The sequence below is a fragment of the Hypanus sabinus genome, chromosome 8 (assembly GCF_030144855.1).
Source record: "Hypanus sabinus isolate sHypSab1 chromosome 8, sHypSab1.hap1, whole genome shotgun sequence".
In the NCBI taxonomy this organism is placed as follows: Eukaryota; Metazoa; Chordata; class Chondrichthyes; order Myliobatiformes; family Dasyatidae; genus Hypanus; species Hypanus sabinus.
In genome coordinates, this window is record NC_082713.1 from 70,068,596 (window position 1) to 70,140,684 (window position 72,089).

Below are 72,089 nucleotides of genomic sequence, written 5' to 3' on the forward strand. Positions count from 1 at the left end.
TTCCTTTGTTTTTGTGACATTGAGGGAGAAGTTGTTTTCTTGACACCACTGTGTCAGAGAGAACTCTTCTTCCCTGTAAGCTACCTCGATATTGTTTGAGATTAGGTTAATCAATGTAGTGTCATCAGCAAATTTAATTAGCAGATTGGAGCTGTGGGTGGTGATACAGTCATGGGCCTACAGGGAGTACAGGAGTGTACTTAATACATAGCTCTGAGGGACTCCTGAGCTGAGAATCAGAGGGGTGGAGGTGAGGGAGCCCACTCTTATCACCTGCCGGTGATCTGACAGGAAGTCCAGGATCCAGCTGCACGAGGCAGGACCAAGGCCGAGGTCTCTGAGCTTCTTGTCGAGCCTGGATGGAACTATGGTGTTGAATGCTGAACTGTAGCCCAAGAACAGCATTCTGACATAAGCATCCTTCTTCTCCAGATGTGTAAGGACAGTATGAGACCAGTGGCTATTGCATCATCTGTCGATTGATTGTGTTGGTAGGCGAATCCAGTGTGGGTGCCAGCATGCTGCAGATGTAGTCCTTGACCAGCCTCTCAAAGCATTTGCTTATTATTGAGGTGAGTGCGACAGGACGCCAGTCGTTCAGGCATGTTACCTTGGTCTTTTTTGGTACAGGGACAACGGTGGATAATTTGAAGCAGGAGGGCACTCTACACTGGGGGAGGGAGAGATTATAAATGTCAGTAAACACACCTGCCAGTCTCTGCCTATATTCAGGGAGTAGAAGTACAGCCAGACGATCAGACTTTCAGAAGAGAGGGTGTGGAATGGCACAGTAAACACCATTGATGTTGGTGTAACTGTGGTTCAGCGTGTTGTGTTCTTTGGAAATACAAGTGATTTGTTGATGGTAGTTATTTAGTGATTTTTTTTCAGGCTGACCTGGTTAAAATCACCCAGAATGATGGTGAAGGAGTGAGGGTGGGCTGCTTTGTGCATGTTGGCCAGTTTGGTCAGATCAGTTAGGTCCTGCTTGACATCAGCCTGAGGAAGAAAGGACACCGTTACCAAACTGATTGCTGAAATCTCCCTCAGCAGTTAAAGTGGCCAACACTTCATTGCGAGATATTCCAGGTCTGGTAAGCAGAATTGGAACAATAGTTTTACATTTCTGCACCAAGCAGAGTTGATCCTGAAGCTACCACTCCACCTCTGCTTTTGAGAGACTCGACAGTCCTATCTCGACAGTGTACAGTGAACACGTCAATCTAAACTGCTGCATCTGGTATGAAAGTAGTTAACCAGGATTCCGTGAAGCAGAGGATGCAACCGGTCTTAATGTCTCTCTGATATGGTGTCCTAGCTCAGGATAGACAAAGGACGCTCAGTAGATGTTGTTTAGTTGGATTTTCAGAGGGACTTTGACAATGTGCTGCACATGAGCCTGATGAATAAGAGAAGCGCCCATGACATTACAGAAAGTTTGGCCCACTGGAGAGAGGCAAGGAGTCAGAATAAAGATTGTCTATTCTAGTGCCACTGAATACTGGTGTTCCACAAGGGTCAGTATTCGGACTGCTTTTTTTCCCCATAGGCAAATAAGTGGCAATGTAATATAGTGTAGGGAAGTGTATGGTCATATACGTTAGTGGAAGGAATAAAGGTAAAGACTATTTTCTAAATGGGGAGAAAATTGTAAAATCAGAGGTGCAAAGGGACTTGAGAGTCCTTGTGCAGGATTCCCTAAAGCTTTCAGGTTGAGATAAGGAAGGTAAATGCAATGTTAGCATTTATTTTGAGAGGACTGGAATATAACATCAGGAATGTGATGCTGGGGCTTTATAAGGCACTGGTCCTACCACACTTGGAATAATGTGAACAGTTTGGACACCTCATAAAAACAAAAGGTGTGCAGGCATTAGAGAGGTTCCAGCGGTTGTTCATGAGAATTATTCTGGGAATAAAAGGGTTAACATATGACTCTGGGATTATACTCACTGGAGTTTAGAAAAATTGGGTGGAGGTGGGGTGGGCAGGTGTGTTCTTTAATACCTAGCAAATATTCAAAAGCCTTGATAGCGTAGACATGGAGAGAATGTTTTCCATAGTGGGAGAGTCTAGGACCAGAAGGCACAGCCTCAGAATAGAAAAAAAATCACCTATTTAGAACAGAGATGGGAGAAAAAAAAAATCCAAAGGGTGAATCAGTGGAATTCATTGCCATGGATATCTGTGGAGCCCTGGTCATTGAGTATTGTTAAAACAGAGGCTGATTGTTTCTTGGTTAGTCAGGACATCTTGTAAAGGGAAGAAGGCAAGAGAATGGGGTTGAGTGTCAGGTTGGGTCAGGTTATGGTAGGACTCAAGTGCAGACCAATAAATGCTCTTTTACCAGGATTTATTAGGGATCACAAGGGCAACAGTCTTTCAAAACGAAGGCACGAATCTGGAACAGCAGGCAGAAGTCTTACCCAGGAAAGGCAGTCCAGCAAGGGCAGATGATCCAGAACACACAGGCAACAATCAGGTTCCAAAACAGGCAAAATCCAGAAACACATAGTCCAGCAAAATCAGTTGGCAGAAGTCACAATGGCAGACTAGAACAACTGAGGTCAGAGCTGGGACAAACTGGCAGAGAATATCAGTCAAGGCAGGGTTTAAATGGACTGGGTAATGAGTGAAAACAGAAACAGGTGGGTGCTAGTGAGGAGATAAGTGGGTAATTGGTGAAAGTCCAATAAGGAAAGGGGCTGGGCCAAAACCCATATGGCCAGGTGAAAGAAAGCAGAAATTAAGGGCTGTCGTGGTCCAGAGCTATCAGCAGAGGCCCTTCGACCCAGTGTTCAGGCCGGATCCTTAACATTGAGGGATAACAAGTCAGCTATGATGGAATAGCAGAGAAGACAAGTGTCCTAATTCTTCTCTTATATCTTATGGCCTTATGGTCTTATGATATTGATAAATAACCGATTGTCAGAAATGGGGATATAGAAGTTTAGAAAGGCTAGGAAAGAGTTAGAGGTAGACGGTATGACGATGTGAAAATTCAAAACCAAATCGGTGACATTTCAGTTCAAAGCACATTAATGCAGCCATCTATGTTCTGTAAAAAGAGGTCAGAATCAGGATCTAGTAGAGCCTGAAGCTCAAGTTAATCCACTTTTCCCATTCCCAGGACCCAAATAAGTTCCCAGAATCGTGAGCCTCATTTTTAATAAGTAAGTCATACTAAAGTTGACAATATTGAAACTGAGGAAAAGGTCATCTGGAGAGGGAGCAGGGTCATGGCCGAGGACTGGTATTAATCTTCGTTTGAGGAAGAATCAGATACCCCTTAGGTCATCCTGATGAGAGGTGTACAGGAAAAGGAGATCAATGGAGAAGCAAAACTGTCAGTGGTGGGAATTTGGAAATGGATAGAGTAATGTGGAAGCTATCTTCGAGGAGAAGGACTTGACAAAGAGTGGATGAAGTGGAGGAAAGGTATTAAAAAATGGAAAAGGATCAGGAGGGAAAGAGAGAATCAAACAGGCAAAATAAGCCAAAACTGGATTGTCTAAGTCATTCCTGTTTATGGATTTTGGAATTGGAAGGTCTTGAGGTTGGAGGTCATGGAGAGAAGATCTCTAATGTGAGTGAAAACTGTGACAATTTTGAAGTCCTAGACTCATTCATCTTGAATAAAAGGCCCTTTGACCCCAGACTCATGGCCATGAGGTATCCAGTTAAACTAATGCCACCTTATTCTCTCCAAATTTCCATTAATTTGTTCTGGATTCTACTACAGAGTCCAATTAACCTAACAGTCAGTATGCTCTTGGGCTGTGGGAGGAAACCAGAGCAGTGAGGGAAAACCAGTGTCGCTAGGGCAATATGAAAACTCCACACAGATGGCACTGGAGTTTAGGACTGAAGGAGCTGTGAGGAAACAGCTCAACTGGATGCACCAATATGTCATTCAAGCTCTGACAGCTTGATTGTGATTAATGTCATCCACAGTCTGTTGAACACCTGAGTAGGTGTTGTTCTACTGTCACAAGGTGGAAGTTAGTTTGATAAACCACTCTTGATGACAAGTTGCATAACATTGTCAGACTTGGACCTCAGTGACTGAAATTCTGTAAGATGAGAGGAATGCTGTTTGAGGTGTCAAAAGACCTGCTCCTGCACTTACTTCATTTCTTTCCTATTTGCACACAAAGTAAAATGTATGACCATAAAAATACTGAAAGGCATGCTGGGGGAAATAGACTAATGAAGAAACTAAGTTTGAAATGCCATCACAGAAGGTTATTTGAAATGTTGAAACAGCTAGAGATGGCAGGTTGTGTGGGAATATCGACTCCATAGCAACCCAAAGGTAAGGACACGTTTTCATAGACTGAATACTGACTGCAAAAATCATATCTGTACTGGGCAGATGAGAACAAACTTACTGACAATATAGCCAGCATTAATGTGATAGCTCTGTAGAGAAAGTATTTCAATTATTATTTAGATGTGAAATTTTAATGAGTTCCAATAATTTGAAATTATAAAGCAAATAACAATTGAAATCTTTTGACAGGGGTCTGAAGCCTAACTTGGCTTTGGTCACTCGAGGAAGAGATAGCTCTCATCTCAGCTTAGCTGGGAAATCATTGCATCTCTGTCTACTTTTGGATGAAATAGCATGACCAAATCTCTCTTCCAGAGGGAAGAAAAATAATGGGGTGTGATGGATGGCAGAGGAGTGGCTGCAGGACTGCTTCGAGTTGGTACTGAGCCATTTTCAAGTCCTCATCAGAGAACCTGAATCAAGATGCCACAGATGTCACGGACCTTATGAAGAGATATGTGGATGAATGCATCCCTATAAAATGATTCAGTCTTCCCCAACTTGGATGAACCAAGACATCCGAAGCCTGCTGAGGGCTAGTTCAGGGCCATTTATGATTGGTGATCTAGGAAAGTAAAAGTGGTCCAGGTCTGACCACCAGTTGGCCATCTCACATGCAAAGTGGCAATTCTGGACTAAATTTGAATCCGAGAATGATGCTTAACAACTATGGTAGGGCTTGAATGTCACCACCCCCTACAAAGCAAAAACCAACAACATCAAAGGCAATGATGTTTCGCTCCCAGATGATCACAATACCTTTTATGCTCACTTTGACTGAGAGAACATGGAGGTACCTTCAGCAACACCCACAGCCCCACCCCCAGTGACACAGTGGTCTGTCTCTCATGCTGAACTGAGAGTGTCCTTCAGGACTGTGAATTCAACGAAAGCATCTGGCCCAGTCAGTTTACCTGGATGAGAACTGAAGTACTGTGCTAATCAAATGACTGGAGTCTTTTCAGAAATCTTCAACCTCTCACTTTGTCAGTCTGAGGTACCCAGTTGTTTCAAGCAGTCATCAATCATACATTCCAGTGCCCAAGAAGAAATTGATAACCTGCCTCAATGCCTACCAACCAACAGCACCAACATCCACAATAATAAAATGCTTTGAGAGATTTGTCATGAAATATATCAACCCCTCCCTGAGGAGTGACATGAATCTACCCCAATTTGTCTATTGTTACAACATGACATCCATTGGCTCTTCACTCAGCTCTGGAACAGCTGGGCAGTGAAGATGAATACATCAGGATGTTCTTCATCGACTACAGCTTAATATTCAGCACTATCACCCCTACAAAACTCATCAGTAAGCTCCAACACCTGGGCCTCAGTACCTCCCTGTGCAATGAGATCCTCTATTTCCTCACTAGTTGACCTCAGTTGGTGTGGGTTGGAAACAAAATTTTCCCCACACTAACAATCAGCAAAGGTAAACCACGAGTCTGGGTGCTTAGCCTCCCACTCTAGCTACTTCATGATCATGTTTTAAGTTATCTGACATCACTGTTGTGGGCCAGATCAAATGTGGTGATGAGTTGCCATTTAAGAGAGTGACTAAAAACAATGCCTCTCACCACAGATGGAAGAAATCGGAGGCCCATGGGCCAATCTCATTAGGAAACAGAGGTGGAAAGGGTCAGGAGCTTTAACTTCTTTGATTTTAACATATTACAGGGTCTGCTCTGGGACCAATACATATGTGTCATCACAAAGAAGGCACGGCAATGTTTCTACTTTCTTAGAAGTTTGCGTAGATTCAGCATGTCACAAAAGATTTTGACAAGCTTCTACGGGTGTCTGCTATGGGAACACCATTTCCAAGGAATGGAAGAGGCTACAGAAAGAGCTGGACCAGGCTCAGTCCATCACAGGCAAAGCCTTCCCCACCAATAAATGTATTTATTTGGTGAATAAATATACCAGGAAAGCAACATCCATTATCAAAGACCACCACTATCCAGGCCATGCACTCTTCTCAGTCAGGCAGGAGGTACAGAAGTCTCAGGTCCCACACTACCAGGTTCAGAAACAGTTATTAGAATCAGGTTTAATATCACCAGCATATGTCATGAAATTTGTTTTTGAAGCAGCAGTACAATGCAATATATAATAAAGAAACTGTAAGTGTGAGTAAATATATGCGTAGATTAAATAGTTAATTTAAATAAGTAGTGCAAAAATGGAAGTAAAAATAAAAAGGTGAAGTAGGGTTCATGGATTCAATTTCTGTTCAGAAATTGAAAGGCACGGTGTAAAAGTTGTTCCTCAGTTGTTGCCTGTGTACCTTCAAGCTCCTGTACCTTCTTCCTGATGTTAGCAATGAGAACAGGGCATGACCTGGGTGATGGGAGTTCTTAATGAAGGATGCCGCCTTTCTGAGGTATCATTCCTGGATACTACAGAGGCTAGTGTCCATGATGGAACTCTCCAGAGTTTATTTTGATCCTGTGCAGTAGCCCCCATATACCAGACGGTGATGCAGCCAGTTAGAATGCTCTCCATAATACATCTGTAGAAACCTGTGAGTGTCTTTGGAGACATACTCAAAACCTCCTCAAAGTTCTAATGAAATATAAATGCTTTGTGCCTCCTTTGTAGCTTCATTGATCTGTTCGGCCCAGGATTGATCCACAGAGATGTTGACACCCAGGAACTTGAAATTGCTTACTCTTTCCATTTCTGATTCCTCTGAGGATTTGTGTGTTCTTTTGCCTTACCCTTTCGGACGTCCACAATCAGTTGTTTGGTCTTACACTGGCATTAAATGCAAAGTTGTTGCTGTGATACCTCTCAGCCAGTTGATATATCTCACTTGTCACCATCTGAACTTCTGCCAACATTATTACCCTACAACTTTCAGGCTCCTGAACTGGCATGGAGAACTTCAATTACCACTACTCTGACCTGATTCTCTAAACCTACAGACTCAGGTTCAAGGACTTTGTACAACTAATTTTCCCAATGTTATTCTTTCTTTGCACATTTTGTCATTTGCATAATGGTTGTTGATCAGTTTTTTGTAAATTCTATTATATTACTTTATTTCCTATAAATGCCTACAAGAAAGTGAATCTCAAAGTATATGGTAACATTTGATTTAAAAAAAACTTTACTTTTGAACTTTGAAGTTTCTATAGTGGTGACACTTTGCTTCATAACTCCAGCAGGCAGGTTTGATCAAGACCTCCAAAACTGATGTGTGCAGTTTACACGTTTATCACATGACTGCATGGGTTTCCTCTAATTGTTTCAATTTCCACTCACGTACTAAAGACATGTAGGTTGATTAGCTACTGTAAATTACCCCTAACTAAATGGATGGGAGGAGAATCAAGGGGAGTTAATGATCATGTGAGAAGGAATAGGTTCCAAGAGAATAAGTTGGAGGACTGATGGGATTGTTTTGAAAGGCAGTGTTGATTTAACGGGCCAAATGCCCTTACTCTTAAGGGAATATGAAGAAGAAGGAAAAAGAAGCGATCCCTTCCTGCACAAGCTAGACTCTAGGCCAAAGGGGCTGGCAGGGAAGTTCTGTGCCAAGTTCGAAATTCACAGAGTGAGGCTACAAGGAGTAGGAGGGGATGAGTAAGTTGAGATACATACCGAGAACTAATTTGCAGTGAGAGGAGGAGATCAGAGGGAGAAGTGAAAACACAAGGGATATCAACTGACTGAGGTCAGAGGAAATTGAGAGTATCAGGAGATCTGCTGGGATGAAAGAATGGTCAAGTCCAATCCTATAAGAGGTCAGCCGGTTTATCACAGAAACAAACTGTGCTGTGTGTAGCTCAGTCAAATCTCTGAATGTGGGTTTATTAGTTGAGTCTTTGGGGAAGTTCCATTACTTTTGCTTTTCCATTCAGTCACTTAAAAGAAAGATGGTACACTGAGGGCATTGGCAAAAATTGTATTACGACATTTTCAATCCACTGAAATGCAGATCATTGGACTCATAGCAAGTTAAGTACCGTTGATGTGTTCTTCCCATTCTTTAAAAGCCACTCTTGAGGGGAGTGAAAAGCAAGTACTGCACTTGGAAACTGTTGTCAAGGTTACACTTCAGTTTTCTGAACTTGAATATTGTTTTTTTACACAATCATGCTGATGCCCTTGGCACAATAGTAGATTCTGTTTGATTAAAACCTCAAACCATGTTCTCTCTATGTTTCCACCTCTGTGGGAGAGTTGTGTTTTTCTCTAGCACCTAGAGGATATAAAATAATTCTAGCAAAAATAAGCAAATAAAGTCAAACTTATGGGGAGGAACTTTTAGCCAATGGCTGCAGGGATCATGTATTTGTTAAAATTAACACTTACTGTTTTGATGAGAAAAGTGTTAACAGGTTTATAGAATTACCAAGAAAAAAGATGTGACAAATACACTTCCCATCCTGTTAGACTTGAGCAATTATCACATTTTTTTGACCTATGGAGAGAAATACTTTAAATATTGTCACAGACCTGAAACACACTGTGATACTTGATTTTTTTCATATAGTTTAGTTAGAAACAGAACCTGTTATCTGGATACACAACCATCAGAGAGATAGAGATCGTAAAAATATTTTGTGTCCTGAATATGGTGTACCTTTGGCAAATGTGTCAAGCTCCCTGTTTGTATTCTGATCAACACAGCTTCCAGAATCTTTGTACCACAATCAGGATTCTTCTTCAAGGGTGTAATTAAAATATGTGATTTTATTACCCTGTGTTAGTTATCTGTTCCATAATACTTCCACATTGGGGGAAAAAAACTTTGTCACTCTTGGTTGACAGTCTTAATTACAGTCACCTTGCAGGTGAAGGTTGGAAAATCTGCAATCACTATCAGTTGCAGTATTTTTGTTTCTCCTGCATCTGACCTTCAGTATTTTCACAGAAACAAGCTTTTGTCCTCCAATCATACAGTCAGTGTTTACAGAAAATGACTGTTGAATTGTCTGGCCATTTACTTTCTTTATTTGATAGGCTAAAAATGAAAATAAATATCTATAGGTGAAGATCTAATTACAATATATCATGATTATACATTGATTTCCTATATTTAAAAAAGCATTAGGGTCACAAGAAATGGGCTAGGTTTTGATGTAGTGTAATCTGTAAAATGCATGATACCAAATGTGCAGCCGATTCATATTCCCCTCTCTTTGTCTTCAATGATAATTAAATCAGGAAAGATGGAAAATTGGCTGCTGAGCTGCTGTCACTTACTTTCTTTCATTGCGTAAAATTAGGATTTTCTCAATGTGCCTTGATGTCCATTTATCAAAAGCATGCATTATAGAGACAGTCAGCAGGATGGACAAATAATGCATTTTGATCTACTTATCTGCTATTGATAGGCAGTCAGATTTTGAATGACAAGGAACGCAGTCTGAGGAATAGATTTTCATAATATTCTGCATCTCTGTGACAGGAAACATAAAAAACTGTCATGATGTGCGCTGGCAATATCAGAACCCAAGTGCAGAAGAAAGACAGACTCCAATGTAGAGATGGCAATGACAGTTTATTCATAAGAATTTCAACATCCGTGGCTCAACTGAGCGACACCATGAGACGTAACGTTCTCAAAACTAGGACCCCGCAATTAGCACTCATCAGGTGTCGGCATGAATTATACAAGTAACATGGAATCCCCAGGCCTATCAAAATTAACTTAACAAGTTTAAACAGATTGAAAGTATCAAGAGACTGCATTACAAAAGCAAGTCACTTGAGAAAAAAAATACAAAGAGATCTAAATGATTAACGATTCTCATTAAACAACAATTGGCCTATTCAAGGTGTTCTAAGAATCTTGGAACCCAATGTTCTCTGGATCCACGTACAGGTATGAAGAGTTTATTACAGAAACATAAATCACAGCTTTCAAATCTAAAAACATTAGTACTGTAATTAAAACAGACAATAAATGGCTGGACGAGGCACACAGAACAACTTAAGCAGCAGCTCTCTCAGGTAAATATCGAGATCAAAGAATGGCAGCAGCTGGCTTAGACAGCGCTGGAGAATGCTGATCCATGGAGCAGCCAGGAATTTTGAGGAATCTAGAAGAGTGACCGCTGAAGAGAAGAGGAGACGCAGGGTGGATCCTACTACCCAACTACCTGCATCCCATCTGTTCCCGTGTCCATACTGATCCAGGGTCTACATATCTGGAATCGGTCTCTACAGTCACCAACGATTGTGTTGTCGCTCCTGAGGATACCTTTCCCTCTTGATCTTCACAAGCAAAGAACCAGCCATCATAATTATTAAATGGTTGGATTTTATTTTGTGAATTCATTGAATAACCACCAATGTCTGTCAGATCTATCCCACCTAAACCCAGATTATATTTTATAAAAATTATAATATGGTTGTTTTTCCTTTCAAACTTGATTTTAAAAATATCAAATTCAAATCTCTGTTCCTGCTATCTAAATATGTTATTGTCAGACTTTTAAGAAAATGGAGTTTTACTGGTCCTAAGTAAGTAGTAGCCAATGCTATTTTTTTTAAATCTGGGAGATTTATTTAACCTGCATCTTGAAATGTTGCATGATGTTATAAAAAGGGAATTTAAGCAAATCCCAAATTATGTTCAAAGAATGCATTTCCATGCTTTTCACACTAGGACACTTCCATAATGTCAGGACCCTAATGTGCATGCAAGTAAATGGAAACCTTTTAAAATTTAGAAACCCTTGTAGGAAACTTTTTTCAATCCATGCAGTTACTTAACTTGTTTTTACTTTAGTTTGGTACAGAAGAGGAATGAATCAGACTATAAAGTAGATCTTCAACATAATATAGTACCCAAGCCCATGTCTTCAACATAGACATCACCCTCCCTCCCCCACTTAATGCAGGAATTATTCCCTCTGCAATTCCCTTGTCCGTTTATCCCTCCCCACTAACCTCTCAACAGGGACTTATGTCTGAAGCAGTCTAAATGCTACACCTACAGATGTACCTCCTCCCACACCACCAGTCCAGGTCCCAAATAGTCCTTCCACATGCAAAGCTACTGGGGGTAGTCTACTGTGCTCTCAATGCGACCTCCTCTATATTATTGAAACGATTTGTAAATTCAGGGACTGCTTCATCAAGCGCCTCCCCACCATCTGTCACAAGTAAGACTTTGCGGTGGCCAAACATTTAAATTCTGATTCCCACTCCCATCCAAGGTGTCGGTCTATGGCTTCCTCTTGTGCCAAGATGAGGCCACCCTCAGAGTGGAGGAGCAACACCTTTTATTCCATCTTGGTACCTATCAACCTGATGGCATGAATATCAATTTCTCCTTCTGGTAAAAAAAATTCCCTCCCTTTCCCCTCTTTTATTTCCCACTCTGGCCTTTTACCTCTTCTCAGCTGCTTATCACTTCCCTCTAGGTTTCCTTCTTCTTCCCTTTCTCCTATGGTCCACTCTCCTCTCCTATCAGATTCCTTCTTCTCTAGCCCTTAATCTTTCCCACCCACTTGGCTTTACCTTACACCATCTAGCTAGCCTCCTTCCCCACCCCCTCCATCCCAACTTCTTATTCTGGCGTCTACTGCCATTTTTCTCAGTCCTGAAGAAGGTCTCAGCCCAAAACATCAACTATCTATTCGTCTCTATAGATGCTGCCTGACCTGCTGAGTTCCTCCAACATTTTGTGCGTTGCTTTAGTGTCATGACTTGTTTTATAGATACTTCGGAGAAAACTTGGATCCTTAGTACAGTATCTCATCGAAATCCAAGATTTGTGCAGGCAATGCTTTTTTTAAAAAAGCCAAGGAGAAATTATCATCTTTTTGATTTACCCATATGTAAATTTGTTCCACTTTATGCCTCATTTGACTGTAATCTTCTTGAGGAACAACAAGGCCTGGTTTAATTTGGAGTGTAAAGAACTATGCCAAGCCCAACACAAAGCATACAAGTAGTATATAAACTAGCACCTGAATTGTTATGGCCCAATGGGATTAGTGTAGATGGGTAATTGATGGTCAGAATGGACATAGTGAATTGAATTTACACTGTATGACTCTAATGTAACCCCCTGGGTCGCCTCAGGCTCGCTCAGCTCATTCTCGTCTAGGGGGAGCAGCCTTCGGCTGGTGTGGATGCTGTGTGATGTCCCCGCCTCGCCCAAAAACAGACAGTACACCATAAGCGATTAAATAAGTACAATTTATAAAGGTTACTATAACTAAGTGATTAATATCAATACAGTACATATGAAGAGAAAAAATAAAGAAAAGGCGCCAAACTTATCAAAGTCCAAACCACTTCGTGCACAACCATTGGAGCTCAATTACTGAAGTCTTCTGGCCACCATTCGACCCCCTCCAAACTCCTCGACTCGCAGCTCAGGACCCTCCTAGTGGTCAACCAAGCACATCTAGCTTCATCCCCCATCCTCGGAGTACCTCCTGGCCTCAGACCCCCGCTTGGCGTCCGTTCCTCGCCCAGCTTACAGCATTGCGTCCTCTCTCTCAACCCCCTTGTGCCGATCAGCCCAAAAGCCCGTCAACAAAAGCTTACAGACTCAGAAGAAAGGACATTAATCCCCATTTGGTTTACAAAGGAATACAATTCTCGTTATCAGTAAATTTTAACCCAAACAAGCTTCCAGCACTCTCTCGCAACAAAGAAGCATTCCTGCTAGTTAACAAAACAAAGAAGCCCTTTTGATTACATACGCAGTAACAAAGAAAAAAGAAAAAAAACCCTTAACTCTAAGATAAAATGAGGTGGAAAACAATTGAAACAATAATAAACAAAAGAAGAAACATACTGTAGCTAGAGATTTCACAATTGATTTATAGTGCTGCTAAAACCATTCGTGACAATTAATGGGATGCAGGGGTTCAATGAACCTCTCCAGTGGTACTACATGTGCTAGTGGTGTAGTGCACTCAAATGCAAAATATAAGACGTAATTTTTTTGTAAACAACAATAGTTGGAAATGCTAATGCATTCTTGATATGATTCCTGTCATCCGGTCACAAAACAAATTTAGTTAACTTTACATGATATGAAGAAATTTCCATTTTTTTTGGAACAGAAATAAAAATTTGACCACAACAGAATTCCAATATAATATCAAAGATGATTAAGAAGACCTCGACTCAAACTGTTTTCAAAAATCTATAACAATAGTATCCAGTCAATAATGATAATCATTTTCCTTTTAAAAGCTAGCCAAACCAACCAAATATGTAGGATTTTGGAAACCATGTCTAATTAATCACCAGCATCGTTTCAATTGTGCACAATGTATTGGAAAGTGTAGTACAAAAATGTTTTCAAGCTCCAAACTCATACCCGATCACTACAATTCACTCAGTTTCTTTAATCATCTTTCGCTGCATTTTCAGAGTGGGCTTGTTCATTGAGGATTGTTCTATGTTCCATTCACCTTGCAGCTTCTCAGGTTGTGTGACAATGCAAAGAGCAAATCTAAGGAACGTTCCACATTGGGCAAATATCAGATAAGTCTAACAAAATGCAAGTTGCAGCAAAAAACATTTCAACCACGCTGCAGCAGATACTTTCCATAAAATGCATCACTGCAACTTACCAAGACTTTCAGATTCTTCTTGCACCAAACCCCACAAACTTACAACCTCTTCTACCAAGAAGAATAAGGACAGTGAGAATGTGGATTGTAGATTGAATTTAAAATGCAGCTCAGAACAATGGTCTTCCTGGAGATATAGATTGGATTTGACTGCAAACCTGGAAACATAGAACATAGAAATCTACAGCACATTACAGGCCCTTCGGCCCACAATGTTGTGCCAACCATGTAGCATACTCTAGAAACTGCCTAGAATTTCCCACCACATAACCCTCTATTTCTCTAAGCTCTATGTACCTTTCAAAGAGTCTCTTAAAAGACCCTATTGCATTTGCCTCTACCACCATTGCTGGCAGTGCATTCCATGCACCCACCACTCTCTGTGTGAAAAATTTACCTCTGACATCCTGTCTGTAACTACATCCAAGAAATATCCCGGTGGCCTGAAATGTCTGCATATGCATGAATGCAGCTCAAGGACAGTGGTGATTAACATTCATTTTGGGTGTCTAGAATGCTGGTATGAAGACCTAGGTGCTTGAAAGTTATATATAATTCAAAGGAAGCATATGGATGCATTGTAACTATAGAAGTGTCCTGTCATTATCTTTGATCTTTAGCATATAAAAATGTCAGGTAATATTGGCTCAGGGATAATCTTCCCAGAGTGTCTCTAGTATGATGTCTGCTTGAATGCTGAATAAAGACTTTTATATCCACCAGCTTCAGTGTCTCTCCAATAACTTTGTTCACAGTCACAACTTGTGTGCTCCAATTTTCTTATGCCTTCTCTATGGATATTAGAAATATATAACGTATATTTTACCTGTATTGATGAGGACAGAATATGCATGAGGTACAAAAAATAGAAACATCGTGAGAGAAAGTCTTTTCATTGGGAAGCCATGTACTGTTATAACTTTACATATGGGAACATGGAGATGATAAGCCTTGAATCTTCATTAAAAATGCATTCTCAGTGACACTGGTGTTAGTATAGTACAAGTATATTTAGTGGTATAATTCAGGATATTATTGCATTGTGCCTTAAATAATAGTTAAAAAGGTAAAAAGTAACTTCATCTTTAATGAGCAAACACAAGGAAATCTGCAGATGCTGGAAATTCAAACAACAACACACACAAAATGCTGGTGGAACAGAGCAGGCCAGACAGCGCTTCTCCCTATAGATGCTGCCCGGCCTGTTGTGTTCCACCAGCATTTTGTGTGTGTTGTTGTTCATCTTTAACCAGATGGGATGTTTAAAACTGCTGTAATCTCGCAATAACATTCAATTTGTTGTCCAATTTTTCTTGCTTTTTTCCCCTATCTTTGAAAGCATTAAGCAACACACACAAAATGTTGGAGGAACTCAGAAAATCAGGCAGCACCAACCTCCCCCAACAATTTGCATATATTGCTCAAGATTTCCATCATTTGCAAAACTCTGTGTTTATGATTTGAAAATATTAAGGATGTCTTAATTGTGATTGGTAGTGTAAAATGAGCATCATTAATTTGACCACATTGCAACATATTTGTCAGAATTCTAATTACTTTTGAGTCTATTGACCAGTTTTATTTTGGTACTTAATTACTGGCACTTTATTTCATTAGAATCAGTTGCTTTGGTTCTGTGTAGATTTTATACCTCCACTCATTCTTTTCACAATATAAACATAAAACCATGAAAACGAGGTAGATGTTAAAGCTCCCTAAACCTTCTCTATCATCCAAGAGGTTCTTTGTAATGTATCCATTTCTGTCATGATCCTCCTTTATACTGATTCCTTCCTTCAGCTATTCAAAATGTCATGTTCTTTCTTCATCTTCTAAACCCTTCTCATATTTAAATAGTTTTATCCATGCTATTGGTTTCAATCTCCTAATTCACCACCCACTACCATAACTTATATTGCGATGTTCTATTAGGTTAAAGTCATTGTGATGACACATTGTGAATAAAGGTTGCTATTCCTGCTGATGTCGCTTGACCTGAAGTATTCCAGCATTTTCTGTTTCTCAGGCAGCTCGGGCACGTTAGGTGTCGTCATCAGAAGCCTACAGAAGTTCAGAGTGAGGATACAAAAGGAGCAGATTCAGATATACGGTCTTTTTCTCAGTCACTCAGGTGTGGTAAGTGTCAATGCAACAGCCAATAAAAGGAAGGCAGGATCAAGCACAACGGCCACTGTCAGAGTGTGCCAGTGATAGATGGGAAGGCCAGGCGGGAACAGGCGGAGGCACAGAGTATTAGAAGTAATTTCTTTTTACTACTGACTAGTCAGGATGTGGGAATTCAGGATATCTGATAGTTTCCCTGATGAGTACGTCTGTGGGAAGTGCACTCAAATTCAGTGTCTGGCTAACCGGGTTAAGGTGTTGCAGGTGGAGATGGCTGTACTCAGGATCAGACCAGAGGCTGAAGACATTATAGATGAGACTTTTAAAGAGGTGATCACACCAGGAGTACAGACTTCAGACAGGAGAGGTAAGGTGATTAAGTAGTACTGCAGGGCTCCGCTGTGACCATTAGGTACCAAAGTAAAACTGGTCAATTGTATACTGCTGGAGGTGGAGGGATGACCCATTCGAGCACACCAACAGCAGCCAGCAGGTGGCACTGTGGCCAGCTCTGAGGCTCAGGAGTGAAGGCTTTCAGGCAGTATGGTAGTGACAGGGAGCTCTGTATTTATGGGTGCAGACAGGAATTTCTGTGGCCACAAAAGAGACACCAGAATGGTGTGTTGCCTCCTGGATGCTAGGGGTCCAGGATGTATTGGAGCGGCTACAAGATATTCCCAAGGGGAAGAGTGAACAGCCAGAGGTTGTGGTTCATATTGACACCAATGACACAGGCAAAAAAGGGGAGGAGGTCCCACATGGTGAGTATACAGAGTGAGGAAAGAGGCTGAAGCGAAGGACCTCTAAGATAGTTATCTCCCGATTACTCCCAGTGCCACAGGCTAGTGGGGTGATAGCATGGATGAATGAGTGGCTGAGGAAATGGTGCAGGGGACAGGGTTTCAAGTTCATAGATAATTGGGACCTTTTCTTGGGAAGGGGTGACCTGTACAAGAGGGACAGGTTGCAACTGATCTGGAGGGAAACCAATATCCTGGCTTGAAAGTTTGTGAATGCGAATGCGATTTGAGATTTGAAAGTTATTTCAAAAAAATAACTTTTGAAAGTTATTTTATAACTTCAAAATAAATTTGAAGTTATTAACTCATTTCCTTCTACCGTAGGCCACAAAATTATCAATCACCCCACTGACTTATTAACTGATGAATTATTAACTTCAAACTTTCTGCCTAATCACTTAAAGAGTTGAACTGCATGTGCATGTAACAAGAGCTGTATAACTCATCCCCTTCTACCTTAGGCAACAAACTTATCAAGCACCCATGCTATGGACACTTTCTGGTGATCCAAGATCCGTATGCTCCACGACCGCTGGACTAAGTGTGTAAATGTAGGAGGGGACTATGTTGAAAAACAAATGTGCTAGGTTTTCTAAAATTGACTCATTCTACCCTAGGCCACAAACTTATCAATCACCTCTCGTACCTCCCTTAATCACAGGTCTCTGCAGAGAGTGGTGCAGACAGCCCAGCACATCAGTAGTTGTGAATTTCCCATTATTCAGGACATTTACAAGGACAGGTGTGTAAAAGGACCTGCAGGATCATTGGGGACCCGAATCATCCCAACCACAATCTATTCCACTTGCTACCATCCGGGAAGCGGTACTGCAGGATAAAAGCCAGAACCAATAGGCTCTGGTGAAGTTCTTCCACCAGGCCATCAGACTGATGAACTCATCCTGACTTGAGTGTACCCGGTATTACAGTGACTGTTCTATTTATCATAAATTATTATAAATTACTATGATTGCATGTGACACATTTAGATGGAGACATAACATTTTTACTCCTCGTGTATGTGAAGGAAGAAAGAAATAAAGTCAATTCAGCTCAATACTGTGATGAAAACCAGATCCCTGTTTTTGCTTTGGTTTAGATTTACAAGCCATAATGGTCACCTACGTGTAATATAGTCATAACATCATGTTTGATTTTGAGGTCATCATTTCATCAATATCCTTGCATAATGGATCCGAAAATTAAAATGTTCAAACATTTAACTTCACTTGCAAGTAATTATTATGCTGATGTTCATCTAATCCGACATCCAGTTTGGATATCATGTACTTACTTCAGACTGATTAACATCTTTTACAGTTCAGAATCATCAGCCTTAAGCTTTAGGGTCATGACAGTCTCAATGCAGATTAATGCAGATGTCCTTAAGAAATAAAAACAGAAATATGTTTTGTAAATAATATTTGCCAGTGCATTAATCCTATGCTAAAGTCTTTGTTTTAAATCTTCTGAAATGAAATCCATCTATTGAGCAATTCAAAAATTTTACATTCTATTAATTTTGCATATTTCATATTATTAAGACCTTAAGATCATAGAACACACACACTCTGAAATTCAAACTAAAATTGTATGTGCAAACTCTTGTTATTAACTATTTCAACATTAATGATGAGTACACATGCATATTACTTCTAAAATATATTAAACAAAAATCTTTCATCTCAACAGGTCAATATCTTGCAAATCAAAATACTTCCCATTTAATTAAATTCATTAAAATCTCTTTCACTAGTAGGTAGTCTGAAATTACTTTTCAGAATATTACAACCATTTCTGAATTGATGACTGCAATAGTACATTGAGGCACACGTTTAGTTTACTAATGATTGCATTTACATTCAGCAAAATCATTTCCCTTCAGCTATATTCATGAATTGAAATCAGGTATCTTAGTTTACACCATTTCAAAAAGCAGAGCACTGGAGACTATGGACATTTGAAGTAAAAACAAAAATGCTGGAAATTCTCAGCAGGTCAGAGAGCATGTGTCGGGGGAGTAACATTTGAGGTCAATGACCTTGCAACAGAGTTGTTCCAATAACAGAAATATTAACCCTTTGTCATTTTCCATAGTATTTCTGTTTTTATTTCAGTTTCCACAGTATTTCCTTCAAGTCAATAGTGACCTTAATGGACCAATGATTAACATGTCTATTGAAATTAAAAGCTAAAGAGTTGATAGTTAAAAATAGATATTCATTCATTTTGCAGACTTAAAGTCTGTTCTTCCGTTTCAATGAAACAATTGCTTATCAAACTCTGCAGCTATGTAAATTTACATTTAACATTTGTAATCCTACTTATCCAGCACAAATCTCTAATAGAGTGTAAGTAACAGAACTTTTGTCTAACAAGGTCATTATAATGAGTGAACTTCGGTTAAAATCCCACCATGGCAGCTTGAGAATGTTAAAATGCAATGTTGATACCAGTAAAGACAGATATTAAGCAATAGGATTGTTCTCAAATCCAATCAGTCCATTAATTGTTTTAGAAAAAAAAACCCCACAGTATCGAATAAGAAGGTCCACCATCAAATTTCTATGTCAGATAAAGGTGGGCTTTAAACCTTAGCCTTGCCAGTGGCATTCAGATCTGGAAGAAAAAAAAGATGTATTTGAAATCTTTGTATTGATTGAACAATTTGAGCTTCAGATTGTGAAAAAATTGACCCACAATGACATGACAGTAATTAAAAACACTGAGTGTTGGAGAACAAAAAAAATGCTGGAACTATTTGGCAGATCAGGCCACATCTGTCAGTGTTTGAGGTCAAATACCCTTTGTCAGAACTGAAAAGGAGACAAAAGAAGCATGTGAAGCTTCAGGGAGGCTGAGGGAATGGATGATAATGAAAACTAGGATGACCATGGGGATATGCTGTAAACAGTGTGAGTGAATGGGAATGGCCAAAAGGTGAGAACATCAATAAAAGAATGTAAATAAAAGAATGTAAATAAAATAATGTGGGTTTGTTTGTCCTTAAACTCTGTATTTCTCAACTCTTATCTATATTCTTACCTTTCAGTTGCTCCAATTTACCTATTGGCCAGATACTCTTGTTTATCCCCAAGATCACCCCAGTTTTACCTTTATAGTGACATCTGCCTGCCTTACCTTCAACATTGCTCATTTTGACTCCTTTTCAGTTCTGAACAAGGGTCTCTAACCTGAAACATGGACTCTATTTCTCTTCCCACAGTTGTGATCTGACCTGCCGATGTTTCCAGGATTTTCTAATTTTGTTTCAGATTCCCTGTACCTCCACTCTCTTTGGTTTACACTCGGTGGTGTGGAGTTTAGATGTTTGATGTGGCGGTGTTTGCTGAGCTTGGCAATTAGATGCAGACGTTTCATCACCAGTCCAGGTGACATCTTCTGTGTAGAGTTGTTGATGTTCATCTCTGGGTGTGCTCGCATTTATATAGGTAGCTGTTCGCTTGCCTCAGTCCAGATAGCCAAACTCAGCAAACACAGCGTCAAATGCCTCAACGTGAGCTACCAATATTCATCACCATCCAAGATCTGCGGTGAAATTCCCAGTCCACCTCAATCTTCACTCAACATGTTTGTGAGAAAAGTATCAAATCTATAGTTAAAACTAGACAGCGGGGTGACCTGTTGGGGCACCCTTTGAGAGAAAGGTAGTGCAGTCTGATGTGACCAGAATGAACATTAAATTTCCTTGAATGCTTTTGCTATTGCTTTGCTTTGGAAATTAAAGAAGAAAAACTCAGTTTATTAAATAAAATGCATAGCAAGACAAATATAGCTCCTCCTCATTTAATGAAGGACACTTTTGATGACAACATTTCTGGTTGATCTGCCACCCTTGAAGAATACTCTAACGTTTTCATTTCTTTTTCCCTGGCTTAAAGCCACATGCAGCTGACCATGCTGGAATACCGGGTTCTCCGGGTAAATCACCACATTCTCCATGGTCTGGCCTTGCACCTTATGTATAGTTATAGCAAAGCATGACAGTATCGGGAACTGGCTCTGCTGAAGAGGGACATCTTCCCCTTCTGATAAACTGAGAGTAATTCTTGGGATCTTGACAATGTCATTTTTGAACACACCAATGTTTATCTTGTCTATGATGAGATTGTCAGTTCTTCCACTATCATTTGTGTTCCATTGCAAAGCCTTGGTGGATCCATGTTCCTCATTGAAATGATGGGAGATCCCCTCTTCAATTCCAGTTTATGTGGAGAGGTCAACCGAATCAAGGAATTCTGTTGGAAAATGAGTGGCGTTAGCTCCTTCACTTACAGCATTGAAGGTACAGTATTCTTTCATGATTCCAGGGAAGCGTCTAATGCAGGCAAAGTTTATTTTTTGCATAATTTCATTGAGAGGAACCAAGATAGAATTCCTTGAGAACAGTTCTGCAGGATTGTTGAATGTCGGGTAGATGAAATCATTACATTCTTCCATAGTTTTTGCTGGCGGAATCGTATCTTCAGGTAATTCACTTTCATCGTTTTCATTTTTCTCAATCTTGTCTTCTTCAACATCCAATAAGAACTCAGAATGTCATCCTTCTCCCTCACTCAATCACATGTTTCACTTCAATTGAAACTTGATGAAGCCTCTCCTTAAGTAGGAATTTTTTTATGCATGAATTCTCCGCATCAGCATCATTTCCGCGTTTCACAACTAGTAGAAGCTGACAGAAATCGCCACAGCAAATGGTTAAAATACCTCCAAAGGCCTCATTCTTGCTGCTTACATCACTAGGATTCTGGTCCATGGCTTTGAAGCTCTCCCTCCTAATCATGGGGCACTCATCCCAGACAATAAGCCTCACATTTCGGTGTAAATTTGCAGTATTGGTGTTTTTATCGATGTTACAAAGGGCATCTTCATTGATTGAGGGGTATCTTGAATCTTGAATGCACTCTCCTACCACCAGGCATCAATGTTGTTGCAGTACCGATGATGCTACAGCAATAGCAACTTCTCCATCTCCCCTAATTGTAGCGAGGATCAAGTTGTTGATAAATGGCTTGCCCATTCCTCCTGGTGTATCAATGAAAATCGTTGGAGAGAGATTCTTTTCCAAGCAGCCTCACACATATTCATATACTTCTCTTTGCTCATTATTCAATAGTGGCTCCTTCTGTGAAACTAATTCCTGCCATTCATCTCTGTTGTATTGCAGTTCACACAATAATTTCAGATTGCCAGCACTTTGAGTAATTGTACTGCTTCTTAATGTCAGCAAGTTATATTCTTCAAGTGTTTTCCCCAATTTCTCAAGTTTCTCTTGGAAATACAGAAGAGCTTGTCCATGATGCCTCTCATCAATCATGACATTAGGATCATTGATAGTTCTCCTCTCCATTTGTAAGAAATCTTCAGACATTGCATTATTGAACCAGTTCCATAATTGCTGTGGATTGTTGATTTCAGTGATTGTCAGCAAGACAACAAACAAATATCTCATTGCTCTGGGCATTCTTGTTCTTTCTGCTTTTTCCACAGTTTGCTGCCAATGATCATAGGCTTGCAATAATCCTCTCTCTCTGCAGACGTCTTTCAATGATGGAAGGATATCTCCATCATGTGTTTTCAATGATCCGAAAGATACTGGCCCCTTTATGTGATGAAGAAGAAGCCTCAAATAGTAGAGGTCACCACTTAGTGGAGAAACGGTATACACTCGACCTAGAACTTTTGCTTCAAAAATCCCAGAGTACTCCTCCACTCTTTTCCCCATTCTCCTTCTTTCACATCTTTTATTAGTCCAAGTGTAGAATCTGGGAATATCCGCATAGTACAGAGTTCTTGCAAATAGATCGCAAGTGCCAAGATCCATGAATTCTGCTAAAGTGGTTCTTGCCATATCATCATTCAGTTGCACAGCAGCATTATCTCGAAAGAATACTTGATGCTGTTGGGGAAGCTGCACTTGAAAGTGAACAACGGCTGGTTCCCTCTCGTGAATTGGAAATCCAAGTATTGATCTGACAGCTTAAGAGGGCCCAATATATCTGCCTGTCAAATATTGTGTGATTTTGTCTTCTCTATTCACTCCAAAAATTGCCTGATCACTCCCCTTCATGGTATACTTGATCATGTATTTAATGAACTTGACAGATGAGCATATCTCTACACTTAGATGACAGTTGAACAGCCTCAATGTCATGGTCCGGTCCGTGAAGTCCGTGTTCCGGTTCACAGTCCAGTCCGTGGACTCCAGACTCCAGGTCTTCTGGCTGTCCATTGTTTCAGTTGGGCTTAAGCACAGGCACCTGATTCTCATATTGGGGCTGGAATATAAGTGGCCCTGGGTCCAAGTGTGGTTGCTGCTTTGTCTCGTTGGTATCCTGTCCTTGCCTCCATTGGGTATGTCAGACTGTCTTTGCTGTTACCCTGAGGCTGGACTGTTCCCTTCTTTCCCTCTGAAGCCTACCCTGAAGCACTGCCGGCTACCCACCTCTTTCTGCATGTACCATTTTGTCAACACGGTGATCTAGTGGTGCAATACGAACCACGTATCATATGCTTCAAGACCAATTCATTCAGCTCTGGATCTTCACTTGGGTGTGGTATTTCTGGCTGCACGAATCTATCATAATCTTGTAGTCTCGGCTTGGATGCTTCATCGAGCCACAGCAGACAGTGCAAATGAGGCAGACCCCGCTTTTGGTATTCCACACTTACAATGTAAATGATGCACCTACCAAAAAGAGCCTCTGTTCCAGTGAGGGACTTCATAAATAGCTTTCTCTTCATGTCAAGCACTCTTGTGATTAAATCCAGCCGATCGCTTGGTTGCTGATGCAAAAGAAGATGCTGTTGGATTTCGGGCCAGTTGGGATTGCACGTCATTGTAATGAACAATGAAACATTACCATTATTCCGTATATACATCATGGTGTCCTAACATCATTCCATCATGTATCTCGGTCCACCGACAAATGTTGAGGAGAGGATGATGCACCTTCCAATGTTTCTGAAATCATCCTCATCATTCAGTGCATCAGTCAGGCCTTTGTATGTTGATCTCAAGGTTGCTTGATTCATTCGGATGTAGCTCAGCCTCTTGCCTTCAATCTTAGTGGCCATATCCACCAATACAAGTATTGTTGGAATAGACGTCCTCCTCTGAGAAGGTGATTAAACATTCTCATGGTTCGTTATTCGATACGCATAATAACGCATTGCCGTCAGTTTCTTGTTCGTCATTTGGAGTCGATGATGCCAGCCATCGTCTCTAAGTGGAAAGAATATTATGTATTGAAAGCTGTCTTATGAGTGATGGGTCTCTGAAATTATTTGCAAGTCACCTCTTCGTTCTTTCAACACAATGTGCCGTGATCTTGCTTCAGGGTTGGTGCTGTTTGGTATAAAGGCTGTGACTTCGTTGGCAATTTATGCATTAAATCTTCTCCCATGTTCAGTTGCCAGTCTCCAGACAGGATCAATGACAATGGATGCCTCTGGCATGCCTCGAATTTGTTCCTTTGCAAGTCGATGGGATGCAATGTACAGGTTTTGTTGTCATTGTAGGTTTTCTAATAATTCAACAATCTCATGTTGAAATGGAGCTAGGAGCTAGATAGGTATCTTATGGATAGGGGAATCAAGAGATATGGGAACAAGGCAAGAACTGGGTATTGATAGTAGATGATCAGCCATGATCTCAGAATGGTGGTGCTGGCTCGAAGGGCCAAATCGTCTATTTCTGCACCTATTGTCTATTGTCTATAATTCCATCATTCTATAGTATCCCCATTCTCAATTCTATGCTGTCTTGAGGATCCATGATGTAAATCCGAAGGATTCGGGCTTGCTGGTTGGGGTCTGGTATTAAATGTCCAAAGTGATGATGGATTTGAACAACGGCTGGTTCCCTCTTGTGAATTAGAAATCCAAGTATCGTCCGACAGCTTCAGAGGGCCTGATATATCTGCCTGTCAAATACTATGTCATTTCATCTTCTCTATTCACTCCAAAAATTGTCTGACCACTCCCCTTCATGGTATACTTGATCAAGTATTTGATGGATGTGACAGATGAACATATTTCTACATTTAGATGACAATTGAAAAGCCTCAATAGTTGGGCATTATAGGGGACCACCCATTCAGAAGTTATAGTTTGACTTTGTCATCCTACTTGATGACCGTTGAATCCTCCTATTTCCACAGACCGTCTCCTATAACACTGTTCCTCCTATATCTTGGTCAGTAATAACTAACCATTCATTTTTGTATATCTCACCACTTTTACTCCTTTCAACAGTTTCTTGGTATCCCTCAGTAAGGTCCAGCTGCCCATGTTTAAATAAAATCTATGCAAATTTCCCATATTGTACACTATGAACCTAATATAAGTTCATACCAAATCAGCTCAATAGTCTATCAACTGAATTGTTCTACTGTTTAGGGTACAAAGTTTCCTAATAATAACAGAAGCAACCGAACTACATTCATGTCCACCTCATTTATGTTACAACTTCCAACCAAACATTTGTGTAGGATCCATGTACCAATTTATAGTCTGTCTGTGTTGTATTTGTGTTGTGCTTTGGTTTCAGTTAATTTGTCATGTGGGTTTGGGTGGCAGTAAAAATAAATTAATATAGTCATCTGTTCACCTGTATGGCGGTATAGAGAGGGAGTGAGTAGGAAGCATGTATTATTTGCTCAGCACTTGTCCTTGTTTGTATTTGATCCAATTACACTTGTCTCACTCATCTTTGTTTTATATGAATTATGGACGAGTGGAGGGAGTGGTTGTGGATGTTTGCTTCTCAGACTGGAGGTCTGTGACTAGCGGTGTGCCTCAAGGATCTGAGCTGCAACTATTGTTGTTTGTTGTCTATATCAATGATTTAGATGATAATATGTTAAATTGGATCAGCAATATTGCTGATGACACTAAGATTGGAGGTGTTGTGGACACTGAGGAGTTTGAGAAAGTTTGTGGAGGGATCTGGACCAACTGGAAAAATGGGCCAGAAGATGGCAGATGGAATTTAATACAGACAAATGTGAGGTGTTGCATTTTAGAAGGATAAATCAAGGTAGGACATACACAGTAAATGGTAGGACACTGAGGAGTGCGGAGGAACAAAGGGATCTGGGAGTTCGGATACATAATTCCCTGAAAGTGGCATCACAATAGACAGAGTTGTAGAGAAGGCTTTTGACATCCTGGCATTCATAAATCAAAGTATTGAGTATAGGAGTTGGAATGTTATGGTGAGGTTGTACAAGACATTGGTAAGGCCAAATTTGGGGTATTGTGTTGTTCTGTTGTTTAAAAAAGGCTCTAAAATTAATTTGGGAAATTATAGACTGGTAAGTTTGATGTCGGTAATAGGTAAATTATTGGAAGAAGTACTAAGAGATAGGTTCTACAAGTATTTAGATAGACAGGGACTTATAAGGGAGAATCAACATGGCTTTGTGCGTGGTAGGTCATGTTTAACAAATCTCTTAAAGTTTTTTGAGGAAGTTACAAGGAAAATAGATGAAGGGAAGGCAGTGGATGTTATCTACATGGACTTCAGTAAGGCCTTTGACGAGGTCCTACATGGGAGGTTAGTTAGGAAGATTCAGTCGCTAGGTATACATGGTGAGGTAGTAAATTGGATTAGACACTGGCTCAATGGGAGATGTCAGAGAGTGGTAGTGGGGGTTTGCTTCTCTGATTGGAGGCCTGTGACTAGTGGTGTGCTAAAAGAGGTATTGCACTTTGGAAGGAAAAACCAAGGTGGAACATACAAGGTAAATGTTAAGGCATTGAGAAGTTCAGTAGAACAGAGGGATCTAGGAATACAGATATAAAATTCCCTAAAAGTGGTGTCACAGGTAGATAGGGTAGTAAAGAGAGCTTTTGGCACATTGGCCTTTATGAATCAAAATATTGAGCATTAGAGTTGGAATGTTATGGTGAGGTTGTATAAGGCATTGGTGAAGCTGAATTTGGAGTATTGTGTGCAGTTTTGGTCACTGAATTACAGGAAGGATATTAATAAGGTTGAAAGAGTGCAGAGAAGGTTTACAAGGATGTTGCTGGGACTTGAGAAACTGAGTTACAGGGAAAGGTTGAATAGGTTAGGACTTTATTCCCTGGAGTGTAGAAAAACGAGGGGAGATTTGATAGAGGTATATAAAATTATGATGGGTATAGATAGAGTGAATGCAAGCAGGCTTTTTCCACTGAGGCTAGTGGAGAAAAAACCAGAGGATATGGGTGAAGGGGGAAAAGTTTAAAGGGAATATTAGGGGGATCTTCTTCACACAGAGTGGTGGGAGTGTGGAATGAGCTGCCGGATGAACTGGTAAATGTGGGCTCACTTTTAACATTTCAGGGAAACTTGGACAGGTACATGGATGAGAGGGGTATGGAGGGATATGGTCCATGTGCAGGTCGCTGGGACTAGGCAGAAAAATGGTTCAGCATAGCCAAGAAGGGCCAAAAGACCTGTTTCTGTGCTGTAATGTTCTATGGTTCTATGGTTCTGGTCACCTAACTATAGGAAGGATATCAGGAAGATTGAAAGAGTTCAGAGAAGATTTACTAGGATGTTGCCGGGTCTTCAGGACTTGAGTTACATGAAAGGATTGAACAGGTTAGGACTTCATTCCTTGGAGTGTAGAAGAATGAGGGGAGATTTGATAGAGGTTTACAAAATTATGAGGGGTATAGACAGATCTTTCCACAGATTAGGCGAGATAAATATGAGAGGGCATGGCTTTAGGGTGAAAGGGGAAAGGTTTAAGGGGAACATTAGGAGGAACTTCTTCACTTAGAGTGGTGGGACTGTGGAACGAGCTGCCAGCTGCGGTAAATACGAGCTCATTCTTAAGTTTTCAGAATAAATTGGATAGATACATGGATGGGAGAGGTCTGGAGGGTTATGGACTGGGAGCAGGTCAATGGGACTAGCAGAATAAAGTTTTGGCACAGACTAGAAGGGCTGAATGGCCTGTTTTCTGTGCTGTAGTGTTCTATGGTTCTATGGAATGATTTATTGTTGGTTTTTAATGAAGTACTTTCTGACTTGCAATTCAGTTAGTTGGAAGTGCATCATGCAGTGCGATATTCCCTCACTTAGCCTCTCAGCGAATTTTAGTAGTTACTACCGTTTGTCAACATCTTTTTTATATACAAAACAAGCACCAGTTTATGGCAAGCCATCAGGATGGACTACTCCACACAACGTTTCATGTTCTGGACGAAGAGGATTGCTCGGACCTGTTGGCGGAATAAAAATTCCAACACAAAGGAACACAAAGAAAGGCCAGTCGGTTATCTGAGATAACTCTTATCACAACACCGAGAAGGCATATTAGCAATGTGAGCAGCTGAAGTGGAAGGCCTACCAATGGCTTTGTATTGATTAATGCTGTGTATTAGTTGATTAAACACAGTCTGAGTGGTCAACAATGTTCCCACTAACTTGCAATGAAATCTTATGCTGTGCTCTTTTATGCCCAGCGACAACATGTGCGCACTGAATAATTCCTTCAATAAAAACAGTATAAATAAACCAGTTCTAAAATCTTTAGAAAAATCATCACCATTGTCAACACTGTCTGTATCAGTAACTGGAAAAGGAAATGTGGTTTTGTACCATCATGAAATACTGTCTACTTAACGTGCCAACAAGGTAGAGGGTGACAACATTTTGTGTGCTAATAGAAAAAGATGTGTGACCATGCGCACATGCACACACCTTAGTAGGAATATTAGTGGTCAGTGCTACTTGTCCATTGGGGACCATTGCACAATTATGTGGTATTTGCCTGATGGTTCGTTATTCTGGTTTAGCGAAGTGCTGAAAGCCCTGGTTCGTTGCGTGATTTGCGAAGGTAGTGAGTTCCTGTTGCTGACATTTGAATTGAACACTGTTTTGCTTGGTTGATGTGATGTGGATGCGTGAATAGTTTGTTTGTTGCCTGTTGATTGAATGCAATACTGTTGGTGTGTTTTGTGAATATACTGTGAGTGAACAAAGAATTAATTGTGAATTGTGCAAAGTGAAGAAAGCAACAGGAGCAGATCCAAGGATAGGACTGACGTCAATGGCTCTTATGTTAAGGCAGGCATGAGAGAAATTAAGCTTACCAGCAAAACTCTGGTGAATAAACCTGAAAGTCTTTAAAATGACTGTAAAACAAACAAGAAAAAATTAAAGTTTGATACCATTAATTAAGGATCTATGATAAAATAAGGAAATTATCTCACAGGTGCAATCTCAGTTTGAAAACTTGACTAACCTTTGTGAAGCTGCCACTGAGCTGTATCACACAGATTCATCTACTTCCCAAGGATGAACTGGAAAAGCAAAATGAATGATGCACAAGCACTGATAATCACACCAATGTATTCAAAGAGGTTGAAACAATGATCGGCTCAAACATTTCACATTGATGACCATGTTCAATATGATGTTGCTGCCTCACCTTCTAACAGACGATGTTTCTCAAGTTCCAATGCGTGTTCTGACTCTGGATATAACAGGTGACATACAAAATGATGTAAAGCCAAGTGACAGTGTGCCAAATGTTGAAAGCAGAAGGACTAGCTTACGGAGCTCTTCTACAGGAAGAAAATCTTTTGTATCAACTACTTTTTCTACATGCATTTAAGCTGAGGCTGATTTAGCTGCTTTAGTAGCAAATCAACAATTACTGAAGGACAAACATGTGCTGGAAGAGCAAGTGGAACAGCTATGGAAAAGGAAGGAGCAGCTTTAGTTGGAGGAAGAAATTGCTGCACGTATGGCTAAAGTCAGTGTGCTAAGGGCAAGTATGTCGAGTACAAAAAGTGCTCCAGCAGGACAGTCCAATGGTAGGAATTCCTTTATTGAAAAGGCACAAAAGAAAAACAAAATAAAAATGTCAATGTTGATTTATTTGTTCCTCGTTTCTCTTAGAAACATGAACATAATCCCCAAGAGGTAGTACAGGGCATTTAATCTTTGCCTGCACTTTTGAGGCACTCTGATCCTGTGTCACTTCCAACATCTCAAAGTACTCATGGGGACATTCACTTACAGCATGGAAACACTCTTGTTTCAGACGATAGAGATCAAAGCAGTATTTTTAATATTATGAGTAAAATAAAACAACAACTTTATTGGCACAAAAACAACCGACTTTCATCTTTGCCTAAAAGAGAGCTTCAAATCTTTGATGGCGATTCATTGCAGTATCATGCATTTACGAAGGCCCTTGAAAGCAGCGTTGAAAGCAAGACTGACAGCCAGAGTGACAGCCTCTATTTCCTTGAACAGCACACTAGGGGTCGCCCCAGGGAACTTGTTAGAAGTTGCCAGCAGATTGACCCTAAGAGAGCATCTGTCAAGGCTAAGACTTTACTGCAGGAATATTTTGGTAATGAAATGAAAATTGCATCCGCCTACATGGAAAAGGCTCTTTCATGTGTATCCATCAAGCCTGAAGACATGACATCTCTTCAGATTACAGTCTTTTTCTTAGAGGCTGTTGCAATGCCATGGAAGAAGTGCACTACATGTATGAGCTGGACATGCCTGCCAATATGTTGACTATTATAAAGAAACTGCGCTATAAGCTTAGGGATAGATGGAGAACGGTGGCCTGGAAACTGTAGGAAGGTCACAATCATAAGGCTACTTTCATGGACATTGTTCATTTTATTGAAAGGCAAAGAAAGATTGCAACACACCTAGTGGGCGTGAAAAGGCAGAATACGCCATTATTGGCAATAGACAAAGTTTTGAACAAAACTAAGTCAGAACATTATTCTTGAGCTAAAGGAAGCAGCTTTGCCTATGGCCACTGTAGGAAGTAAAGCTAAACCTGAACCTGAACCTGAACCTGAACCTAAAGGAAGAGAAATAAATGGTTTCATCGGTCAAGAGGGTGTGTCTGTTCAGTGGGGATGGACACACATTGGGTTTGTGCCTTGGACTCATTGTGAGAAGATTCTTTTCCTAACGAAAAATGGTGCTTGCTTTGGCTGTTTGTGTACCGGATGCATCAGCAAGCATCTTTCTACGAGGTATTGTTGCGCTCCAAGGGCATGGTTGACAGCTCACCCCAGCATTCCTGCAGCCGCTGCTAATTATTGTTTTTGTCTTAAAATGCATTTGTGGAATTATGGTGAGATATTCAAATTAATTTATTGATACATTTTAGCTTGGGTTTTATTGTTGTTTGTTTGTATCTTTGTGGGTCACCCTGACTGTAATCTTCTCCACAGTTAGTTCTATCTATGATCCTTTAGGAATCTTGAGTCCAGTAGTGCTGACTGCTAGGAAGATCCTACAAGATCTGTGCAAGGAAGAACTTGGCTGGGGTGACACCATACCAATATCAGTTGCTCATGGGTGGACAAGCTGGCTGAAAGACCTCTGCCAGTTGGAAAACTTCAAGGTTTTAAGATGTTTTAAACCCCTGGATTTCAGAGAAGTTACTGCTGCACAGATGCACCACTTTACAGACGCAGGCAAAGATGGCTATGGAACAGTGGCCACCTAATGTTGCCCAACATGCGCTCTCATGAGCACAGTGCTTTCATCATGAGAAAATCTAGAGAAAATATAGGGTAGCTCTGTTGTAGGCATTTTCAGCTCACCGCTGCTCCAATGGCAAGCTGTTTGGACACATTGTGGAGGAAGCAGTTGCACATGTACCTTCAGTACTCGGTACTTTGGACTGATAGTAATTCTGTATGTCAAGAGTGAAATTTCCAGGTTCTGAACCAGGTTTCAAAAATTCTTGAGGTCTCGCAAGCATCTGAATGGAGGTATGTAAACACTTCAAACAACCCGGCAGATGTAACCTCTAGAAGGTTGAAGGTGGAAGAATTCCTGAAGAATGAGACATGGGTGTCAGGGACTCAACCTGAAAGAGAATGGCTTGTGAATCACAATTGTTCTGAAGGACTCTGGCTAGATGATCCAGGAGCCAAGAGGAGTGTTGCAATGAATGCTGTGCAGACTGAAGAGGAGGTGGCTGTGGTTACACATATAATCCCTCACTTCCCATCTTGTACTATTTTGAGGAAGGCAATGGTCTAGATTCTTAGATTTAAGAACCTGCTCTTGTTTCTTCGTCAGAAGAAGATGTAATTGAGCATGACTCTTGCTCAGTCTGACTTGGATGAAGAACAACAAAGAGAGAAAAATGGGAAGGGCCCAAGGTCAGATTGACTGAGGTTGTCTCTCAGTGGAGGATCTAAGAAAGACTAAAATTGAGATCATTGGATTTTTCCAAAGAAAGAGGTTTCAAGATGAATTCTCAAGTTTACAAAGGTGAGAAAGTGTGAAAGGGAACAGCCATATTTTCATTTTGAAGATGGTGTCTTAAGAGTTGGTGGACAGCTTAGTAGGATAGCTATGTCTGAAGAGTCTAAACATTTTGTCATACTGTCAAAGGATCTCTATATCTCAGATCTCAGTCTGAGGCATGTAGATCAAATGGTGGGATATGGTGGTTGTAACCACATGTTGTCCATTTTGCAAAAATACTGGATTCCCAGCGCTAGTAAAGCTATATGAAGAATCCTGTCTCCGTGTGTTGCTTGTCGACAGTTGCACGCAACTCCAGATGCCAACGCAAGGCAGATTTACCTTTGGACGGGATCTCTCAAGATGATCCTCCATTTACATGTGTAGGAGTGGACTATCTTGGACCTTTTGAGTTGGAGCAGAAGGAATTTAGTGAAGAGGTATATAGTCATATTTACCTGCCTACCTATACGAGCAGTTCACATTGAAGTGGTATCTTCTTTAAACACAAATTCTTTTGTTAATGCAATTTGGCACTTTATAACAAGACAAGGACAGGTTTGTGAACTGAATTCTGATCATGTGACAAACTGTTGAAGCTGAGTGCAAGTTGAGAGAAGTCACTGAGAAGAGGAATAATTTAAAGATCACTGATGTCCTTCTTCAGAAAGGAACTAAGTAGATTTTTAAAACCCAGCTGGCTCACATCATAGGGGAACTTGGGAGAGATTGATCAGGTCTATGTGAGATTCCACCATGGAGGTACAACATTTTGGCAAAGAGGGGCTCCACACAGTCCTTTGTGAAGTAGAAGCCATTATCAATGGTCATCCTATTACTAAGGCATCCTCTGATCACAAAGACTTGGAAGCACTAACACCCAACCATAATGAGGTCTTGCTTCTGAAAATCTCTCTATCCTTACCACTAGGGAGTTCCAAAAAGAAGACATTTATGCTTGTCGTAGATAGAAGTAGGTCCAATACATGTTAAACTTGTTTTGGAAATGGTGGGTGAAGGTGTACTTACCGCAGTTACAGGAACATCAGAAATGGTCAGGTATAAAGCACAATTTCCTCCCAGGAGACATTGTGCTTATAGTTGATGACAAAGTGCCTCACAGCCCAAAGATCAACAGGAGAGTCATCCAAGTCATTCCAGACAGAAGAGGATTGTGTGGCAATCTTGATATCCTTTTGTACATCAAGACTAATACCAGCTATCTGGACAGGCCTATGACCAAGTTCTGACTTCTACAGGAGAGAGACATTTGAGAAGCTACAGTTCTAGAGCTTTAATTATTTTGGTTGCCTGAATTCATGACATTGACTAGATTTACTGAATTGACAGAGAATCATGGAATTATGGAAGAAGTGAAAGATTTTGTTGTTGGTTTGTAATAAAAGGTCAATGGTACTTCTTCGAAGCACATCATAACAATGCGATACTCCCGCACTTAGCCACTCAGCAACTTTTAGCCTGTTTTCAAGTAGTCACTACAGCTTGTATCTCTTTCTCTGCTCATAAAAGGCTTCATCTTTGTTTTCACTGTTGTTTAGAGGCAGGAAGGGATAAATCATGTAATGTTAGGCCATGTGTGGGGGAATGTTATTGGAATTTAGTCTAAAGGACAGCATCAATCTCACTTAGAAAGACAGATTAATAAGGGATAAAAGACAAAGAAACAACAGATGCTGCAAATCAGAAATTTAAAAAAAAATCAGAGAAATTATAGGAAATACTGAGTCCTTCAGATGCATAATTAATATTGGATGTGTACTTGAAGAATCATGATCTGTAAGCTACTGGAAAATTGCATTAGTTGTGCAGCTTTTTTTAAACTATATGGACAAAATGGATGAAATTTGAGCTCCCTGTGACAAATACATGTCTATAGTCTCTATGTTCAATGATTTTGCTGAAAGGGAAATGATCTGCTGGAAGATAATAATGAATAGTGGGTTATGTGTTTTGAATGAGGTGGGGGATAGAGGATCTTAGGGTATCCAATGTTTAGTAAAAATCCTAGTATAATATGATCTGATGTGAACTGGAGGTCATTCTGAATGTGCACAAAGCTGTCCCAGACGGGCAAACTGAGGATCATCTATCCAACTGGAGCAGCCTCTGTGGGAGGAAATGAATTGTTGATGTTTTGGGTGGAAATCTTCCAACAGGACTGCAGACATTCAGCATCTGCAGCTTCTTGTGCCTAGACCTGCTTTATTGTCTTTGTTGTTATGCATAAATGCTATATAACTTGCTGGGTGTTTATAGAATTTTATTCTTTTCATTTACATTATTGCCTCAGGCCAACAGCCCCAAATCCTTCAGATCCTTAATGCCCTTATTTCCATAAAAATTCAGACATTTGGGCTGGTAATCTATTTTTATTTTCTCACCAAGGTGAAATGCTGCACTGTATTATATCTAATTAACAAACTGAAGACTGGTGGAACACAATTAGAATTCACGGGATTCCGTCCAAAAATTTCTGCTTTTGTCTGAATGTCTGTTACTCAACTCATTGAACTTTGGAGCTATTAGTATGTGATAATTTTGTTTATAAATTTTGTTGTGACATGGGTCAACACATTGCAGAAACCAGCCTACCCATTATTGATGTAATCTAATTTCTTGCACCTCAGTAAAGCAGTCAGAATAATCAAAGATCCAAACCATTCTGGATTTTCTTTCCCCCCCCCCCCCTCCCATTGTACAGAAGATACAAAAGCCTGAAGCACATACTTCCAAGGTTCAAGGTCTGTCTCTACCACACTGTTATAAGTCTATTGAATGGATCCTTTGTATGATTAGAGGGACTCTTGACCTCAGAACCTACCATGTTAAGATCTCGTACTTTATTGTTTGCCTGCGCTAGTCTTTCTCCATAGCTGTACCATTTTATACTGCTTTGTGGTATTATTTTCCCTATGACTACCTTAATCCACTATGTAACCAATTGATCTGAATACAAGACAAGGGGTTTTCATTCTATTTCGGTACACATGGCAATAATAAACCAATTCCAATTCCAAATTTGAAGCCAGAAATTTCTTTCTAACTTCTCTGCCTTCTGCCACTAATACTTATACTAGAATAGGGCCATTCTAAGGAAATCCTTGGATATAATATTCAGTGGCAGTTTATCAAACTCACAATAATCATATCTGGAGATTACAAGTATAGTTGCTAGAGGCCCAATCCAGTTCAAGTGATTAAACACAGCATTTTACATTGATGTGATAACTTTCTCACTGTTACATGCCTTCATCAGCTCTTAACAACTTAATCTTCCATGTTTCCTCTGTGCTCTTTCTGAGCTAGCATTTCCATGCCTGAGGGGATGGAATCCAGGGAAATATTGCAGCCTGCATGACTCTAACTGTTTCTTATCTTTCCTTATTCCTGTGTTAACTAAGCCTTTTCTGTGTATTAGCCTCTCTAAAGGGACCAACTTTAAGCACATTTTTAATTTCAAGGCATGCTGTGAAATACAGAAGACTTTTAAAAAATATTGTTTCCTGTTGGCAACTGTTCAAAGTGCCTGTGTAATTCCAACATAATGGATAAAGAGGTTTCATATTAACTTGCACAAGTGAATAAACACATCCCTTTATAAATTTAAGCAACATCCATGTAAGTCTTGATATGCTTATTAAGCCGCACCCAATATTGACATAATGGACTGTCTCGAATATTAAAAGGTGAAAGGTTTTGGTCTACAAAGATTCTCCTCAAAAATACCCTCAAACTGAAGCAAAGCCCGAGTTTTTAAATGTCTATCCATTTGTCTTAAAGTGTAGAAGACCAGAATTGACAGGCTAACTGGACTGAACAGCTCCAATTTAGCCTTGGGAGGAAATAGAATTTGTTCACTGTTCACTGACAGGACCTCGCAATTTAAACAAAAATCGCTGTGGTTAAGTTACCTGAAGCATATACACTTCTGCCTGGTATAAATACAAGGCATCCCCTGAGATACGCATGGTTGAATCAGAAGAAATTTTCCATTTAGTCTACTAGGTATTTTGTTTGAATCAGAATCAGCTTTATTATCATTGTCTTACATGATGTAAACTTTGTTGTTTTACAGAGGTAGTACTATGCAAATGTATAAAGTTACTATAAATTACAAGATAATTTAATAGTACAATATATAAAGGATTAGATGAGGTAAACAGCAATGTGAGCAGACTGAACAAGGACTATGGAAAAGATGCATTACTATCTCCATTTCTTCTAGCACAAGTTACTTATATCGGTGTTCTAACAGTATATCCCAAATCCTGAATGAATGAAGGGATGAACAACCTAACTCTAATCAAATTATGGACAGAAAAGGAAACAGAGCAGGGAAGGGTTTTGGCAGAAAATCAGAAGCAGAAAGTAAAATTTAAAAGTGAAATAAATATTAGAATATAAAACAAAAAAGAGAATTACATTTAGATGATCTCTATAAAGAATTTATTATTTGCAAGAATGAAATCTGAGATTAAAATTCTCTGTCCATCCACTGCTGGGAGGATATTAGGTATATTAATCATTCCAAATGCAAGGCTCTTATACTATCTAATAAAATTTTGACTTATCTGCAGTGAGTTTATTTCATATTTACCCACAAATTCCTGATGAAAGGATTTTGTTAATGAGCTCCTGTTTTTGCAAGTGCCATCAACAGGTTAGTGGGAATCAACCAACAAATTGTAGGGCTCCATTAATGATAATTACAAAGAATGGCACTGATCTATGGTCTCTGTTATGGTTCTAGTAGATTTCAGTCTTTTTTAGGTTAATATAGATGGTTTGGGGACAGAGAGGGGAGTTAGGTTTCAAGTTAGGGTTTCGGGAGAGGGATGTGGGGGAGTTAGAGGACAGGTCAGAGTTTAAGTGCCTGCTCCACTTTCGAAGGTCAGCTATGTGAATCTGGTCAGATATTAACAGACCAGTGAGGAACAAAGGCAAGTGAACCCCTAGGTATGTGAATCTCGAGATCAGAGTTCAAGGTCTGGTGTTCAGCATCTTGTCCAGGGTCCTTATTCTTCAGCGTCATTAATGAATCCTGGTGGATACCAAAGCTCAAGGCCTGAAGATCAATTGAAAGTACACATTGAAGCCTGATGACAGGAGACCCAAGTCCGTGGATGTCTGTGAGTCCACTAGAGAAGTCAAAGGCCCCATGTCTGCAATTCCACGAGTCCACTACAGGCTCGAGGTCGAAGGAGATGGCCTGTCCTTGGTTAGAGAACAGTGTGTGTGTGTGTGTGTGTGTGTGTGTGTGTGTGTGTGTGTGTGTGTGTGTGTGGGGGTGGGTGGATGGGAAAAAGGAAAGGACCTTATTTCACTGTTGCTGCTTTGGCACTTTATATGTTCTGTTTTGTTATGTTCTGTGTTGTTCTCCTGAGCATGATGGGCATACTATGTAGGGGGCAGAACATGCGGTGACACTTCCCGGTTGCCCCAGCACATCCTTGGTGTTTTGGTTGTCAACACAAATGGGGCATTTCTCTGTATGTTTTGATGTATGTGTAATAAATGTATCTTGATCTGATCTCTTCATAATCACATACCTCTAAGCGTTGCATATTGTACTCTTTGTTATTTTTCCTTGCAAGTTATAGTCCTTGAACTGTAGTATCAGAGAACGGTAGATTTTGGTGCTTATACGTTCAAAATGGAAGTGGTCAGAATTCAAAAAAGTCATCTTCCTCCATACGTGGGGTATTTTCTTAAAGTTGATTTTGTTATTTTTGTAAAATCTATTTAAAGTGTAACTCTCGCTTTGGCTAGCAGCTTAATATAGGGGGTGATAGCCCCCTGGCCCAGCCAAACGTAAGAAATCTCGTTTGGGTGGATGCTGCTCGATGTGTCCCCTGTTGCAAATCAGTACCCTGAAAAAACAAACAGTACAGAATATGTGATTAAATGATTGAGCTTTATAATTCTTAATTTGACTGGTTAGTAAAGAAAACCAAAAAAAAGGGCCCATTCTCATGAAACAGTTTAATGTGCAACATTGCAGCTCACTGATAAGGCCGTTCACCTACCATCAACCTCTTCCGATCATCGCTGACCTTTGGACCCTCGCTCCAAGTCCACTCCGTCCAGTGGTCTACCAATGTTGTTCATATGCATCTTTCTCCTCATCTCTCCCCGGCAAAAGACCAGGAATTCCCGGCTCCCAGACACACAAGAAAGAACAGCATCCTGCTCATTGGCTAACGTGCCCCATTATCTCTAGTCATAACCCAATTATTGCTGCTACAGAGAAACCATTACCTTATCAGTGGAACATTACAGAGAAGTCATTACATTAGCAGTGAAACCTTACAGCATGTTACAGAAGGAAAACAAGAAAGCCAGAACTGTGAGTCTAACTTTGTCTATGTGCAGTCCATTTATTTTCATCTGCCCAAAATGCTCTTTGCATGTGTCCTACTTTGTTGAATTTTTTTTTATCAACTTCACTTTTGAATCTGCATTAATCTAGTGTATCTGAGCACCTGCCACAATAGTAACATAATTTGTTTGGCCTGACTATTTTTTGTTTAGACGTGGCAGTTTTATTCACTCATTCCTGTCTGTAACCCAATTGTGACTCTGCCTGCTGTTTCAACTGCAATTTCAACTGCTCCTTTAAGTGTAAATTATGTCTCAGTAAGGAGCCATTTTTGAATGCTTTCTTGTAGGCTTCCACAAATTAAACCATCTCTCTGTACATCGTTAAGTCCATTATTAAACTAACAATGTTCAGACAATCTCTTCAATTCAGCCACATGCGCTGAAATGGACTTCCTTTCTTTTTGATTCCACTTATGAAATATAAAGTATTCTGAAGTCAACAATGGTTTTGGTTGTAAATCTTCCTGCATTACTTTTACAATATCAGCAAAGCTCATTTCGGCTGTTTTTGTTGGAGTGATTTGACTTCTAAGCAAACTATATACCTTTAAATCCAATGCACTCACCAAAATTGGCACTTGTTTCTCATTGGCTATTTCATTTGCTTCATAATACTGGTCTGTTCACTGAGTACACAGTACATGAGCCGGTTATCTGTTACGTAATGGAACATGTCTATCTTTCTGATGCACCAAGTCATTTCTGCTCCTTTCTTATGATTATTATCAACTGGTACTTACTGTTTATGAACCAGTGAATTATTCCATTTTCTACCTTTTTAAACTCATTTGTTTTCCCTTTTGTGAAGAAGGCATACTGTACTCTTTTTTCATACTCAGCTGCTTCTCACTGTGCATTTTTTTTAAAAAAAACGTGAACATCTTGCCGTGCATCAACAGTTAGGTAGTCGTCTTGAATTCAGTAAAAAAATACCTCATTGCTGCTGTTACGTTTTGTAACTGCAAAATATAAAAGCTAATTGAAAGGAAAACAAAAGACTAGAAATGCAAGTCTAACTTTGTTCTTACTTTAAGTGAGGCATTCACCAATCGCATGGTACTGTTCTGGCATATGCAATTATTGTATTTTTACATATAATGCATAATGAAATGTTTGAATGATATAGAATGCTTTACCAAACAGTATATTTACAATATTACCCAAATATTGCTGAAATATTAAATACACAACATATCATCTCTGCCTCTCAGCATTTGAACACCAACAACCGCTTTACTTTTCAAATTGTTTCATTGTTTCTTGTTATTTTGCAGATAGACAAGATTTTTTGGAAGAAACTACTAAGGCATGCTCAATGGCCTGGAGATGTTGTTAGAATTCTTTGTAATCAATAAAATTCTCTTTACTTTATGAAAATTCCATAATGTTCTGCCTCACTAAAACACCATTTTGTTTAACAAGGGTTGTTTCCCCTCCATTAACTTGACTGCCAGCAAAAATTATTTTCTATAGGCCCCGCAAATATTCCACATTGTTTGTGTGTGAATTGTGGGTAATTTGTAATCAGAATTTCAACATAATTGCTAATGTCTCCTTCAATGTAATAGAACTATTCAGGCTCGACTTCACACTCTGTGTAGCCTGCCATATATCATTCTGTCCCGTTCGGCCAACCCTTCAACATATGCAAGTAACACGTAATACCTAGGTAATTGAAAATGAACTTAGATTCTTCTAGTTTTCCATCATAGCCTTAATAAAATTATAATGGTAAATTACTTTGCATGTGTGATTTAATAGAGGTGATTGTGCTGTATGCTTATATAATGAACCCATGAAAATTTTGAACTTCGTACTTTTACAGCATTTTTTATTGGATTGGCAGAATCTCCATTCCCAGGCACGAAATGTATACCATAGAAATAACCTGAGAACTGTGCTAAAAAGATAATCATTTGTCTCAATAAAGCCATTTGACAGATGTCGGAGAACAGCCACATCATTTCCTTCCATGAAATAGGCTACCATTTTGCCCTTAACTCAATTTTTCTCTTTTATTCCTCTATACTTTGTTGGAAAGATATTGACTTCTTTACTAAAATATTTTACATCACTTCAGAATTTAATCACTCTTTTAATACATAACTCATAGTCTGTCTGACATAAAACAAATAGAAAGGCAATTGCTACCTTTTATCTTAATATGCAGACAAAGGTGAGAGAAACTTTATAGGAAAAGCAAAATAGATGGCTAATCATTTAACCAGCATGATATGTGGTCTGTTGTCCTTGTTTTTTTGCCTCTGACTGCCTTGTTCATTTATCACTGTGCGCACTTGTCTTGCTGTCTCACCTTTTCATTTCCTCATCTCTCAAGTGACCCTACTTATATACAAAAAAACTTTGCATCAGCCAGAGGTATGCGACAAGTCAGAGTCCAGCAAATAATAAAAAGCAAGATTGATTCCCTGTGGATCAATTTTAACAAAGGATAAACCCTCAGTTGTGTCTAGAATCGCAGAAGGAAAATAATATTTTTCTTGCCAGACACACCTCAAAGCTCGCCACTGCACAAAATTACTAGCTGTCAGGGAACAGCACACAGCAGGAGAAGAAAACTTCAATGGGCAGAACTGGCATGGACAGATGCATGTGGACTCCAGTAACTCCTGAATGGTTACCTATGTGCTGTTTCCATCTTTCCAAACATTACATTGATGAAAATGATGCAGAAATGGGGGGAAAAAACTGATATACAACCGTGAATTGTTTTGAGCTTTCATTAATTTTCTGTGTAGAAGTGTTAGAATTTCTAGGCCATCCATGTTACGTTATATTAACGTGATCTGGTCCTCTGATGTCCACAGGTTCACATATATCTCTTAAAGCCTGATAAGGAAGCCTCCCTTGCAGGGTCTCACTGAGTGTGTGCTAGAGCAGCTGATGCACTAATTAAATGTATTTGTCTGATCTCTGGTATGAGTAGCTCAAACCTCCAGAAATAATGAAGTGTAACAAATCCAACAGAGAGATGCATGCAGCAAACCACTGACAGATTGCACTGGTGAAAGGGCTTTGCATCCCTAGTGATGAAACTTGCTCTATCTAGCTATTCCAATTACTGCTTATAATTGAAACCAATACTGCACTATGGCTAGAGGCACTATTTTTCAGTAATTCAGGTACCCATCAGCCTGAGCTTGGCAGGAATACAATTTTGACCTAAAATAAACTAAAGAGCAGCTGAGTGATATGCGGAAGCATATTCACTTCGCAACTGCCCTGCCCCTGGCATATGTCGATTCTTTCCATTGATCCATCAGATGTAACAGGATGCTTGGGGCCTGCCATTTCTTCATTTGATTACAGATACAGTTTATCGCTGGGCAGCTTCCTCCAAACAATGAATCTCACAAAGATCAGACATTGTTGACTGGACCAGGGATAAATCAGGCATCTTATTCTTTGCTAATATCACTATTTTGCAATAGGTTTAAACTTTCCTTAGAAATAGATTGAGGAACAGTACAGCACAGGAAAAAGGACTTCAGCCTCTGATGTCTGTGCCAAACACAATGCTAGATTAAGCTAAACCTTTCCTGCTTACATATGATTTATAACCTTCAATTCCATGCATATACTTGTGTTGATCTAAAGGCTTCTTAATTGCCACTATTATTTCTGCTTCCACCCTGACTCCTGGCAGACCATTACTGGCACCTCCCATGCTGTGTGAAACACCTGCATTTAAACTTTCTCCCCCTCACTTCAAATTCATGCCTTCTTCTATCTGACACCTCTGCCCTGGGTAAAAGAATCTGACCGTCTCTGCCTCTCATCATTTCCATGAGCTTCTATCACATCTCCCTTCACTTCTGATACTCTGGAGAAAACAACAGAAGTACATCCAGCCTCTCTTTGTGGCTCAGAAACCCCGGTAAATCTCTTCTTTTCCACAAGCTGGCCAACCTGCTTCAGTTCGGCAAAAAAAAACACAGATGCTGAAATAAAGGACTAAGTGCTGGAGGTACTTAGCAAGTGTAGACAAACAGTATGAATATTCCATGTTTCTTTTTCTACACCTGCTGCTTGACCACATAAGTGCTTGCAGACTTTTCTCTTTCTACTTCAGTGAGCACCTGGCCTGTATTTGTGGGTGTGACATTCCCAGTTCAGATAAAGGGTGATGTTGTGTAGTGACTTGTCATGATTCGTGCACAGAGTCTATATTTGGACACCACATTAATTTAACATTTATATTTCCACCAACTCACCATCAATCAAATGCATTCTACCTAGAAATACTCATAATCAAAACATGACAAATGCAGTGTCAGTTGCCTTCACTATCAGAAAGAACATTCCAAAAGAAATATATTTTATGAGCCCCCCCCCCCCCTCCCAAAGCATTTCAATATTGGTAGTCACAATGAGCAAAATTTCTGGAAGTTCTGCTTAGCATATCCTCCTGAGATTTGGTGTTTGTTTATACTCCTTGGAGCAGGGAAGGCACAAGGTAGTACTGTAAAAGGTTTTGATCCACTTCATATAGTGAAATTGATCCCTCCCAGCCAGAATGTGCATACACTGTGAGATTTGACATCTAAAGTACAAGGCATCAGGTGCATGAGAACTTCCATGTTGAAGGACACAAGAATCTGCAGACGGAGCAACATAAAAAAGTTGAAAGAACTCAGGAGGTCAGGCAGCATTGATGGAGGGACAGAACAGTTAACATTTTGCAAGGATATCATCTGGACTAAAAATTAGAGAGGACGTGACAATTATAAAGAGGTAGAAGGATCGCCTGCAGTTCTGCTCCAATGTCATCTTTATACTGGCTATCTTCCCTCTATATTTTAATCCAAATGAAGGGTTTTGACTTTAGGATAGATGCTATCCTGAGTTCTTCCAGCCTTTTGTGTATATCACTCCAAGTTGATTGGTATTACAAACCCAGTCTGTCTCTACAGTTTTTATTTCCCTTTCAACTTTCTACCTGATTCATTTTCGAAGTTTATGACAGAATTTGACTCCATCATCAGTGTATCTTTTAACAACACTTGTTGATGCATAAATAGAAATATTTATTGCCTCTCAGGTTCTTCGGACAAGTATGTTAAGACTTTTATCCTCGCCTCCTAAGAAGTAATTGCTGTTGATGTTTGAAGGCAAATCAACAGACTGATTCCTTTTAAGAAGTTCTATCATTTTGCTAATAAAAGAGAGACAACATATTTCCAAAATTGGAGGAAAAATTTAAAAAGATAAAGGTATAAGAGAAAGACGTAAATTCCAAAACCTGTACCTCCCTCTGCAACTAGATGCTTGACTTGCTCATCAGGAGACCAGTCAGTGCAGATCAGAAATAACGTCTCTTCCTCACTGAAAATTAACACTGACACACTTCAACAATTTTTGTTTAGACCACTGTTCTATTCTCTTTACACCCATGTCTGTGTGTTTAGGCACAAGTTAAACATCATCTATAAATTTGCTAATGTCGCAGCTATTGTTGGCAGAATTTCAAGGAAGTGTACAGGAGCGAGATAGATCAGCTGGTTGAGTGATTTTGCAAAAACAACCTTGCACTCAATGTCAGTAAGACCAAGAAATGGATTCTGGATATTAGGGAGGAAAATCAAGGGAATACACCAGTCCTCATTGAGCCGTGGATACAGTGAACAGTTTTAAGTTTCTGTCTGTCAACATCTCTAAAGATCTATCTTGGACTCAACATATCAACACAATTATGAAGAAAGCATGCCAGCAGCTATATTCCATTTGAATTTCAAGAGACTTGGGTTTATTGTGCAGTGGGTGTGTGGATTTAGGGGTTGATAATTGTGCTGCCATTCTTTTTCTTTCTTGGTTTTGTGGCTATCAGGAGAAGATGAATTTCAGAGATGTACACTTTGTTAATAAATGAACCTTTGATGTCAGCAAAGACTCTCACAAGTTTCTATAAGTGTACCGTGAAGAATATTCTAACTTGTTGCATCAAGCTGTGGTATGGAGGGGCCACTGCACAGGATTAGATAAAGCTGCAGGAAGTTGTAAACTCAGCCAGCTCCATCATTGATACCAGCCCCTCCAACATCAATGGCATCTTCAAAAGGCGATGCCTCAAAAAGTCAACATCCATCATTAGGGATCTCTGTCATCCAGGACATGCTCTCTTCTCATTTTCCACCATCAGGGAGAAGGTACAGGCACCTAAAGACACACAGTCAAAGGTTTTGTAACAGTTTCTTCCCCTCTGCCAACAGATTTCTGAATGGACAATGAACCCGTAAACACTACCTCACTATTTTTTCTCTCTTTTTGCACTACTTATTTATCTATCTATATAATATACTATTTCTTATTGTAATTTACAGTTTTTGTTATGTATTACAATGTACTGCTGCAGCAGAACAACAAATTTCATAAAAGTATGCCAGTGATATTAAATTTGATTCTGATTCTGAATCTGTGGAGGGAAATGGACAGTTGATATTTCATGTGAGACCCTTCATGTGGAAAGTGTAATTTGGAGGGCAGCTTTGGAGATGGTGTTGTACCCTGACATTGATGGCCTTTACCCTTTAAGATGGTAGAACTCAGTTTTGGGCAGTTATTCACATTCGAAAAAGCTCCATATATGATGGGTTGAATGGCCTCTTTCTGGGCTCTGTTTGGTCAACACGAGTAGTTGATGTCGTACCCGTCCCTTGACAATGTTACTCTGAGCCTTTCCCAGAGTATAAATTGAAGCAGACCTGAAGCAATTTACAGCCTTAACACATTGAAAGTTCCTATCAGAGGCAATTCTGGAATGTAAATGGGGTATTAAACAAGCCTCATGAGCTCTTGCCTTAGTGTCTGTAATCTGGCAATGTAAACTGGTTAACAAGAGTGACTTATTACAGCTCCAGGCAACAGTTCCTCTAAATCCTTCAAACTCCAGAGTACTGCCAGTTGCTTGAGGGGAGATGGATCAGATTCAGTGTTACTGCAATGCACTAAAACACATGACAACCCTGGGTTCATATTTGTTGGGGAAGTATTATACTTGTATTGAAATCTATTCATAATTTTATTTTGGAGGAGGGTAAATCTCATACAAAATATAATTTTAGGTGATTTCAAACAGTAAGTAATTATTTTAAATGATCCAGAGATGCATTTTGCCTCAGGATCTCTCACAGGTTGTCATTTTGTATTTGGAAATATCTCAATGACATTAGCCCAAAAATTTTGTGTTCTAAAGAGAGAGTTTAAACATGTAAACTCACAGAAATCACAAGATGTAGTAAATAAATCAGAAATAAGCAGCCCAATTCAGAGAGTATCAAACAAAAATGTTGAATACAAAGAGATCCATTGGCAAATCTAGGCTGCTCTAAGCATTTGCAGGTATGGTGACTATATTCCCCACTTTATCAAACAATTTTCCCAGTATATCAGGATGCCAAAATGGCACCTTTATAGTATCAGACTTAATTATTCATGTTCCAGTCGTAATTAAAAGCTACAGTTATAAACAGGCTATTCTACTATGGTTGTACTTCACAGACAGACATACTTTATTGATCCTGAGGGAAATTTGGTTTGGTTACAGCTGCACCAACCAAGAATAGTGAAGAAATATAGCAATATTAAATCATAAATAATTAATTAATAAGTTACTCATGCCAAGTGGAAATAAGTCCAGGACCAGCTTATTGGCTCAGGGTGTCTGACACTCTGAGGGAGGAGTTGTAAAGTTTGATGGCGACGGGCAGGAATGAGTTCCTATGACACTCAGTGTTACATCTCAGTGGAATGAGTCTCTGGCTGAATGTACTCTTGTGCCTAACCAGTACATTATGGAGTGGATGGGAGTCATTGTCCAAGATGGCATGCAACATGGACACTCAAGGCAGATCCTATCTCCAAAAAGATTCTACATACGTGTAGTTCCACCCTGCAAAGCTTCTCATTGTGCCACAGATTCAGAGCAGTGAGAAAAAAGTAGACAGTCCAAAGAAATAGATTTTAAGAAGAAACAAAATTGTGGGATGTAGTGTGTGAGAGAGAGATTTATAGAGGGAATTTTAAAGGTCGAAGCTGATGAAGCCTGGTTACCAATCATTCAGAGGTTAAAACTAAGGATGCACATGAGGCCAGAATTAAAGGAGAGAAGCATGCATAGCATGAGATTTTCTGCAAGCGAACACAGCCTTCCAAACTATGATGTACAAATGATTTACAACCCAGAACAAAACAAGACACTTACAGATGCACACACATACACTCTTAAACACATACACATTCACCTAGTCACAGTCACATATACACACGTACTCGTATACACTAAATAGATAGATAATGTGCATTATTGTTTACCAACAGCGTGCTGGACATCTGGGTGAAAGAGCTGAAAAGAGAAGGATATGCCCTTTTATTCATTCTCCAGATAATCTCCTTATCCTTGCTTACTCATGGTTGCTCTTCCACAATCAAACATTCAGGGTTGGTCAACCCTTCGCCAGAATAACTGTCTTTCCAAAGGCTCAGTGTGCAAGCCTGAGCTTCTGTGGGGACAAATCCAGACTTCTGAGAGGCCAGCCTGAAGCCACACCATGATACCTTCTGTGAGCACTGCCTAATCATCAGTCTAAAGTCCCAAGGTGCATTTTTACTCCTCAGAAATGGCTCTAAGTCAACTGAGATATTTCAAGTCGTCGTTGTTTTTTATTGTCATTTTGACCATAACTGCTGGTACAGTACGCAGTAAAAACGAGACAACGTTTTTCAGGACTGTGGTGCTACTACATGAACAATACAAAAACTACACTGAACTACGTAACCCAACACAAAAACCACACTAGACTACAGACCTACCCAGGACTGCATAAAGTACACAGAACAGTGCAGGCATTTCAATAAATAATAAACAAGACAACAGGCACAGCAGAAGTCAGTAGGTTGGTAGTCCGATGGCTTGGGGGGAAAATCTGTTACATAAATAATCAGCTGAAGGCGGCGCCTGGGATTCCGTCCGTTTCTGTACTCTCACCGAGTATTTCGTTGCCACTGATGTAGTTCAATTTAATGTCCATTGGAGAGCAGAATGGACGGGAGATCCAGCCGGCTAGGGCTTGCTTTTTTCCTGGCACGGACTCCTGCCCACTTGCCTCACTTCTGCTTCCTCGCACGCTGCTTACGCTGTCCCCACCTCCGGCCACCGGCATGAGGTAACTCCAAGGTCCGCAGGCCTGATTCCCTCAGCAAGCGGACATTGGAGAGCAGAATGGACGGGAGATCCGGCCGGCTAGGGCTTGCTTTTTTCCTGGCACGGACTCCTGCCCACTCGCCTCACTTCCGCTTCCACACACTCTGCCTACGACGTCCCCAACTCCGGCTACCAGCATCAAGTGACTCCTGTTACAAAACCCCGTAACTGGGTCACTTACCAGCAAAGATAGAGAGGTCCATTGAAGTCTGATGGTACTATTTTTAACAGTATTTATTGGTAAAAATACACAAAAATAATATCAATGCAACCATACAGGTAATATACATCGTCAATACTAAATCTAAAAGCGCGGGTATAATCATAATCAATAAGAAATAGCTCTATCATTGTCTAGGGGTTAATGTCTTGTCCGATGGAAATATAAAAGTCACTCAAGTTCATTCAAGCTGCAGCTTTTGGTTGGAGAGAAAGACGGAGGTTTAACTTGCCCATTCCTTTTATGATGCCAATCCTTCGAGAGTCGTTAGGGGCTGATTTCCCCTTTGTTGTTAGCTAAAGCCGTTCTTCTGTGGCAAGGCCCACCAATTCCGAGGCAAATGGAAAAGGACGCACGTGGCTTTCCACCGGCTTTCGCTATTACGCTGTTACAGGATTTCAAGCGTTTCTTCTGCTGCGTCTGAGGGGCTGTTCCCACAGACCCTCTTTTATCCCCACTCACAGGGTCTCAGATGTCAATCAGGTTGGGGAGGATGCCATCCCCCGACCAGCCCACGTTGCCTGATTCCTTGAGGGCATCGATGAATAGCACAGCGCTCAATACACAATTCCGTCTCCAAGAGACAATAGCCGTTATCAATGGTTCCGCCTTTCGGAGGCCAGGACACATTCCAAACTCTTTGTGGATTCTGCATGTCTTTCTCTCATTTCCCGGGTCTCCTGACCTGACTTAATAGCGATCTTACGATTCTCAAAAAGGAGGGGGGTGGCACAGGCGTAACACTCCGAGGACTGCAGACCTCCAGAATATTTAGAATTGCTGGGGATATTTAGCAAGAAGAAAGCCTCACCATTCCTTCCATCTCTTCATTTTGTTGATGGTCAACAAGTATACACAGTTCAGTGACTGCTAGACTCTCATTTTGTTCATGATAAAGGACAGCACCTTGTGAACTGGGAGGGCTATGGCCTGGAGGAGAAATGTGGATTCCCTCCTGTAACATTTTGGATCTCAGTTAATTACAAACTATCATAGTAGATATCAAGATCTCCCTGGGCTGTCAGTTTCCAGCCATGGAAGGTGGAGGGGGTGGGGAGTTTGGGGGTGGTCCTGTTATGAACTTTTCGGACCAACATGGGGTGCCAGAGAGCATCAGACCTTGCCACTCTGATGGAAGTGAACATTACTGATTTGTTTTATCTAGAACTTGTTAAGAGTCTTACTTATTCATTAAGTCTTCCTTGTGTTTTTCATGCCATTTGGTTTTTGAATCCAGGTTCCTCATGCAACCTTTTTTGTATTTATTGAGTTTTGATTTTGATACGCATGGGTTTCCCATGCTATATGGACTAATTAATTTCGTCACGAGTAGCATTCATCACTGTGTCCTGAATTTGGTTTCTGATTGAATGATTGTTCTGTGTACTTTAGGCCTCTTGAGCAAATACACTCCGAGTCATTTCTTTTTCCTCTTTGAATAGATTCCCATCATTATTTTCTTGAGTGTACTCTGCGCCTGAGTTTGTTTGCCTGAACATCTCGTTACGCCTGCACTATATTACATTTGCCACTTCTTTGCCCATTCTCCTAATCTGCCTAAGTCATTCTGCACACTCCTTGCTTCCTTAGCACTAGCTACATTTCTACCTGTCTTCATATCCTCCAAAAACTTGACCACAAAGTCATCAGTTTGATCATCCAAATCATTGTGAAAGGATCAACACCGACTCTTTCAGAGCACCACTAGTCACCGGCATCCAACCAGAAAAGGCCTGCTTTATTCCCACCAGTCAACCAATCTCCTATCCTTCCCATAATACCGTGGGCTCTCATCTTGTTTAGCAACCTCATGTGTAGCACCTTATCAAAAGCCTTCTGAAACTCCAAGTAAACAACATCCACTGACTCTCCTCTCTCTATCCTGTCGTACTGTGGTTTGATGGCTTTGGAGACATCTCAGCGAAACCAAGGTGCTGTTTCCAGGCCAGTATTACTTATGCCTGAGAGAAATTACATATTTGCCGTGTGCAGAAGATAAGTACCATGGTCAATAGGGTGGCAGGGATAAGAATGGTTACAAAGTAAGTAACATGATAAATAAATTCAAAAGACGTTATGCAATGGTTTAGAAATTATGATCTGGATATATAATCGTGTAGTAGGTAACAATTCTCTTATGTTTTTGTTAATTGATTTGTGTCGATGTAGTGTATGCCAGTGAGTGGGGTTGAACTACAAAATGAGACTCAGCACGTTATCTGTGTAAATATATAATATAATATATATATATATATGGATATTTTTTCATTTTTCCTTACTGTAGATATGGGTATTTTCACATTTTGGGACTTTGTGTGACACCTGCACCTGCAGTGCAGACAGTTTCTCTTTTCAAGAGTCGTGGGGCCCATAGAGTACCTGTACGTCACATTTGGGTTCAGAAGTGGGATCGCCAGCCATTAGAAAGTGCGGCCTTTTTAGCACAAGAAGACCAGCCTTTGCTCTCAGTGCAGTAACCTAGGGGCAAAAGAGGAAAAGGATGCATTCTCAGAGTGGTCATAGATGTCAGAACAGGAGCAGAGTGACCCATGACCAGTGCCAGAGAGGTGACCCTTCCTCAAAAGGTACAGCTACTGACCCAGACATGCTTACACTATCAAAGTCTATCTTACTGCTCAAGTGAAACAGGAAAAAGCCTTGAGAAGATCTTTGAGGTCTGCGGAACTCCGTTCAAGCCAGTCAGCTAAAGATAGCTGAGAGCGGTGTGCAACAAAGACCTTCAGTACCTCAGAGGAGGAGAGTTCGAGCCTATATCTGCTGACACCAGCATCCCAATGACAATGCTTCACTCTGGTAGCCCAACCTCACACTTCCAGCTGGGGGCGATGTTTTGACTATCCTCCTGTCTGACCCCAGTTTCAATGCAATCTCCAACCACCATGTCAGAGAAAAGAAGCAAAATGCCTGATTAGCAGCAGGGGGAAGACATTGAAAACTACCCACTGTGGTTTGAGCACATGGAAAGGGCCATGGGAGGAGTGGACCTGTTGACCTATTCACAGGCAAAACACTGGATGGTGAGGACCTTTCTAATGACTATGAGCCCTTGAAAGAGGCACTACTGGAGAAGTTAGACTTCTCACAAGAGTTCTACCAGCAACGCTTCAGATCAACTTCAGAGATCTATCACTGCCATAAAGGATTATACCATCCTCAGATAGGACCAGGACGGTGCACCAGGCAGCAGATTGTGGAGGTGATCATCTTGGAGCACTTACTTCGTGTCCTACCCGACTACATCCAGACATGAGTCAGAGAATATGAAGCAGACAACGGCCTAACAGTGGCGAAGCTGGCCACACAGTACGTCAATGCCCACAAAAGTGGCCCTCAGCAAACCTATTCTTGTGCCCATATAGTTAACAGAGACCAGGGTGACAGACGGGACACCGGAGGTAACCCAGTGGGGGTGGGGAGTGAAATAAGGGAAGTGACAACACTTACCAAAGGACTGGTGCATCCTTACTGCCAGCAAACACATCATAACGTGTCAGTGTGTCTGATAAGGAAGCCCAAGCCAGCAGGATTTTGTTATGTGCTGAGGGAAAGTGATAGTTCTAGGTGGGGAATGGGAATGATAATTCCACTTGCTGTGAAGTTGACTATAAATGGACAAGTACAGACATTAGTAGACACAGGAAATTCCATATCTTTGATTAAGAGGCATCTTCCACCAGGCAGCAGTATTAATTACAGTAACTGCACCTATAGTCAATGTGTTCACAGAGACTGTAAATTGTATCTTATGGCAGAGAACACTGTGGTTATAAAAGATCAAATATACTTGACTGCTTGTCTGGGGACATGATTTTAGGGAGGGATCTGCCTGTGCTGAATGATCTTTTAATGGCTACTAGGTGCTGTGTCCATTTCTTATGGCCCACAATGTCCAACATGCCTCATCTGATGGAAAAGCAGTGCTGTTTGCAGGTTTGATAGAACCCCTCTGCATCCATTGCTGGTGATTAGCCCCCTATTCTAGAACATTGTGAAGGATATTGTCGGGCCCTTGGAGAAGAGCAAAATGGGGTACTAGTACATCTTGGTCATCTGCGACGACACCATAAAATATCCAAAGGGCTTCCCACTGCAAACTATAACAGCATCCAAGGTGATCAATGCTGTTCTCCAAAGTCAGCATCCCACGGGAGATACTGATGAACCAGGGCACCAATGCCACCTCTCACCCGATGCAGCAGCAAAATTGGCATTGGACATCACTGTTATAAAGACCAGCCTTTATCATCCACAGACTGATGGATTTGAATACTATAAACAAACCCTCAAGAATGTGTTGAGAAAGTTTGTAGCAGATACTTTAAGGACTGGGACAAATAACGGTCATTCTTACTCTTTGCCTGCTGGGAGATGCTGTAAGCATCAACAGGATTTTCAGTTTTTGAATTTTTGTACAGGTGGCAGGTCCAGAGCCCTCTGGACATGTTGAAGAAAAATATGTGAGGCAGCAACCTTAATGTCTTCAGAGAAAGGGACTGGGCAGAATGTACTACATGTGTGAGAATGCATGGATCAGTACAGGAGGAGAAATCCAAAGAAAATCTCCATAAAGCCCAATAGAGTCAGAAGAAGTGGTATGACGAGTATGCCCACCATAGAGAGTACCAGCCTGCTCAGAACATCCAACTCGGTCAAACTGCTGGCTAAGTGGCAAGGACCCCACACCATCATCCATGGGATGGGTTGTGTCATATATGAAATGCATCATCTAGACAAGGTGAAGGGCAAACAAACCTACCATGTAGACTCATCAAAGAATGGAAAGAGAGAGAGACAAGTACTATGGAGATGGTGCTGATGGTTCAGAGGTTGGAGGAAGTTGAAGAAGTGGGGTGTGACGTGGGGATGTGGTAACACCAGACGCCCTTGAATTTAGGGCACCTCAAGAATGGTCAAGTTGCTGAGCTTCAAGGGGTGTTCCAGAAGTATCCAGACCTGTTCCAGCAGAGGCTGTATTACAGCATGTTATCCGTTTGAAAGACCCCACTCCAAACCATACCAGGAGCCAGAAAGACAGTCAGAACCACTAAAGAGGGAGATGACTACTATGAGGAAATTGTGGGTAATCGAACCTATGTTCGATTGGAGCAGCTCATTAGTTAATATTCCCAAAAAGGACACACCCTGTGAGTCTGTCAGGGGATATTGACAAGTTTTCCTGGAAAAGGAGAAGATCCAAGAACACACAGCAGTTAGAACACTAATAGGGCTGTACTTGTTCACTGTCATGCCTTTCGGGATCGCATGGAGAATCTGCGACATTTCGGTGACTGATGGATGAGGTGGTGGAAAGCTATGAAGATGGCTGTGCAGCCTATTTAGATGCTGTTGTCACCTACAACAAAACCAAGAGTGGTCATCTTCAACATCTGCACCGGGTCCTGAGACATCCATGAGGCTGAACCTGCAAAACTGTGACTGGGCAAAGCAAGAGACATGCTACCTAGGCTACCAGTCAGCTAAGAGGGGAGTTTGGCCACAGGTGGATAAAGAAGTGGTCTTGAGAAACTGTCCGAGACCATGGACAATAAAGAACAGTCGTGATAGTCCTTGGGGCTTGTTAGGTGGTACATGCAGTTGATTCCCCAGTATGTCCCTGACAAACTTGACCACCAAGTCTGTGAAAAATACAGAGTTGACTAAGGATTGTGTAAAGTCTTTCTCTGCCCTGAAGGCCTACCTCTGCTAGTTTCCTGTCCTGCAAAGCCCAGATTTTAACAAGCATTTCCCGGTGCAGGTTGGCTTTTCATATTAGAACCATGTTGGCACTAGGAGAGGCAGGAGAAGAATGGCCTATCACCTACCTTAGCCATACACCTCCATTTAGGCAGGTGAGATACTCAACTATAGAAAAGGAGTACCTTGCATCAAGAGGGCACTTGACAGCCTCTGATACTATCTACTCGAGTGAGAGTTTGACCTGGACAGCTCCTACTGGACATTTACATAGACCCAGATGATGAAAGACCACACTGCTCTAGTCACCCTATTGTACCTGGCTCTGTAGCCCTTCCAATTCAAGATTCGTCACAAAGCAGGAAAACAGAATATTACCAGAATCAGATTTAATGTCATGAAACTATGTTGTTCTGTGGCAGCAATACAATGCAGTGTAGGAATAAAAACTATAAATTACAATAATGGTATAAACTAAAAAATAAAAATATACTAATTAAGTTGTTCAAAAAGAGAGGAAACTTACTGAAGAAGTGTTCATGGGTTCATTGTCCATTCAGAAGTCTGATGGTGGCGAGGAAGAAGCTGTTCCTAAAATGTTGATTGTATGTCTTCAAGCCACTGTACCTCCTGCTTGATGGTAGCAATAAGAAGAGGGCATGTCCTGGGTGATGGGGGTCCTTAATGATGGATGTCGCCTTTTTGAGGCATCGGCTTTTGAAGCATTGTAGCTGAACAGTGGCGATCCTGGAGGGCAGGGTGGCTTTGAGCAACACAGACGTAATTTCACAACCTAGAATTAGCATATACTTACCTCTTTCCAACCAAATTCCAACCTTACCATTTGGTACCATATTTTGTTGGACAGCGTCAGGGGTGCACACTCGTAGTAGCATAGAAAGGAGTTTCTATACATCACACAGACATAAACAGACACATTAACAGAGATTGCAGTGAGCAGAAGGAATGTACCATGGATATTATGGGGGCAGAGGAGATGAATGGCTAAAATGCACGTACGATGATAAATAAAAAATATATAATTGACAGTCTAGAACATGTTTAGAAATTACAATTCAGAAATATAAAATGTAGTAGATAGTAATATATATTAATTAATTGATTACTGCCAAGGTGGTACATGAAAGTGAGTGGGACTAAATGCACAACATGGGCCTTAGTATTGTATACCTGTGTAAAAATATGATATAATATAATATTTTGTGTTTATAATACATATTCTAGTCCTGACGAAGGGTCTCGGCCCGAAACAGCGACAGCGCTTCTCCCTATAGATGCTGCCTGGCCTGCTGTGTTCTACCAGCATTTTGTGTGTGTTGTTGTTTGAATTTCCAGCATCTGCAGATTTCCTCGTGTTTATAGTTTATTTTTACTTTTCCTCATTGTTCATATATTTTCACATTTTGGGACTTGTTGTGAAAAATTAAAGCACCTGACCCTGCTACTGCAGTTGAGCCAATTCTTTTTTCAAAAGATGTGAACCCCATACAATGCCTGTACATTACATTGTTATTTCCTCAAAGAATTCTAACAGATTTATCAGGCCCTTAATAGGAAATCATGCTGACCTTGGCCTTTTTCATCATGTGCCTCCAAGTACCTCATATCTTAACCCTTAGTAATGAACACCAACATGCTAAGTGACCTAAATTTCTCTATCTTTTGCTTCCCTCTATTCTTAAAGAGTGGAGTAACACTTGCAATTTTCCAGTAATCCAAAACCATTTCTGAATGATCACAGCTAAAGCCACCACAACCTCTTCAGCTACCTCTTTCAGAACCCTGAGGTGGAGTCCATCTAGGTGACTTACCTAGTTTCTGAACTTTCAACTTCCCAAGCACCTTCTCCTTAGTAATGGCAACAGTACTTACTTCTACTCCTGACACCCTTGAATTTCTGAATTACTATAAATTACATAACAAATAAATTGTGCTGAAGAATAGAAAACTGAGGGAGTATTTATGGACCATTCAGAAATCTAATGATGGAAGAGAAGAAGCTGTATTGGATTTGGTGAGTGCGGGTCTTTAAGCTCCCATATCTTCTCCCTGATGGCTATGAAAATGAATTCATCTTCAAATGCCATATATTAGCAATGCAAACTTGAGTTTGACACTGCAACACACTAGATGCTAGAGGAACTCAGCAGGCCAAGCATCATCTATGGAACAAAATACAGTTAACATTTTGGGCTAAGACTCTTCAGCAAGACTGATTGAAATTGACACCATTTCATTGCACTCCATCATGTCAATCACATAACAGTACTCTCTTTGTCATTCAGTACCCATTCATAATATCATTATACTCAACCTCATCTGCTGGCACTCAGCACTGTTTCTGAGGTACTTTGGCACCCACCGAAATTTATATGTATTTCCAGCAGTTTGGAGGAGCCACATGTGCATAAGTCCAGAACAATATCTCCATCACAGATACTGGCAATAAAATCCTTGTCCTGCCCTCATATTCCAGTTGTGGTTAGTAGATTTCAGTGAAGACTTAGTTAGGACAGCAAAGTCTGTTAGCAATTAGTAGATTTCAATCACAGCCTATTTAATGAATTACAGATATGCAAATTATTGATTGACACTGAATTTCAGTCTAGTGAAATAATCTCTAATCACTCTCTGTAGATGTGGCCTCCTGCAGAGAATCGTTGTTCTTCTCCATCTGCGCCCAACAAGATATCCTGCTCTGTGTGGCCTCTCATCATGAAAAGGGAAAATTTATTAAGGCACCTATATTAGGAGCAAGTGGTTTGCACTTTTAGTCACTAATCAAGCAACAGTTTAAAAGTAGCTGGATCACTTCCAGGTGACCATTATAATGTGTGAGAATATATTCACCCAAGTTGCAGCTAGAATAAATAATGCAATATCAGGGTGTGAGTAACACATTGTCACTTTAAATATGATGAAAGACAGGTGACTTTAAGCATTTATTTTCCTTCCTTCAGATATCCAGGGTTTATGTTTCGCTTTTACGTCATTAAAGTAGCATTAATGCAAACAAATTATAATCCTGTGTGGATATTCTGCTGAAAATATTTAAGAAATGGAGCAAGATTCAATCTGAAATAATAGCATGATGATTAAATCAGTTTTTAATTAAAAATCATCCATTTTTCAGTTGTCTTGATATGGCAGGCATGTATTGCTCATCCCTAATTGCCCTTGAGCTGAGCGGCTTTCTGAGCCATTTCAGAGGACATACAGACTTCTTAGCATCACAGAGATGCATGAGACTGCAGATGTTGGAATATGAAACAACAATTCACTGGAGGTGGAACATAATCTGTGGGGGGAAAAGTAATTGTCCATGTTTCTGGTCCTGATGTAGGATATCAAGAAGGAACATTAACCATTGTTCACCACTCACCCCAACAAATGCTGCTCAACGCATTGAGCCCTTCCAGCAGATCATTTGTTACTTAACATCATGAATTGTCTACTCATCGTGCAACCATGGGTCATATATAAACACAAACTCTTTTTAAAAGATAGAGTCTTGAGCTGGAATTTGACATGCTAAATGTAAGTATTACTTTCTTTGCCTAAAACCTCAGCTACTTTCTATGCACTGGTGCTATCAAGCTCATGTTTAAAGGGATAACTTGCTTCCATGCTGGCTTTATGGCCTCTGAGTCGGTTGATGAAGTTAACATGAGAGCTGCTGATTTTGTGAGGTAATGCATATCCTCTCATGTTTTCATAGGGCTTCTCTGCTCCTGATTAACAAATGTGAGATTCAAAATATCATTACAAATGCTCCTTGTTCACATTGAGCAATCATAGTTCAGTGGTTCCCTGGTGTCAGAGAGGGTGGTGCATTTTTGAGCACATCATTATATCAAAGTTCAAAGTGCATTTATTATCGAAGTATTTATACTGTACACCACTTTAAGATTTGTCTCCTTTCAGACAACTACAACTCAAAGAAATCCAATAGAATCCACTAAAAAAGATCCTCAGACACCCAATGTGCAAGAAGAACAAATTGTGCAAACAATTAAAAGTAAACCAATAACATTCAGAACTGAAGTTCACAGCCATGAAGCCAGTCATCACTGCACCTGGTCCGGGAGCCCATTAGTCGCAGGCCACAGCCTCAGTACAGCACAGAGACAAGTAAACCTAGCCAAGCAGCAAGCTGAACATTGGCCCGTCCCTCTCTTTCAACCTCAACAGCCTGACCTTTTCAATCTGGCCCAGCACTTAAATTGGCTAAACATCAGCTCATTACTCACTCTCGGACCTGGACTACGTAGCTTCAATATGTTCTCAGGGCTGGGCCCTGTTGCCTCAGTTCACTCCAGTGCTTAAATTGGTCAGACATTGGCTTGTTCTTCAGTCTCGGGCCAGACTCTACCTCACCTCAGATCTGCCACTTCAAATCAGCTCCAATTGCATTTCAGCAATGGCCAAAACACTGGCTCATTTCTCACTCACAGGCCAGGGACTGGCTGCCTCAATTCAGCCCGTACACGCCACGCGGTAACCAACCTGCACCTTTGAGACTTCAGTTCACACAAAAAAAATGCCAGGGTGTAGAGGTGGTTCAAAAGATCAGCTCTGAAAGGGAAGTCACTGGCTATTGATTGCAGTAATCATTGTCCAGAAAAAGTGTGATTAATGGAGTAGTTAGAGGTTTTGTTTGCTGCCAGTAAGTCATCACTGTGTTTCACCAGTGCCTTCTTAAACCGGATGATATTTTTACATCCATTCACCTAGTAATCTTGTCTGGGAATATATCTCAGAGTAGAATGTTTGGTTAATAGGTCTAGTGCCAGCCATGTGTATTGGAGCCAAGTGATTGTATCAAGAGCCTCTATGCTAGAGAGCTCATTAACGTTAATCCCCTCATCCTACCAGTGAATGTAGAAAATTGTGTGCAGACAGACTAGGTGTAATCTTTCCAGTTCTTCAAATTGCCTATTCTAGGCTGAGATCTCAGTAGGCTGATTGCCATGAGTTCTCTTTGAAGATCATGATCCTCAAATGCACATTTTCTCAGTTGCTCAAAGACTGAGGTCCTTTGGAGTATGCACACCTCTCCTTTACATTTTCTACCAGTACAGTCTTCTATGCCGTGGTTTGCTGGAGCATTGGTATCAACACAGGTGATGCCAACAGGCTCAATAATCTGATAAGAAAGGTTGGCTCTGTTATAGGAGTCAATCTGTGGTATAAAAAAGGAGAATACACAAAATCCTGGCAATTCTGGATCCTCTGCATGCCACCTTGGCTGAATAGAGGAGCACCTTTAATAATAGACTAAGACAGCTGCACTGCTGCAAAGAGCACCATATGAGATCATTCTTACCCTTAGCCATTAGGTTCTATAATGAGTCAACATATCGCTGAAGAAATAATGACCTCTTCCTGTTAGACAGTTTATGGTAGCATTTTTTTAATTCTTTCTGCTTCTTTTCTAATATTTGTATCTGTGCACTTGCAAATTTTACTATGATACCTAATTTCCTTTGTTATCAATAAAGTATCTATCCATCTTTCTATCTATATCTATCTGTGCTGTCATACTGAATTTTATCATTGCCTTCACTGAGAATTGTCTTCTGTGAAAAGGGAAACTAGTCCTTTATTTTTGTGATTTTCATCATGAACATTTAGTGCCAGAGGGCAGTGGTTTGGAGGCAGGTTAGTAATGGAGCTTTGCCTGGTAGATGTTAAACTTACATTATTCAAAAATTAAGGCAGTAATGGCCTGGATGCTGAGCATATTCAAACACCAGTTCTGCTTAATCATTGAGGTTCAGATGGCCTTGGTACTGACAATATTCATCATTCTGTTTCCCATTAGTTCTAAATATTGTATCCAATCCCACAGGAAATTTATTGGAGGTGAGACATAGTATACAGGCAAGATGAATTGAATAAAGTTTTGCGACAATGATGTTAACCTTCTCTGAGATTGCTGTAACAGTTTGGCTCTGTTCACGGCTTGTCATCATCGGATGAAGATGGTTTTCTGTGGATTGCTGAATTTAAGAAGAGTGCTCCAGAATTTCACTATTTCAATAGAGTCAAGGACTTTAGTAAGGCCAAAAATGGTGACGTACGGTGTTCGGCTCCAATTACTTCACTTCCTTGAGTTGTCATGCTGAAGGTCATATCCATTCCGCCTCTACACAGACAAAATTTACACGGCATTTAGGAAACAGCTCTAAACCAAGATGACATTGATACAGGATTAGATAAGGGACTAAGAGGCTTGGATGGAATCCTTTTCCGTCCAGAGTGTGACAAATACTTGAAATGCTTTGCTAGAGAGATTGGTGGAAATAGAGCTCATCATTTTCAAAGTGTTGAGATGAATAGCTAAATCGTCTTGTTGTTAGGCACATGCCAAGTGCTGGAAGATGTGTTTAATAGTGCATTCCGGTCAATAGGAGATGGTGGGCCTACTGGCCTATTTCCATGCTGCATGGATCCATGACTTTTTGTCCTGTTGGAGGAGATTGTTCAGCTTGACCTTGCAGTGAACTACTAGAGACCCATTTGAAGATGTCTCCTCCTTCAATTGAGATGGTGTTGATTGCAGCTTTTCTGAGGCCCCAGGTACATCCTTCTCTTTCCAGCTGCAGGCAATTAAACAGTGGATTCAGGACTGAAATTCTGTATCACCACTAAGTTACATAGAACACAGCACAGTACAGGGCCTTTCACCCATGATGTAGTGTCGACCTCTTGACCTACTCCAAGGTCGATCTTAACTCACACGTAACCCTCCATTTTTTTTCATTCATGTGACTATCTAACAGGCTCTTAAATACCCCTAATGTATCTGCCCCTACCATCACTTCTGGCAGCCTATTTCATGAACTTACCATTCTCCATGGAAAAAAAAACACTACCCCTGATATTCCCCTACAATTTCCTCCAATCACCTTAACTGGCCACATTACTTTCTGCTATAGCATAGTGGTGGCCACAGCACAGGATTGGAATAAGCTATAGAAAGTCGCAAACTAAGTCAGCTCCATCATGGGCACTAGCCTCCCCAGCTTCCAGGGCATCTTCAAGGAGCGATGCCTCAAAAAAATCCATCATTAAGGATCACCATCATCCAGAACATGACCTCTTCTCATTGCTACCATCAAAATGGAGGTGCAGGGGCCTGAAAGCACATGTTTTCAGAGACGATTCAGGAACAGCTTCTTTCCTTTTGCCTTCAAATTTCTGAATGGACAATGTACCCATGAACACTACCTTGATTCTATTTTTGCACAACTTATATATGTATTGTAATTCAGTTTTATTATTATGCATTTTACTGCACTGCTGCTGCATAACAATAAATTTCATGACAAATGCTGATGATATTAAACCTGATTTTGATTCTGAAAAGTATGTCCTCTCATATTAGTTATTGCTGCACTGGAGAAAAAGCCTTAGGTTGTTCACTCTGTGCCTTTTATCATCTTATACATTTCCATCACGTCACCTCTCATCCTCCTTTGCTCCAAAGAGAAAAGCCATAGCTTGCTCAACCTCTTCTTACAAAATATGTTCTCTAATCCAGGCAACATCCTGGTAAGTCTCCTCTGTGTTCTCTCTAAAAGCTTCCTATAATGAGGCAAGCAGAACTGAACACAATACTTTTTATAGAGTCTTACAGAGCTACAATATTACTTCATGGCTTTTGAACTCCATCAAATGACTAATGAAGACCAACACACCTTACCCCTTCTTAAACACCCTATCAATCAGTGCAGCAGCTTTGAGGATTCAATGCATTTGGACCTCAAGATCCCTCTGTTCTTTCACACTGCTAAGAATTCTACTATCAAACTTGTACTCTGCATTCAAATTCAACTTTTCAAAGTGTATCACTTCACACTTTTCTGGATCAAACTCTATCTGCTGTTTCTCAGCACAGCTCTGCATTCTGCCTGTGGTGACCTTATACGTTATCCACAGCACCACCAAACTTTGTGTCATCTGCAAACTGACTAACCCACCCATCTACTTACTCATCTAAGTCATTCATAACAAATCAAAAAGAGCAGAGGTTCCAGAACAGATCCTTGTGGAACATTACTGATCACAGACCACCAGGCAGAATACATTCCTTGGACAAGCCAATTCCAAACATATACGGTCAATTTCCTATGAATCCCACGCCTCCTGATTTTCACTATAAGCCTACTACCATGAGTGAACCTTATTGAATGGCTCACCAAAATTCAGTGGCACTACATCCATCACTCCACCTTTGTTTTGTCACTTCCTGGAAATAGCCTATGAGGCTTATGAGGTGTGACTTTCCCCTCACAAGGCTGACTATCCATAATCAAATGATGCTTCCCCAAATTCTCGTCCCTACGAAAGCTCTCCAATAGTTTGCCTACAACTGGTCTTTAATTCTCAAAATTATCCCTACTACCTTCCTTGAACAAAGGAATAACATTTGCACCCTCCATTCTTCTGGTACTACTCCTGTGGCTAGTGAGGATGCAAAAGTGATTGCTATAGTTATCGTAATGAACTGGGGCATATCTCTTCCAGCTCCAGTAACTTATCTATCCAAATGTCTTTCAGAAGATCCTATACATCTTCTTTCTTAACCTCAACATGTTCCAGCAAATAGCCTGTTCTACGCTGATGTCACATTTGTTAAGGTCCCTCTCATTGGTGAATACTGAAGCAATGTATTCACTATAGATCTCCCCTACCTCCTTTGCTTCCTCTAGCTCCAGAAACATGTTTCCTCTTTCATCAGTCCTAACTTCACTCTAGTTGTTTTCCTGTTCTTCACAGACATGTAGAATACCTTGGGGATTTCCTTAATCCCACTTGCAAAAACCTTCTCGTCCTCTTCTAGCACTCCCAAGTTCTTTCTTAAGCTCTTTACTGACTACCTTATAACTCTGAAGAGGCCTGTCTGATCCTTTTTTCCGAAACCTTAAGTATGCTTCCTTATTCCTCTTGATTAAATGTTCCACCACCTTTGTCAACTATGGTTCTTTCACCTTACCATCCACTCCTTGGCTCAATGGGACAAAACTAACTAGAACTCCATGCAAGTGATCCAGAAACAACCTTCACATTTCCATTTTATAACTCTCTGAGAGCATCTCTTTCCAATTTATGTTCCCAAGTTCCTTTCCTAATAGAATCATAATTCTTCCTCCCCCAATTATATACTTTCCAATACCATTTGCTCCTTTCCTTGTCTAAAGCTATGTTAGAAATTAGGCAATTGTGGTCACTGTCTCCAAAATGCTACCTCACTGAGAGATCTGACCAAATTCATTGCCTAGTCTAAATCCAGTATGGTCTCTCCTCTAGTCAGCCAGACCACATATTGTGTCAAGAAACCTTCCTGGGCACATTTAACAAGTTTTTCCTGATTAAAACCACTAGCAATAAGGAGGTTCCAATCAACATTAGGGAAGTTGGTATCACCCATGACGCAACCCTGTTATTTTTACACATTTCCGAATCTACCTACCAATCTACTTCTTAGTGACCCTGTTGCTATTGGAGGGGCAATACAAAGATCCCAATAGAGTTATTTCTCCCTTCCCATTTCTGTCTTACACACAATATATGAACCCTCCATGTCACCCTCCTTTTATGCAGCTGTGATACTATTACTGATTAGCAATGCCACTCTCCAACCTCAATTATCTTCCTCCCAGTCCCTTTTGAAATATCTAAACCCTGGAACATCCAGCAGTTACTCCTGCTCTTTTGACAGCCAAGTCTTTGCCATAGCCAAAATATTGTAGTTCCGTGTACTGATCCATGTTGAATTCTAAAATTTCATTCAAAATATCATTTACATGCATGTTTTCAGTAAACTTTCAACTTATACCCAGTTCTTGAAATCTAGGTTAAGGTTTATATATAATCCTCATAGCAAGCAGCTACAATAACAGCTGTCATTTCTCTAGTCCTCACATCTGTAGAAACATTATTCAGATGTATCTTTGGTAACATTTTTGGTCATAACATAATTTGTTTTGTCGATGAATGCCCTATTATTATTTTAAATATGCTATTGAAAGAACTTCCCTTCCACAAGCTCTCAAGGTCCTTAAATCTTGTGCAGACATTGAAATGTTTCTAAAGTGCTGTCAATGCTGTGACTTATGAAGAACAGGAACGCGTGTGCACAATAAGCTCTCACAGCAATGCAATAATGTCCAGATAATCTTGTTGTTGGTGATGTTGTGTAAGGGATGAATACTGGCCATTTCAGATGTGATGCTCAAGTATTTGGAGAGGGATTAGGATGCACTTCAGACACTTGACCTGACTTGAGAATTGAGAATGCAGACACTGAGCCTTGGCTAATCAAAACCTTCAGAGAGTTAAAAATATATATGTAACCCTCGGGTCGCCTCAGGCTCGCTCAGCTCATTCTCCGTCTAGGGGGAGCAACCTTCAGCCCCGCCAAACTGGGTAATCAGCTGGTGTGGATGCTGTGTGATGTCCAAAAACAGACAGTACACCATATGCGATTAAATGAGTACAATTTATAAAGGTTACTATAACTAAATGATTAATAATGATACAGTCTATATGAAGAAAAAAATAAAGAAAAGGCACCAAACTTATCAAAGTCCAAACCACTTCATGCACAACCATTGGAGCTCAATTACTGAAGTCTTCTGGCCACATTCGATCCCCTCCGAACTCCTCAACTCGCAGCTTAGGACCATCTGAAGTGGTCAACCAAGCACATCTAGCTTCATCTCTTCTCCTCGGAGTACCTCCTGGCCTCAGACCCCCGCTTGGGGTCCGTTCCTCGCCCAGCTTACAGCATCGCGTCCTCTCTCTCTCACCCCCTCGCGCCGATCTCCCCAAAAGCCCGCTAACAATAGCTAACAGACTCAGAAGAAAGAACAACATTAATCCCAATTGGTTTACAAAGGAATACAATTCTCGTTATCAGTAAATTTTAACCCAAACAAGCTTCCAGCACTCTCTCGCAACAAAGGAGCCATTTTGATTACATATACAGTAATAAAGAAAACAGAAGAAATCCCCCTTTACATATATATATTTTATCTTCTAGTCAAGAATTCACACAGATTGATAAATTTGAGATTTATCAATCTGATAATTTCATAAAATGGAAAAGAAAAGTTTGTTTCTTTTCAGCAGAGGATGCCTAAAGAGAGTTAAAGAGTTCTAGCAACACGTCACAGAAATTGGCCCTTAGTTCCACCATGTCCATGTCATACTTAATCCCCATCCATTCCTATTTTCCTGCAAAGTATCCACTACCCTCTGCCTCCTATCACCAAGTTAAATTTGGAACTAATTAGTCACCTCATTTTGGATCCCATATGCCTTAACTTTCTGGTCTAGCTATAATGTGTGACCTTGTCAAATACAGAGTTATATAAATACATATATGCAATCCTCAATGAATTGAATCAGTAAGGCATGACCTACCCTTAACAAAGCCACGCTGACTATCCCTAATTGGATTATGTCTTTCCAAATGTTCAGAAATCTTGCCTCTCAGGATCTTCTCCAGCAATGTAGTGTATATGGATTTCAGCAGGCATTTGACAAGGTACCCCATGCAAGGCTTATTGAGAAAGTAAGGAGACATGGGATCCAAGGAGACATCGCTTTGTGGATCTAGAACTGGCTTGCCCACAGAAAGCAAAGAGTGGTTGTAGACGGGTCATATTCTGCATGGAGGTCGGTAACCAGTGGTGTGTCTTATGAATCTGTTCTGGGACTCCTATTCTTTTTGATTTTTATAAATGATCTGGACGAGGAAGTGGAGGGATGGTTTAGTAAATTTGCTGATGACACAAAGGTTGGGGGTGTTGTGGATAGTGTGGAGGGTTGTCAGATGTTACAGCAGGACATTGATAGGATGCCAAACTGGGCTGAGAAGTGGCAGATGGAGTTCAACCCAGATAAGTGTGAGCTGGTTCATTTTGGTAGGTCAAGTATGATGGCATAATATAGTATTAATGGTAAGACTCTTGGCAGTGTGGAGGACCAGAGAGATCTTGGGGTCCAAGTCCATAGTGTTCCTGTGCTGTACCACTCTGCATTCTATGTTCTGTGACACTCAAAGCTGCTGTGGTTGACTCTGTGGTTAAAAAGGTATATGGTGCATTGGCCATCATCAATCGTGGGATTGAGTTTAAGAGCCAAGTTATGTTGCAGCTTTATAGGATCCTGGTTAGACCCCACTTGGAGCACTGTGCTCAGTTCTGGTCACCTCACTACAGGAAGGATGCGGAAACAGTGGAAAGGGTGCAGAGGATATTTACAAGGATGTTGCCTGGATTGAGGAGCAAGCCTTATGATAATAGCTTGAGTGAACGCAGCCTTTTCTCCTTGGAGCGACAGAGGATGGGAAGTGACCTCATAGAAGTGTATAAGATGATGAGAGGCATTGATTGTGTGGATAGTCAGAGGCTTTTTCCCAGGACTGAAATGGCTAGTATGAGAGGGCACAGTTTTAAGATGCTTGGAAGTATGTACAAAGAAGATGTCAGGGGTAAGTGATTTACACAGAGAGTGTTGAGCACATGGAATGGGCTGCCGGTGACATTGGTGGAGGCAGATAGGATAGGGTCTTTTAAGAGACTCCTGGATATGTACATGGAGTTTAGAAACATGGAGAGCCATGGGTAACCCTAGGTAATTTCTAAGGTAAGGACATGTTTGGCACAGCTTTGTGGGCTGCAGGACCTGTATTGTGCTCTAGGTTTTCTATGTTTCTATGTTTCCATCTAACTTGCTCATAACTGAAGTCAGACTCACTGATCTATAATTTCCTGGGTTATCTCTACTCCCTTTCTTGAACAAGGGAACAATATTTTCAACCCTCCAATCCTATGGTACTTCTCCCATCCATATTGATGATGCAAAGATCATCACCAGAGGCTCAGCAATCTCCTCCCTCGCTTCCCACAGTAACCTGGGGTAAAGCTCATCCAGTCCCACTGACTTAACTAATGACAATGCTTTTCAAAAGCACATCCTCTTTCTTAATGTCTATATGCTCAAGCATTTCAGCCCATTGTAAGTCATCCTCACAATTGCTCCTTCCTAGCAACCTTGTAATTTACTAATGCTCTCACAGTACCTAGTTTCTTGAACCTTTCACAAACTTTTCTTTTCTTCTTAACTAGAATTCCTACATCCTTTGTACATCATGGTTCTTTAACCCTACCATCCTTTCCCTGCATCAATGGAACATACCTATGCAGGTCTCCATGCAAATGTTCCCTGAGCATTTGCCACATTTCTGCTGTGCATTTCCCTAACTACATCTGCTCCCAATTTATGCTCCCAAGTTGCTGCCTAATAGCGTCATATTTCCTCCTACCCCAATTAAATGGTTTCCAAATTGCATGCTCCTATCCTTCTCCAGCACTAAGACGAAGGAGATAAGAATTGTGGTTACTACCTCCAAAATGCTCTCACACCGAGAGATCGGACAAGTGTCCAGGCTTATTTCCCAATACCAGATCAAGTACAGCCTCTCCTCTATTTGGCTTATCTACACATTGTGTTAGGACACCTAACAAACTCCACCCTATCTAAATCCCTTGTGCTAAGGAGATTCCAATCAATATTAGGAAAGTGAAAATCTCCCATCACAACAACCCTATTATTATTGCACCGTTCCAGAATCTGCCTCCCTATCTGCTCCTTGATATCCCTGTTACTATTGGGGGGGGGGGAGTCTATAAAAACACCCAGTAGAGTTATTACCCCTTTCCTGTTTCTGATTTCCACCCACATTGACTCAATAGACAATCTCTCCATGATTTCCTCCTTTTCTGCAGCTGTGACAATATCCCTAATTATAAATGCTATGCCCCCCACCTCTTTTGCCTCCCTCTCTGTTCTTTTTGAAACATCAAAAGCCTGGCGCACACAACAACCATTCCTGCTCCTAAGACATCCAAGTCTCTGGATGATAGTATGATAGACATCTAAACTAATAAAATCATATACCACCATCATTAAATCCCATCTATTGTCTGAAGAACCAGTGGAAGAAGTTCTGCGCAACACCATCAGTTCAAATTGGCTGGAGATGGTCAATAAATGACAATGACACTGACTTTCTAAGAATGAGTAATTGGGATTTCTGTATATATGATAGCTTTACCAGAAGCTTCACTAAATACATTTCCAGATATGTGTGCTTGCTGAAATAGATGGTTGACAATTGACTGCTGGCATTCTTAACAACCCATCACTGTCACTTTCTTTCTGCATAAGTATATTGCAAAAATCTATCTGGTCTTTTAGTTACTCTAGATGACCTGCACTGTTTGTGTGAAAAATAGTGCTCTTGATGTGACTGATGATTCATGCTAATGACCACTCAGGTAAAGAAGTGACTCTCAGCCAGAAGTTTGCCCTCTCAGCCTCGTAACAACCTCTGCATACTCATTTTGCTCGACCAGCTCTATGCTTGATTTTGCATAGCAACAGACTAAATTGCTGCTGTGGAATATCGTGTGGAACAATTGTAGTTTTCAGGCCTTAAAAAAAAACAGATGAATGCTTAAAATAACTTCCATTTAGGGATGAAGATTTAATTCAAATTTTGTCTGTAGTTCTGCAGGATGATTTTTAAATATAATATTATGCACACTTCTTTCCATAAAATAAAATGTGTTTGTTTAGTAATTTAGCATAGAAATATAACTAAATTAATACTAACTCAACAGGCTGTTTTATTTTTGGTAAGTACCTTTGATCAAAAGAATACCATGATCTTTCACCTGTTAATATCTATATTGATATGGTATTTTTAAGATTAAATTATCGGTACCAGCATATCTGGGATCAAATGGGAAAACAGATGGTAATGATTAGCAAGTATTCCTTGGGACAGAATACCATATTAAAGCAATAGGTGCAGCATTAAAAAAATATCAACAGAGACTGCATGACAATGAATTCTGGAAATACAAAAAGCACTATGTCAAATTTTCAATGGTGTTATTCACAGGGAATGAAGATCTGGTATAGTCTTCATGTTAAAGGAGATACCAAAAGATACAAAATATCTAATCATGGTGTGCAGATGTAATTAAGGCACAAATTTAAAATAGAGATTAATTTTTATCTTATGTTTACATATTGTATTGTGATTCCAGTTCTGGCACCTACAAAGCAGAGGCATGAGAATCATTCTACTAAGTAGAAAGTTTAATTACACTTTAACCAGTTTCCCTATCACTATTCATTAGAGCTATTTTTTCTAAAAAATCCATTCCAAATGTGAAAATTAATCATAGAAATATTGCCACAGGAAGTTCCAATGCTGCAATATGTTTATTATTGCCAATTGCAATGTCCAAAATTAAACTTCAGATCTATTTGTGGCGGTGAAGAAATAAATGAATCAATCCATTGTAAGAGTTCAGAGCTTATGATGAGAAAGGCAGATGATAACATCTTTATCTAGCCATAAGCTAGTAGGTGGATGAGATTAGTGGAGCAATAGAAAGCAGTTGTCATTGCCACATGACCTTACGTCATAGGTAAGTGGATGACAAGTAGGGATGGAAGGATAGGCTCCAAATGTAGAAAGAAAACAGTTTGGCTATGTTTGGAAATGTAAACGTGTTGTTAATTAAACACAGAGAGAGCTATATCTAACCTTATTTAGAGCCATGTTATCAGTACAGAAATATGAATGGAGAGACTTGAATAAAGACTTGGAGGAAAGCTGCAAGTTTAGGAGACAGTAATATATTCAGTGACTTTGGGAAGAAGAAAGGATTGGAAGAGTAGAAGTTCGTTTAAAATGGCAGACAGATTAATTACAGCCATTTTTGAAGGAAGAATCTGAGGAAGAAAATATATCTCAGGAAGTCAAGTATACTTTATTGTGAGTGTACCTTCAAAAACTACACGTAACATGAATAATAATTTTCATGTTGTTGTGGTCTAGCCACTGCTCTACCTCTGTTATTTGTCTTAACAAATGGCAACACAAAAGAGCCCATAAATATTAATTAGTAACAAGTTAAAGGTGTTGCAAATGGTGGAGTAGCAGGACCAGATGCAGGGCCAAAATAATGCAGGAGTTTATTGAAGAACACTGTTCCCTGCATAGAGCAGTGATGATGGCAGTAATGCATGTGATTCATATGTTGTGTTGGTGAGTGCACGAATTACGAATATAACCAGCCATTTGCCATTCATGTGGAATTAGTGGAAATGTTCTAAAAGACAAATAGTATCATTGAATATCCATAGAAAATGCAGAACAGAGCAATACAGGCATACACAGGAAAAGTCAGACAATATTTTTGGAGCAGGGGCCTGAGACATGTGAAGTGTTGGAGAACTTAGTAATTCTTCAATTCATGCATAGTTTATTTTTAATGCAGTGCTTCAGAAATTTTTGAGAACCTCAAGTCTGCAATTTACAGTTAGAAATTAGAAGAAATGGTTGCCGGTTCATAAATTTCCTGACTTTGTGAAGAATGATGACAGGTTTGTCAGATAGATAAACTATAAAAGAGAATTGAGAGTGGATATTGTACTGCTGGAGAGGTAGTAATTGGGGACAATGAAATGGCCGATGAGCTGAAAATCTTCACTGTGGAAGACACTAGCTGTATGGTAGCAGTTCTAGTTGTCAGGGGGCATGAAATGTGTGAAGTTACCGTAACTACAGAGAAATTTCTTGGGAAACTGAAAGGTATGAAGGTGGATAAGTCACCTTGACAGATAGTGTACACATCAGAGTTCTGAAAGAGGTGGCTGAAGAGATTGTGGAGGCATTAGTAATGATCTTTCAAGAATCAGTAGATTCTGGAATGGTTCCAGAAACCTGGAAAATTGCAAATGTCACTCTACTCTCAAGAGTGGAAAGAGGCAGAAGAAAGGAAACCATAGGCCAGTTAGTCTGATCTCAGAGGTTGGAAAGAAGTTGGAGTTGATAATTAAGGATGAGGTCTCAGGGTACTTTAAGGCGCACGATAAAATAAGCTGTGGTCAGCATGGTTTACTCAAGGGAAAATCTTACTTGACAAATCTGTTGGAATTCTTTGAAGAAATAACAATAGACAAAGGAGAATCAGTTGATATTGAAAAGGCCTTTGACAAGGTGCCACACTTGAGGTTGCTTAACAAACTGCAAGTCCATGGTATTACAGGAAAGATTCTAGCATGGATAAAGCAGTGGCTGATTTGCAGGAGGCAAAGAGTGGAAAGGAAGCCTTTTCTGGTTAGCTGCTGGTAACTAGTGGTGTTCCGCAGGCGTCTGTGTTGGGATCAATTCTTTTTACATTATATGTCAATGATTTGGATGATGGAATTGGTGGCTTTGTTGCAAAGTTTGCAGGCAATATGAAGATAGATGAAGGGGCAGGTAGTTTTGAAGAAATAGGCAGGCCTCAGAAGGACTTAGATTAAGAGAATGTGCAAAGAAGTGGCAGATGGAATGTAGTATTTGGAAGTGTTTGATCATGCACTTTGGTAGAAGAAATGAAAGGGTTGACTATTTTCTAAATGAAGAGAGAATACAAAAAAAAACTGAGGTGCAACAGGATTTGAGAGTCCTTGTGCAGGATTCCATAAAGATTAATTTGCAGGTTGAGTCTATGTTGCTGAAGGCAAATGCAATGTTAGCATTCATTTCAAGAGGACTAGAATATAAAAGCAAGGCTGTAATGTTGAGATTTTATAAAGCACTGGTGAGGCCTCACTTGGAGTATTGTGAACTGTTTTGGGCCCATGTTCTTAGAAAGGGTGTGCTGAAACTAAAGGTCCAAAAGAGTTACACAAAAATTATTCCAGAATTGAATGGCTTGTCATATGAAGAGTGGTTGATGGCTCTGGGTCTGTATTCACTGGAATTCAGAAGAATAAGGAGTGACTTCATTGAAACCAATTGAGTAGTGAAAGGCCTTGATAGAGTGGAAGTAGAGAGGATCTTTTCTATGGTGGGAGAGTCTAAGACAAGAGGACACAACCTCAGAATAGAGGGGTGTTCTTTTAAAACAGAGATGAGGAGGAATTTCTTTACCTAGGGAGTGGTGAATCTGTGGAATTCTTTGGCACAGGCAGCTCTGGAGGCCAAACATTGTATATTTAAGACAGAGGTTGATAGATCCTTGATTGGTCAGGGCATGAAGGGATATGAGGAGAAGGCAGAAGATTGAGGCTGGGAGGAAAATTGGATTAGCCATGCTGAAATGGCTCGATGGGCCAAATGGCCTAATTCTGCTCCTATATGTTATGGTCTTATGGAATTGCAAATTTCATGGGGTAGTCATACTAGCCGCCACTCTAAAAATACTAAGATATATGAAACAATTTTGCTTTATGAAGAACTGTCGGGTGTAAGCAGGTATTGCATGGCAATGATAGTGTTGTCTCTCACGCCACTTATAAGGAGGTGGAAGTGTTGAACAGCATACCAGTTGAGAAGGACAG

The 72,089-nt window shown here is 40.4% G+C and overlaps 1 long non-coding RNA gene across 1 annotated transcript; it reads right to left on the bottom strand.

Moving 5' to 3' along the window:
- Window positions 1-15,945: 15,945 nt before the first annotated feature.
- On the bottom strand, window positions 15,946-37,953 carry LOC132397759 (uncharacterized). The gene is made up of 3 exons (XR_009513439.1): window positions 37,656-37,953; window positions 18,115-18,204; window positions 15,946-15,957 (listed from the first exon to the last, which is right to left on the bottom strand). It is a non-coding gene; the product is annotated as an uncharacterized LOC132397759 (long non-coding RNA).
- Window positions 37,954-72,089: the final 34,136 nt, after the last annotated feature.